At 34.6% G+C, this 72,089-nt stretch overlaps 1 protein-coding gene and 1 long non-coding RNA gene across 2 annotated transcripts; both read left to right on the top strand.

Annotated features, from left to right (window-relative positions):
• Positions 1–36,163: 36,163 nt before the first annotated feature.
• LOC110884528 lies at positions 36,164–37,507 on the top strand. The gene is made up of 3 exons (XR_004870276.1): positions 36,164–36,257; positions 36,614–36,680; positions 37,318–37,507. It is a non-coding gene; the product is annotated as an uncharacterized LOC110884528 (long non-coding RNA).
• Positions 37,508–40,799: 3,292 nt separating this feature from the next.
• LOC110884527 (protein trichome birefringence-like 34) lies at positions 40,800–50,248 on the top strand. The gene is made up of 5 exons (XM_022132243.2): positions 40,800–41,243; positions 41,417–41,597; positions 41,929–42,125; positions 42,298–42,456; positions 49,846–50,248. The coding sequence occupies exons 1-5, from the start codon at positions 40,882–40,884 to the stop codon at positions 50,192–50,194; spliced, it is 1,248 nt and encodes a 415-aa protein (XP_021987935.1). The 5' UTR covers positions 40,800–40,881; the 3' UTR covers positions 50,195–50,248.
• Positions 50,249–72,089: the final 21,841 nt, after the last annotated feature.

Raw genomic sequence — 72,089 nt, 5'->3', positions numbered from 1 at the left:
TTGAGTGTGGTTCGCTACCACCCCGTAATACTACTACTACTACTACTGCTACTACTCCTGCTAATGACAACAAGTGTAAATGGAACGATATGGACAAGGTGTCCAACGCAAGTCAATCACAGAAAAAACCTGACAACAGCAACAGTCGTAGTTTCAACTAGTCATCCTCTATTAATCAAGGTCAGAGCAGCAATCCGAACCAAGGCTCCTACGTGGGAAGGCAACCAAAGTGTAACAAGTGCAACTATCATCATCGTGGACCGTGTACACGAGCCTGCCATAGGTGCGATAAGGTGGGCCATATGGCAAAAGACTGCAGGGCTCCGTTTCTAAAGCAACAACAGTATCAGCAGCAACAACAGCAGCCGCAACAATAGCAAAGGCAGCAACCCCAACAGAACCAAGGTAATCAGAGGGGATGTTTCCAGTTGGGGATGAGGGTCACATTAAATGGGATTGTCCCCAGTTGAATCAGAATAACAACAACAACAACGGGAATAACAACCAGGAGAACAACTACAATGCGGGGAACAATAATAACAACAACAATGCTGGGAATAACAACGGGAATAATGGTGGTAATGGTGCGCATGGAAGGGTATTTACGATCGGAGCTGGCGATGCTAGGAACGATGGCAATGTCGTGACTGGTACGTTTTCTTTGAGCAACCTCTTTTCTTTTGTGTTATTTGACTCTGGTCCCGATTGGAGTTATGTGTCCTTGGAGTTTGGTCGACGGTTAAGGTTAACTCAAACGCCTCTTGAAACCAAACATGTAGTGGAATTGGCTGATGGCAAGTCAATTGAAACCTCACACATTCTTTTAGGATGCAAACTCGATCTTGTGGGTCAAGTGTTCGACATTGACCTTCTTCGTGTTACTCTTAGTAGTTTCGATGTAGTGGTTGGTATGGACTGGTTGTCCAAGCACCGCACTAACATACTTTGTAAGGAGAAAATCGTACGTATACCACTCCCTAGTGGAGAATCGCTATCTGTTCAAGGCCATCGAAGTGGCGCAATGGTTAGCATCATTTCAGCTATGAAAGCCCAGAAGTGTTTACGGAAGGGCTATCCTGCTATTCTAGCGCTTGTCACTGACACTCGGCCTGAGGAAAGGAGGATCAAAGATTTACCCATTATTTGTGAGTTTCCTGATGTTTTTCCTGAAGAACTTCCAGGTTTACCACCACACCGTCAGGTGGAATTTCAGATTGATCTTACGCCAGGGGCAGCCCCGATCGCTCATGCTCCTTATCGTCTCGCACCAGGGGAGTTGCAAGAACTGTCTAATCAACTCCAAGAACTGTTGGATAGAGGCTTTATCCGACCCTGTTCTTCGCCTTGGGGAGCCCCAGTCCTATTCGTAAAGATGAAAGACTGGTCCTTTCGTATGTGTATCGACTGTCGGGAACTCAACAAGGTGACCGTCAAGAACTGTTATCCCTTACCACGTACTGACGATCTATTTGACCAGTTGTAAGGGTCAAGTTTCTATTCGAAGATCGACTTAAGATCGTGCTATCATCAGATGAGAGTCCGAGAGGAGGATGTTCCAAAAACAACATTTCGAACACGGTACAGCCATTAGGAGTTTCTGGTCATGCCATTTGGACTAACTAACGCGCCCGCGGTTTTCATGGACCTCATAAACCGTGTGTGCATACCATACCTCAACGATTTCGTCATTGTGTTTATTGACGACATCCTGATCTATTCTAAGAGCAAGGAGGACAACGAGTGGCACTTACGTCTTATCTTGGAGCTCCTGAGGAAGGAGCAACTCTACGCGAAGTTTTCTAAGCGCGACTTCTGGATTCGAGAAGTACACTTCCTTGGTCACATAGTCAACGAATTGGGAATACACGTGGATCCCGCTAAGATCGATGCTATCAGAAATTGGGCGGCACCGAAGAATCCTTCGGAGGTGCGACAATTTCTTGGTCTCGCTGGATACTACTGCAGATTTATTAAAGATTTTTCGAGGATTGCACAACCACTTACCGCATTGACACAGAAAGGGGTTGTATACTCCTGGGGAACGAAACAGGAAGACGCTTTCCAACTTTTGAAACAAAAACTCTGCAGTGCACCAATCTTGTCCTTGCCTGAGGGTACTGAAGATTTCGTGGTGTACTGTGATGCTTCTATTCAGGGTCTCGGTTGCGTATTGATGCAACGCGAGAAGGTGATAGCTTACGCTTCTCAACAGTTGAAGGTCCACGAGAAAAATTACATGACTCACGACCTGGAGTTGGGGGCCGTGGTTTTTGCACTAAAAATATGAAGGCATTACTTGTACAGTACTAAAAGCATTATTTATACCGACCACAAGAGCCTTCAGCGCATCTTTGATCAGAAGGAATTGAACATGCGACAGCGTCGCTGGGTGGAGCTCCTAAACGATTATGATTGTGCAATCAAGTATCATCCAGGCAAAACTAACGTTGTAGCTGATGCCCTTAGTCGAAAGGAAACGAAACCCAAACGCATCTGCGCTTTGTAGCTCACCATTCACTCAAACCTTCCTGACCAGATCCGTTCTACCCAACCCGAAGCATTGAAGGACGAGAACCTTAAAGCTGAGGCTATGCGGGGCCTGGAAAGGCAACTTGTAGAAAAATCTGACGGTATTCGCTATTTCATGGAGCGAATATGGGTTCCTTTGTACGGAAACCTTAGAGAACTTGTGATGGACGAAGCACACAAATCTCATTACTCTATTCACCCAGGTTTTGATAAGATGTATCATGACCTAAAAGTCTTATACTGGTGGTCGAAGACGAAAGCCAACAGCACGATGTATGTGAGCAAATGCTTGACTTGTGTGAAGGTCAAGATAGAGTACCAAAAGCCGTCTGGATTGCTTCAACAACCGGAAATACCCATGAATGGGAACAGATTGCCATGGATTTTGTCACTGGCCTACCAAGAGCTCAAAACGAGAACGATACCTTTTGGATGATCGTTGATCGTCTCATGAAATCTGTGAACTTCCTTGCGATCAAGGAAACTGACAAGTTCTCACAGCTTGCTGGAGTATATTTGAAAGAGGTAGTTTCTAGGCATGGGGTGGCAACCTCTATTATCTCTTATCGTAATCCGTGTTTCAAATCCGATTTGTGGCAGGCGATGCATAAATCATTTGGCTCACGTCTTGACATGAGCACTGCTTATCACCCTCAGACGGATGGCCAAAGTGAGCGGACCATCCAAACACTCGAAGACATGCTGCGAGCATGTGTGATCGACTTTGGTAAAGGTTGGGAACGACACTTGCCTCTGGTAGAGTTTTCTTACAATAACAGTTACAATTCCAGTATCCAGGAAGGTCCGTTCGAGGCATTATACGGACAGAAATGCCGATCTCCTCTTTGTTGGGCTGAGGTGGGTGACAACCAGATCACAGGCCCGAAACTTGTACTTAAAACCTCTGAGAAGATTGTTCAGATCAAAAACCGTATGGCGGCAGCGCGTGATCGCCAGAAAAGCTATGCTGATAAATGTAGGAAACCTTTGGAGTTCGTTGTGGGCGACCGAGTCATCTTGAAAGTCTCACCCTGGAAGGGTGTGGTGCGCTTTGGTAAGCGTGGCAAGCTTAATCCACCTTACGTAGGGCCATTCAAAATTCTGGAAAGAATCAGTAAAGTGGCTTACAAACTCGAGTTACCTGATGAATTGGGTAACGTTCACGATGTCTTTCATGTCTCGAACCTAAAGAAGTGTATGTCCGATAAAACACTTGTAGTACCGTTATAGGAACTGAAAATTGATGACAAGTTACAGTTTATTGAGGAACCTATCGAAATCATGGACCGGGAAGTCAAGGTTCGTAAACACAGTCGAATTCTAATTGTGAGAGTTCGTTGGAACTCAAGACTTGGACCGGAGTTCACATGGGAATGCGAGGATCAGATGAAGCTCAGGTATCCTCAGCTGTTCAAACTGCTGAATCTAATTCTGATGTCACTGGTGAATTTCAGGACGAAATTCCCTTTCAAGTTGGGGATGGTGTGGCACCCGAGGGAAACCCATAGTCATCCTGATTTACTCACCACTTCATTCCTCTGTCTGACTGCATATTAAATTTCAGGACGAAATTTCTTTCAAGTTGGGGATGATGCGACAACTCGTATTTTTTCAAATCCTTTTTAATTATACTTGATTTATTTCATGAGACAGTGAGTGTGTTTAATGTATTGAATGAACATATGAATTGTCATATTTTGAAAGGTTGTTCGGTTCTTTAATCTTGGTCACACAAACCACACACCCTTTCACTTCGGTGCCTTTAAACCTCGGCCCGTACATTCTGTCGAGCCCAAGTTACTTCCGAAACCAAATAGTGCCCAACCCACTATCCCTCTTGTGCACGAATATGCATGTATGTGTGCGTACTTCGAACAGTTACAAACCTTAAACTCCATTTGAAGCACTCAAGCGACAGTAGCCTTGGAACCTGACAAAGCCCCTCTTTTCGATGCATTCTCTCTCCCTGTTCTTGTATATCTTCCACGATCTTTTGGGTTAGTATTCATACTTATTCTGATTGTGTTAATCGTTCTACGCTACGACTTGATGTGGATTTGGATAATGTTCATAATAATTATGTGATAACATGAATGATGAAGATGTTTAGGGAGTCATGATAGTATTGTTGAACCTGTTGTGATAATCGATTGATAAAATAGGGTTCTTGTTAACCGACGAAGTAAGCTTCGAAAACTCCGTAGGATGTAGACGGATGATATGATACTGTTTTAAGACTATGATAGTACAAATGTTAAAAAGGGGTGTGTGTTAACAAGTATGATGAATGTTTTTGTGCGACTGAATTACTCAACCAAATGATTGTGATTATTATCGGAGTTAATATTGATAATATGTGATTATTCGATGAACTGTTATTTTGTTTTGAAAACTCTCGTGTTGACTGATCCTAATCGAATACTGTTTTGTTGATGATTGTTGTTTGTGACAACTGTAGAAAACAATTGATATGATGGTGTAACTGATTGGCCATGATTTAAGGAGAGTGTAGCTGAAAACCACTCCCCTGCATGAATCGCACACTTATGCAGCGTACTACTTAAACTTACACAACGTACAAACAGGTTGTGCGGGATCGCACACTAGACCCTGAGTCGCACACCAGCTCAATGTCGCACACATGCAACAGGTTGCACACTGTTGGGCCGAGGGTTGATATTGGGTCGTACCCAACTATAAGTCGCACGCATCCATTCGATCGCACACTCTCGATGTTGGGCCATGCATGGGTCGCACACTCGGGTCATGATCGTATACTCCAATCGAGTCGCACAGTTCCCTGGGCTTTGACTTTAGTTGGGCTGGTACCAGCGGGCTACACACTGTTGAGAAAACCATAATGGGCTGTTAAGTAGTGTAGGCAAAGTGTGTTTGTGTATGTGCTGTACGTGACCCAAGCAGTTAGTGTAGAACTATTATGTGATGAACTTTATGACATGCAATGTTAGGCTATGTTATGAATAGTATATGTGCTAAATGCCTCATTGTGAGATCTTGTGCATACTCTGCAAGATGTTAATTACGTGATGTAAGAGCCTATGAACTAATTGATAATGGTAACGTATTAGGACTTAGTTGACCGACTTGAACACGTAACTTGACTTACCGAGAAAATCTAAGGGGAGTTCACTTCTCTTGAGCATGCGTCCTGGTGGGTGGGATAATCAAACAGGTATTCCTGAGAGGAATACGTCTTTTCTGGGTTAAAACTGGGATGTTGGATAATACACTCACTTTCTATCACTTAAGTCCCATCTACTACCGAATTAGTTGCCGGGGAGGCAACAGGGTTATTAGTTGATAGTGCTATTAGGTTTGGCACCCTCACACCGTACCGGGGAGGACGGGCGTGAACTAATGACCTTAACCACTCGACCAATGTTTGATAGAGCATTTGGGAAGGGCAAACAAACTGACACCATCTTGCGGTATCGAGTTATTATCAACATGCTTTAAACTAATATTTGGTAACTAAACGTTTTTGACAAACTTTGAACTCGCCAGCGTTATGCTGATACACTTGTCTGCATGCTTGCAGGACGTTAGATGCTTGGATATGGAACTTGCTATCTGGGATTGCTGGAGTGGTCATGGGTCGAGCCTCTTGGAAACACGTGACAAGCTTATTGGTTTTCATACATTTGGTTTTGAAACATTTGAACGATGATTTACTTTATGCTTCCGCTGAATATATTGGTTTTAAGTTATGTTTTAAAAATACAATATTGTAATAAATGGAAACTTTTATTTAATATCTTGTTATAGTTCAATGTGATTGGTGGCTGGATCCTTGTACCTCACACGTCCCGCGGGGTTTCCGCATGTGGTATTTTGGGGGTGTGACATTAACCCCAGACCCTACATAACTACAACAATCCAATTACTAATATTCTATACGAAAGAAGAAACATAATGATGAATATGGCTAAAATCATTAATCACAAAATGTTAATATACTCTATAACAAAGCAAGTTTTTACAGCACCACTATAAAACTCAAGAAACGGATCAAATAAAAATTTACCATAACCCACAGGGCCTCCATATGAACTTATCATCGAAAGCTCTCCTTTCTCAAGTACTGGTTAACTATTTACTGAACACTGCAAAATCTGAGCAAAGTCAAAGATGTTGACTTTGACTAAATAGACAAAAGTTTGATGGCATAACTAACCAACCACCTTCCCTATTGAGGCCACCAGTCAAAGTTTGACTGAAAAGATATTCTTTCAAAAATTTCGATCATGCGAGTTATTTTAGATTTTTGTCTTTCTTGGACACGTAGATATTACTGTTTGAAATCGCTTTATACAACATAAAACGAATAATAATCTGGCACAATAAATCTTTAACTCATAAAAATAAGTAAAACTAAATTGTGACAAGAAAGATTAAGATGTTTAAAATTTAAAGTGTTAAAATAGTAACAATTACATATGAAAATGAAAACGAAACAAACATTTAAAATCTAATAGCAAGAATTAAGAAATTTTAACTTTAACTCCATCAAGTACTAAACTTCTCGGTGTATATCCCTGAGCTTTGTCATGAACTCCAAGTCTCTCTCTCTCTCATGAAATGAGTATGAGAAGATGATATACAATGATGGAATGATATAAATTACAGTACAAAAGCCAGAGAAATTGTATGCACATTTATGCAGAAATTAGATGTTCACTGCAAGTTGCGTAGCTTCAGAGGCTCAGAGGGTGTAAATGAAGGAGATAACCATGGTTGCGTTGGAGGTTGCAGATGAACATCCACCATCTCTCAAATACGCCATGCCACGATTACATCCTCAACTCGGTTTACACTTTACACCAACAAAATCATCATCGCCTAACTTAGTAACCCAAACGCCAAACAATGGTTGCATAACATCGATGTCAATAAACCCACAACGACATTCAACTAAGAAAAAAACAGTAAGTTCATCACCACACAAAATAAATCAAATTGTACGCACATTTATAAGAAATTGGATGTTCACCTACAAGTTGCATAGATTCAGAGGCTCAGTAGGTGTAAATACATAATATAACCATGGCTGCGTTGGAGATTGCAGGTGAACATCCACCGTCTCTCAAGCACGCCATGCCACGATTACATCATCAACTCGATTTACACTTTACACCCACAAAATCATCATCGCCTAACTTAGTAACCCAAACGCCAAATAATGGTTGCATAACATCGATGTCAATAAACCCACAATGATATTCCAAAAAAAAAATAGTATGTTCATCACCATACTTTATAAGAAATTGTATGCACATTTATACGAAATTTGATGTTCACATGCCTCTTGCACAGATTAAGAAGCTCAGAGGGTGTAAATGCAAGATATAACCATGGCTGCGTTGGAGGTTGCAGGTGAACATCCACTGTCTCTCAAACTAAGAACAAAAAAATAGTAAGTTCATCACCATACTTTATAAGAAATTGTATGCACGTTTATAAGAAGTTGGATGTTCACCTGAAACTTGCATAAATTCATACACTCAGAGGGTGTAAATGCAAATTATATGGTTGCGTTGGAGGTTGCAGGTGAACATCCACCGTCTCTCAAACACGCCACGCCACAATTACATCTTCAACTCGGTTCTTAAATTAAATAAATGAAGTGATATTATGATATAAGAATGACATAAGAAATGTTGGGTTGGCGTATCTAAGGGATCGACACAGCCGCTTTTCTTAGGTCAGCAGAAACTCTCGTTTAATAGACAGGGGAGATGTCAATTATCGCTATCCGGTTTTAAGATCATTAATGTCGAACAACTTTCGTTTCATCAATGAGAGATAAAGATTATCCTCAAAAGAACACTGGATTGAAATTTGAAAACCTGTTTATCCATTTTAGGATTAAAAAATGCAAAACAAAATAGTTTGTTTATACAACATAATCATGAAGAACAAAGAACCATAAATCTCCACATTAAATAATCACATAAATCCACAAACCCATAATTCAGATCACATGCAATATACTCAAAATAACCATAAAAGTCAATAACAAAATTATTTAATCAAGAGTTATATTGAGTTTACCTTTTTAAGTGTCTTCCACATACATGATACACCGGTACCAACATCAGTCACAACTGTTTGGTTACAACGTTCTAATTATTGCAGAAGTAATTAATGCAGCTTCAATTTAAAGACACGTGTCACCCTTAAACTCAAGAAACCTAATCATGCGTTCCTAATAATACTAAAAATGCTAACTTTACCTTAATATAAAGAACTTTGCAAGAAAAATAGAACCAACAAATATCAATTATTCGTCTAAATTAATAATTATCCACTTTATGATCCTATACTTAGACAAATTTCAACCTTAGATCAAGAAAACCTGCTTAAGTGGGTGATGCTAACATTCTATCAAACAACTGGTGTGCATGACCGAAAAATGCTTAATTTTACAAAGAATATCAATCTCACAACAAATCAGACTATTCTTTTTCATAAAAAGGAAACTATTAATGCAGGGCAACAAAGGGCTACCTCACCAAGCTTCATGTCTTATCCCCTTTTCCCCACCTGATTCTTTTTAACAACCCAACATACGAAGGTTTCAACTTTCACTTAAGGATAAGAAACCACAATATCCGGACATCCAAAGATCGAAAGATAACAAACTAAATTAAGAGAAAAATGTCAGAATATGGGTGATAAGCGCCAAATGCAACATATAAATTATATCAAATATGGTATAAAAGCAACCCTTTTTTGGTACTAATGTTGGAAAAAGTGTGTTTCTTTGTGTACTTTTGATTTTTAGGATTAAAAGAGCTTAAATGTACAAAAGGAACAAATTAACGGCAAATACCAACATGAATACAAAAGAAGAGAATTTAATACAATTTACCAAACCTCCGAGCTTCACCCCAAGACCATAAACAACAAATCAGAAGGCAAACACGAGCCGTGCCTGCCGGGCAAGGGGTCGTGCCCCACTCAAGAGTCCAAGAAGAAGAGGAAGACAAACAGAACCAGAAAAGAGATACAAGGCCGTGTCCCATGGACATGGGCCGTGGTTAACTCCCAAATAAGCAAATCTTGGTTAACATGGACATGGGTCGTGTGAGCATCTGGACTGACAAGCTCATTTAATGAAGACAGATAAAAAGAAGGGCACTGAGTCGTGCCTACATGGGGCCGTGTAAATTGTTTGTTTCCAAATATAAATAGGGGTGCTTGGTTAACTTGCAACTCATCCCTTGGCAAACCACTTCTCTCACACCTTCCACTGCTCCATTCCACTACCATAATACCGCCATCATCCACCACATTCATCCATCATCCATCTCTAGAGTATGTGCAGTAGTCTCGGGATCGAAGATTAATCTTAAGAGTTTTTGTCAAACAAAGGCCTTGCTTGGCTAATCTCTTACATCACTTGGTGAAGACAAGTCATTTATGTATTACTTTTGATTTTGGATCTTTGGTTAACTTTTTAATTGGGTATGTACTAATGACTTTAATAACTATTTTTTTTATATTAAAAGTGAACTTATTCTATCATCTCTTCATGTTTTGTTGATTCACTCATTCGTGTCTTCACAATCTACATAAAACGCGTTAACTACCTGGAAGGGTGTTAGAAAGGTGGTATGGGAAATGTTCTTGCTTCGTTCAGTGTATAGATCCTGCAAGGACTTGATTCAAGTTTATTAGGACTTCCTTTGAGGCAGATAGCATCAAATCGGGGGAAGTTAGAACGGCTTGAATCCCTTATAAATAAATTACTTTTAAAACTTTAAACTGGCCTTGTGGGACTGTATCCCTATTGACTCAGACCAATATGGTCGAGCGTAGCGTTGCCTCCAAAAGTGGGACATGCCACATTTTGCATTAATAACTTACTTAATTATCTTTCAATATTCCTGTCTGGCGGGACTGTATCCCTGCTGACTCAGACCAATATGGCGGAGGGTAGCATTGCCTCAAAAAGAGGGACATGCCACTATAACTAAGATAATCTCTTAAAAAATCCAAAGTGCGGAAATCATCAAAGGATACATAAAAGATGAGTCGGAGCCAAGTGACTCTATCTTGGCTATTTGTTTCTTTATTTATTTAGCTTCTTTATTTTATTTTACTTATTAAAAAGAATCCTTCCTAAAAATTTGATTAAATTAGACGTCAACGATATTCCGATATTAAAAGCACTTGTGTCCTTGGATGGCCTCGGTATCTTACCATCACTATACTACGCCAACACTAGGTGCACTTGCCCTAGCGTGTTGTAGAGAGTGATAGTGTTATATCGTGTTTTATAAATTTAAAACTTGAATAACGGGTGAAAAGTACTTAAAAATATAATAAAAATCATGCACACTCGCAACCACGTCAACGGGAATCAACCTCCACGTGACCACCACCGTAGACCGCATCATCTATAATCGAAATCGATCTTTTGATAGATACACATAACAGATCATCGTAGATCAGAACACCGCCGGATGAGAGAGGATCTGGCTCCAGTTCGTTTACCGGTGAGGAAAGGGAACGATGGAGAAGAAGCGGTGGATTCTATGAGGGAGAGAGTTGAAATGTTTTAGTGATAATAATTGAGCCCCATTCCAACCCCTTAAACATTTTCAAATTCAAACTATAGGTTAGGGTATTTTAATTTAGGTATTATAATTTCTTAATTTAAATAAATAAATTGATATTTATGATGTAAGAATAACATAAGAAACGCTAAGTTGGCATATCCAAGTAATCGACACCTAAGCTTTTCTTAAGTCAGCCAAAACTCTCCTTTAATAGAGAGGGGAGATTATTAGATACAACCAGAATTCGAACAAATTAGAACTTTCGAATTCAATTTGGTTTTCAAAGATTCAAATTCAACTTGGAAATTTATTCGATTTTGAAGTTTTCTAATTTGAGTGACCTAAATCTGACTGAATGAACGCCCCTATCCAAAAACCAATATATATCTAAGCTAATACTAATAAAAGAATCCATTTAATGCAACATGACATTCTCTCCATCAATTTGTAATAATATTATCATCAAAATGCCATGTGGCAATCTACCTCAACCTTAATAATAATAATAATAATAATAATAATAATAATAATAATAATAATAATAATAGTAATAATAATAATAATAATAATAATAATAATAATAATAATAATAATAATAACTAAACTAATATAAGATCTATTATCCACCTTAATAAATAATTTTAAATTAACATCCACTCATTCAAAAAAAAAATTCAGAAAAAAATTGATATACCATGATTCTTAGGTTAATAAATTATACTATACGATATACACATAAAAGTATAAGAATTACTTTATCTTTTGAATATACCGATTTTATAGAATAAAGATCAAGACTATCTTCGCCTCTATGACATATGATAAAGGGTTATTATATTTTTAATAGATTTGTGTTTAATATGAATATCCTTTAAAAATCAAAAGCCTTTTAATCGTTAGTTTATTTTTATATACAACAAAACTATTATTATTATTATTATTATTATTATTATTATTATTATTCAAATTTAATTATTTATGCATTATTATAATAACTTTACTTGATAATATAACACCTCATCAAGATTAAACACATATATTTTTAAAACCAAATGATTTGAACTATTAACTATTAATAAAAATGGTAAAGTTACAAACAAAAGATCAAATCTAATTTAACTTTAATGTAGGATTATTCTCACGTGTGACTCTCTCCTTCAACTTTACAATTTAGACTTATATTTTATTTTAAAATATGTTAATAACCAGATTAGGATGCACTATTTAACTAATATTATTAGATGAATACAATGTATTTTATTAAATATTATTGTAAAATAAAAATACAATAATTAGATCTTTTTTACTAAATCATCCTTATTTTATTACTAACAGAATAACGCAATAATTAGATTATACTATTATTACACTTTTTTAACTATGTGACCAGGATTATACAGAAGTATGATTTATATTTTTTATATTATTCAGTCTAGGTTTTTTATATTAAATCCGTGTGATACACGGGTTGATATGCTAGAATAATATATATATATATATATATATATATATTGATGTGTGTAAAATGCAACATATAAATCACATCAATTAAGGCATAAAACTAACCCTTTTTAAGTACTAATGTTGGAAAAAGAGTGTTTTTGTCTTCCTTTTGTATTTTCAGGATGAAATGAGCTCAAAATCACAAAAGAAGCAAAAAGACAACTAATTCTAGCACAAATACAAGAAAAGGAACAAAAGTAGACTGCCCGGACCCTCAATGGCACCTCCCAAGGCAAAGAAGAGAAAACAGAGTCTGAACACGCCCCGTGTCCAGCGAACACGGGGGCGTGCCCAGGAAGCAGCAGAAAAGACAAACCAGTAGAAGCTTCCATTGCCCACCACGGGGCCGTGTCCAGCGGGCACGGGGGCGTGGTGAAAGTACAGCAGGCGCATTAATTGTAATTGCGAATTACAATTAATGAAGAGAGAGAATGCCAGACGGGCACGGAGGCGTGTCCAGCGGACACGGGGCCGTGCCCAGCCTTCTGTTCAGCCTATAAATAGAGGAGCTTGGTTTCATTCTCTTTCATCCCTTGGCACACCACCTCTCTCACACCTCATCCACCACCCACCACCACCATAACACCATCATCCACCACCATCATCCATTGTCCATCGTAGAGTGTGTGAGTCGTCTCGGGATCCAAGATTGATCGTAAGAGTTCTTGACAATCAAGGCCATGTTTGCCTAAGTCTCTTACATCACTTGGTGAAGACAAGTGTTTAGTATAATACTTTTTATTTTTAATCTTTTGCACTTTTTATTTGGTTTTGTATTAATGACTTTAATAACTAGTTACTTATGTTGAAGGTGATCTTTCCTTATCGTTTGTCCGTGGTGTCTTGGCGTTATTTTACTGTCTATATAAAATAAAAGATTTTCACCATTCATATCTCCACGGTCTATATGGAGGTATGTTGGCTACCTGGTCGGGGGTTAAGGGAACGGTTTGGTAAGGGTCTTGCCCTTGTTCAGCGTTTAGAGGTCCTGCTTGGGACCTGGGTCAAATTTAGTAGGATCTCCTTCAATGCCCATAGGTATTGGATGGCGGGGATCCAAACTCTTTGACCCCCTCATAAGTTAACTACTATTAATACTATAACCCGGCTATTTAGGACTGTATCCCTGCTGACTCAGACTACTTAGCCGAGGGTAACGTCACCGCCAAAAGTGGGGCCTACCACAATTTGCATTAATAACTTAATTCATTATCTTTCAATAATCCGACCCTTTAGGATTGTATCCTTGCTGACTCAAACTACTGGGTTGAGGGTAACGTCGCCTTCAAAAGAGGGGCCTACTACAATAACTAAGATAATCTCTTAAATAAGTGCAAAAGTGCGAAAATAATCAAAGGTTATACTAATACACGTGTCGGATCCAAGTGATTCATCTTGTCTATCTTTTTTTATTTTATTTTATTTTTCAGCATTTAGTTAGTTTTTATTTTTCTTAGTTTAAAATATCTTTCTCACTTTTTGATTTGATTAGACGTTGAGGATAAACCGGTACTAAAAGCTCTTGTGTCCTTGGACGACCTCGGTATCTTACCAACACTATACTACGTCCACGATGGGTGCACTTGCCCATATGTGTGTTTAGTGTTAGTAAATATCGTGTTTTATAAATTTAAAACTTGGCTAAAAGTGTAAAAAGGGGCTTAAATATATATCTAAAACATATACACACCGACACGCATCAAGTTTTTGGCGCCGTTGCCGGGGACACAAGGATTTTAAGAAAGTTAGGAATCAACGGCCTAATCATATTTTTATTTTTCTTTAGTTTTTTTTAGGATTTTTTTTAGATTTTCAGCTTCTGCAGAGCTCAATACGGGGCCGTGCCTACTGAACACGCCCCGTGCTCAATCATTGGAACTGGCAATCCTGTTTTAAGTCAGACAGTAGGCTGAACACGGGGCCGTGTCCACTCAACACGCCCCCGTGCCCAAGATTCAGTTGCTGAAAACAGAACCGTTAGATCCCGGCGGTTGGTAACTTCTGACACAAACATGAGTGATAGTAATTCTTTTTACTTTCGGCACTCTTATGGTTTGTGGTGTCGATTATGTGGAGGCGAACATGAGGAATTAAAATGTTATTTTCTCACTTATAGGCCCCACTATATAGACCCACCGATTCCTTGTAACCTTAAGAGGGGCGAAAGTAAAAAATAAGCACTATCTCTCCCTCGAATGCGCCCAACCAGATATACTAGGAGAAATGCTCCTTGACGAGTTATTTCAACTAGAAGAACTAATTCTAAATTGGTCAAAAGAACTTAGGAAGGATTTTATAGATCCTTCCCAAGATGATGACCATGAGGAAATGTTGGAACCGCATTCCGACAACCTCGTTGCTCCCGAAAATACCTTCATACCTAGAAAAGACGTGGACGATAGTCGTCCCTGTGTCGATTGTGCCGTGAAGGACTCCCCATCGACTTCGTTCGGTGCATACATAGACCTGAGCGATTCGGCATACACCTTCTTTAACGAGAGCCCGGAAAAGGGTTGGACTTGTCCACCTAGAATGAAAATAGGAATTACCCTCACCGATAACCTCTTGCGTTCTCGCCTTAGTATAGGACAATTAAGGTATCTTAGGCACTTTGGGGTTGTTCCAACAAGTCAAGAGCCACCCGATATAAATTAACTCCTTAGTAGAGACAAAACTTCATAAAACAGCTTTCCGACACGGGGCCGTGCCCGGCCAACACGCCCCCGTGTCCACCAAAAGATTCCCTTCTGATCAGAACGTCAGACTACGGACAAACTGTGTCAGAATTTCATCTGCACACGGGGCCGTGTCCAGCGGACACGGGGCCGTGTCCAGAAGGCTGTCGTTTTCTATAAATGCAGCCAAAAATCCTGCACATTTGGACCAACTTGGGACAGAGATTTGAAGGAATCTTCTCTCAAACAATCCTAGGTAAGTCTAAAAGAAGTTTCCAACAACCCATCTTGTCCTTTCCTCTTCTAGACATTTCCTTCTTTTTTCATCTTTCTTCAAGAACTACCATGAAAAGTTTGAATTTTTTCAACCTTTGTGGTAGGAAACAATGAGTTTTGATCATGGAATCTTGGTAAAAACATGTTGTGTAACATTGTTTAAAGTTATTTATTGCCGAAAAGTCTACATAAATTCAGGAAATAACTTAAAAACCCAAGATTCCTTGCTCCAAAATTCTGCAGAAAGATGAACACGGGGCCGTGCTCAGTGAGCACGGGGCCGTGTCCAGAAACTGTTTCGTCATATAAACTGCTTTTGGTTTATTTTTCGTAGAATGGCGAGTGAAAACAGCGAAACATCATCCGTTCATTCCTCAAACAGCCGAAGGGGAAGGAGGCCCTCCGTTGAAGCTACACTTGTGCACTATGTGATAGCACTGAGGGAAGCTCTTGACGAAATGACGTCACTAGAGGAGGTCCTCATTGACCGTATTAACGATCTTACAATGGGACTTGAAAGCAGCTTCCAAGAGATTAACCTTTTGCACCAAAGGTTAAACATTTTGGTAGCACCTCCTATGGAACCAGTCCTTCCACAACAAGACTGGAACTTGGCACTCGGGGTTAACAACCCTACCGGGTGGGGAGACTTTCCCGCAGAACCTCCCATGGAAAACCCACAAGAAGTTCCAGCGGAAGTTGCAACTCCTCAAACTAATGCAAATGAGCTCTCTTTTCTCCTTCCAAGGGAGGTGGAGGAGTGGCTCGCCGACATATGAGGAGAACCACACCCGGAAGAAGGAGTTTTAAAAAGCCTTATCTAACCAAGATTAGTAGCTTCTTGGAAATTTTGCTAAATTAAAATAAAACATAGGGCTAGAACTCCATAGTTTAATATTTATGTACTTTCATCTTTAACTTTATGTAATGTCTCTCTATGTTCGCAATGTTATGATGGTTTTTAAGATTGATGGTTGTTGTGAGAATAAAACACACTCATGGTGATAATGGATGAAAAAGGGAACGAGAAAAATGGAACCATGCACGAAGAACAGAGCAACCCGACAAAAATCTCCATCACAGAAGGCTCAACACGGGCCGTGCCCAACCAACACGGCCCCGTGCTGAGCCACCTGCAGAAAATCACCCAGTTCAGGTAACTGGACACGGGCCGTGTTCAGCGGACACACCCCCGTGTCCAGGCTTCTGTTTCAATTCTCTAATTTTTGTTACTGGCACTTGACCACGGGGCCGTGCCCGGTCACCACGGGGCCGTGTCCAGGATGCCAGTAACATAAATCTTTGCTTTTTAACCCACTTTTACACATTCTAATCAACCAAAAACATTATTTTTGGACACATTGAGGACAATGTGTAATTTAAGTGTGGGGGGATGCTAAAACCTTGAATTTTGCAAATCCTAAACACAAGCCTTACACAAAACTCTATTGGAACCGCTAAACACCCCAAATTTTTTCAAAAAAAAAAATTCATTTTTTTATTTACTTGTCTTAGTTTAAGTTGGGAATAACAAGTTCTAAAAAAAAAAGTTATATTTTTACAAGTTTACAACCGATAGCGTCGTGATAACAAAGAACCAACATAAGAAAATTATGAAACGGCATAACAAGTCTAGTTAAAAATTCGATTATATATACTTGATCACATAAAAAACCCATTCCCACAGAAGTGAGTTTTGAGCCTTTATTGAGCATAAAAATATACATATTTAGATTAAATGCTCATTTTTCGTTTCTTGTGTGAATAGCCGCTTGATTCTTACAAATCTAGAACTTGCCACGACGATACATTCCCGGTCCTTACCAACTTAAACCCAAGTAAGTAAATGATGGAGGCATTAGGACAACTTTTTTTTTTCTTTCAAAACCATTATTTTTCAATTTTTTTTTATCACCTACCCAAAATCCCCCTAGATAGCCCCTTTGAGCCTAAACCTTTCATTTCATTACCCCAAAAACCCTTTTTACCCACCAAAAACCTTTTTATTTTTCACCCTTTATTTTAGTAACAAGCTCGGTTTTTCGTAAACTCGCCTTTCCTTAAAAAAAAAAAAAAAAAAAAAAAAAACAATGATGAAGTCAAAAACAAACAAAAGCTATATAAAAGCTTGTTTGGAGAAATACTTCAAAATAAAAAGTCGCTAAAGACAAGGTACTTTACGAAAACCGACGCTTTTTACGATTTTCGCCCTTTTACTAACCACTAACCCAACCACCCACCTTTAACCCAAGCCTAACCCTTCACCCCAAAAGTCCTCTTGATATTTACAAAGGTAAAAAGTTAAAAAGGAGGAGTATTGATTGCTTGGCAAGCCTATGGAAGGCGTAAGTTCCATGCCGCTCTCGAGTGATTCACTAAAAATATACACCTTCGGCCGAGTGTTGAGTGATCCCCCGTGAGGTATGTGAACTTGTATATAAATGGAATTTTAATAAGGCATGTTATGCTCAAATAAGTAATTTATCTTATGAAACGCTCAAAATAAATCATAACGAATAGGATTGTAAATAAATAAAAATAAAACTTATAAAGACCTTGGATTCCCGACACTCTAGGACAAGCTAAAAACTTCTCTTCTACCTATTCCATTTGGGAGTGTAAGCCACATTTAAAGAGTTTTGCTTGAGGACAAGCAAAAGTTCAAGTGTGGGGGTAGTTGATGTGTGTAAAATGCAACATATAAATCACATCAATTAAGGCATAAAACTAACCATTTTTAAGTACTAATGTTGGAAAAAGAGTGTTTTTGTCTTCCTTTTGTATTTTCAGGATGAAATGAGCTCAAAATCACAAAAGAAGCAAAAAGACAACTAATTCTAGCACAAATACAAGAAAAGGAACAAAAGTAGACTGCCCGGACCCTCAATGGCACCTCCCAAGGCAAAGAAGAGAAAACAGAGTCTGAACACGCCCCGTGTCCAGCGAACACGGGGGCGTGCCCAGGAAGCAGCAGAAAAGACAAACCAGTAGAAGCTTTCATTGCCCACCACGGGGCCGTGTCCAGCGGGCACGGGGGCGTGGTGAAAGTACAGCAGGCGCATTAATTGTAATTGCGAATTACAATTAATGAAGAGAGAGAATGTCAGACGGGCACGGGGGCGTGTCCAGCGGACACGGGGCCGTGCCCAGCCTTCTGTTCAGCCTATAAATAGAGGAGCTTGGTTTCATTCTCTTTCATCCCTTGGCACACCACCTCTCTCACACCTCATCCACCACCCACCACCACCATAACACCATCATCCACCACCATCATCCATTGTCCATCGTAGAGTGTGTGAGTCGTCTCGGGATCCAAGATTGATCGTAAGAGTTCTTGACAATCAAGGCCATGTTTGCCTAAGTCTCTTACATCACTTGGTGAAGACAAGTGTTTAGTATAATACTTTTTATTTTTAATCTTTTGCACTTTTTATTTGGTTTTGTATTAATGACTTTAATAACTAGTTACTTATGTTGAAGGTGATCTTTCCTTATCGTTTGTCCGTGGTGTCTTGGCGTTATTTTACTGTCTATATAAAATAAAAGATTTTCACCATTCATATCTCCACGGTCTATATGGAGGTATGTTGGCTACCTGGTCGGGGGTTAAGGGAACGGTTTGGTAAGGGTCTTGCCCTTGTTCAGTGTTTAGAGGTCCTGCTTGGGACCTGGGTCAAATTTAGTAGGATCTCCTTCAATGCCCATAGGTATTGGATGGCGGGGATCCAAACTCTTTGACCCCCTCATAAGTTAACTACTATTAATACTATAACCCGGCTATTTAGGACTATATCCCTGCTGACTCAGACTACTTAGCCGAGGGTAACGTCACCGCCAAAAGCGGGGCCTACCACAATTTGCATTAATAACTTAATTCATTATCTTTCAATAATCCGACCCTTTAGGATTGTATCCTTGCTGACTCAAACTACTGGGTTGAGGGTAACGTCGCCTTCAAAAGAGGGGCCTACTACAATAACTAAGATAATCTCTTAAATAAGTGCAAAAGTGCGAAAATAATCAAAGGTTATACTAATACACGTGTCGGATCCAAGTGATTCATCTTGTCTATCTTTTTTTTATTTTATTTTATTTTTCAGCATTTAGTTAGTTTTTATTTTTCTTAGTTTAAAATATTTTTCTCACTTTTTGATTTGATTAGACGTTGAGGATAAACCGGTACTAAAAGCTCTTGTGTCCTTGGACGACCTCGGTATCTTACCAACACTATACTACGTCCACGATGGGTGCACTTGCCCATATGTGTGTTTAGTGTTAGTAAATATTGTGTTTTATAAATTTAAAACTTGGCTAAAAGTATAAAAAGGGGCTTAAATATATATCTAAAACATATACACACCGACACGCATCATATATATATATATATATATATATATATATATATATATATATATATATATATATATATATATATATATATATATATATATATATATATATATATATATATATATAGGGGGCTGCTAGAATGAAAACCACCTCGAGTTGTAAGAACCGCGAGAACTACACCCCACGGGTGGGCGTTCATCATGATTTTTTTTTTACAACTAGATGTGTATATTATAAACACAGCCGTAAAAAAAAATTTTAAACGCCGCGGCCGAGGGGGTAGTTTTTTACACCACAAGTTTGGTGTTTTTAATTTTTTTTCTTTTTTCTTTTTTTTTTCACCAAACTTGTGGTGTAAAAAACTACCCCCTCGGCCGCGGCGTTTAAATTTTTTTTTTCCGCTGTGTTTATAATATACACATCTAGTTGTAAAAAAAATCATGGTGAACGCCCACCCGTGGGGTGTAGTTCTCGCGGTTCTTACAACTCGGGGTGGTTTTCATTCTAGCGGCTCCCTATATATATATATATATATATATATATATATATATATATATATATATATATATATATATATATATATATATACATATAGGACAAAGATCCGTTAGGAACCACCCTTTATTGCGAGAACCGCAAGAACCAATGTGAACACAATCAAAAAAGCCTAAAAATAGCTAAAAAACACACAAAATATTTTTTTAATATTTTTTATAAAAAGATCGCTACTTTTAGTAGCAAAAAAAAATTTTTTTTAGCTACTAAAAGTAAGTGATTTTAACATAAAAAATATTAACAAAAAAACTTTTAGATTTTTTTTTAGATTTTTTTATGTTTTTTTTTTTTTGGGGGGGGGGGGGGGTTTAGGTTTTTGGGGGGTGGGGAGGGGGTTTAGGTTTTTTTTTTTTTTTTGGGGGGGGGGGGGTTAGGTTGTTTTTAGGGTTTTTTTTTTTTTTTTTTTTTGGGGGGAGGGGGGTTAGTTTTTAGCATTTAGCTTGGGGGGGGGGTTAGGTTTTTTTTAGCTATTTTAGGTTGTCTTCACATTGGTTCTCGCAATAAAGTGGTTCTCGCATGAACCTTACCATATATATATATATATATATATATATATATATATATATATATATATATGATTTGGTTCAATTAAGAACCATAACGAGTTGTGAGAACAATTAGAACCCCTACTTCCATCGTGAGCTGGGTCACCATTTTTTTACACAAATGTAGATAAAGATGTTATAAACACATCTGTAAAAAACAAAAACAAAAATTGTCGAATCAGTAGTTACGGTTGATGTAAAATTTTTTTACAGTGATTTAAATATTTTACATCATCAAATAATTTTTTTACACCCGATGTAATTTTTGCATACAACATTTTTTTATTTTTTGTTTTTTCCTTGGAACCAGTGATTTTACAAAGATTTTTGAGAAATTATTTTTTTGGAAAACATTTTCAAAGGCTTAGTTCTCACAAACTCAAGGTGTTTCTCATTTAGGAAACCCCTAGTTATTGAGAAAATCGGAAAACTGTAACCTCTTAGCATTTTTTTTTTTTTTTTGACAAAAATCACATATTTCATATACATGATTTTAAGGGTTTTGAGCAAAAATATCAAAAAATCAATGACCATTTTTTTAAAAAAATAAAAAAGTTTTTGTGTAACATATTAACAGTCATGTGTAACTTATGTTACAGTAGCGTTGTGCAAAACATGTTATTTTTTAAAGATCCTTTCTGCACTTTTTTGTTTTTCTTGATACTCTTAAAAACATGTATATTATATGTGTAATTTTTTTTAAAAGCAAAAAATATTGGGAGTTTAGAATTTCCTAGATTTCTCAATAAATAACTATGGGTGTTTCTCCCAATGCCTATATATATATATATATACATAGAAACTGGATCAGGAGAGAACGGTGAAAAGTGTGAGAACGGTGAGAACGGATCCTGGCCCAACACGTGGCAGGGAGCGCTAATTGTTATGCCGGGGTACGATTGTCATTGTCCACTTCCCGCTAAACAATGGCGTTATGATTCCTTTGCCCAAAAATAATTAAATATAAATGGCGTTTTCATCTTTATGCTAGTTTATGTAGGATCGAGGATTCGTCCAATACGAATCAATCAGAGTCAGATCTAGTTTCTAGAAAGGCGGAATCAGACTAGAAACCATCAATCGGTGTTAGAACAGGAGTAGAAGAGTAGAAAGTCACTTTAAACATGTTCTTCATTTATTATAAACGTTTTGGTACAGAGAGAATCTGACAGCACTTCGTTACACAATTCTTTAGAAAGTTACAAATGAAGAACACTACTGACCTATATATAGGCCTTCCAGTTCGCACGAGATAACACTCCAGACCGCACGAACTGGACTTATCCACTTCGTGCGACCTGACCTTCCAGGTCGTGCGAACTGGACAAAACACATATAAACTTTACATTTTAACCTATTACATCATAAATGACACGATACAGACTGATGACGCAGGCGATAGACATTATGCATCAACAGTTTACATGGCGTTTTTTTAAAAAGTGTATTTTTTACGAATGGCGTTTTCATCTTTATGCTTGTTTTTCATGGCGTTTTTTTAAAAAGTATTTTTTTACGAATGGTGTTTATGTTTTAATGGCGTTTTATTGATTTCCTATAGATTTGGCGTTTTTGTGTTTTCTTCTTGTCATAATTTAGTTTTTTAACCCTTTTTAATGTTGTTTATGTTTTAAATGGTTACTATTTGTTAATTATTCTAATCGTGGCGTTTTCTTTGATTTGCACAAATACAGTAGTAGATCACACAACCAAAATGTAGATGTAATAATGTAAAGAGTAAAACACGATATTCAACATTAAAATACATGGCATTTACCTAATCTACATATTTTAACATTCTTTTTGCTATTCTCTCGTCTGTTTTGTCAAACAATTTACGTATTTTTTCTCCCCCTAAAGCCATGAATGTATTTAGACAACTTGTCAGTAGTTTTATGTTTTCATTTTCGCTATGAAACAGGATTTTTCCAATGTATTTTACCCTTAGTTCATTTAGATGTCTTTGTTGGAGTTGATTTGGGGCATCTTCTGTTGCCAAACCACTTCTACAACGAGCTATATCCCCCATGTATGTTTTCATATGCCTCATTGCGAAAATCCCACAGTCGATGATGTTAGACTTTGTCCTCCAATCTATCTTTTGTCTGACAACCTTCGCCTTGCTCATGATCTTATGCTTTGGGTGATTTTTAATACACAAGTAGTTTGCAAAAGCTCCATGCTGCAGTTTTCACATTTATTTTGCATATATTAGTTTGGCGTTTTGTCAACATAGTTCCTATATTCAAAGTTTTTAAGATACTTACAAATTTTTCCACCCATCCTTCATACTTTTTTTTGATGCTGACGTTATCCCCTACACCGTTGTTGTCCAATATATCAACTCTTTTGTGTTTCATGTTGAAACAGACAATATAGAAATGTCTTTCCCAAGTTATTGGCACGAAGACCAGTTCTTAATCCTTGATGGTTTTATGTTTCTTGTCTCCTTTGAAACGTGTGTTTTGCAGAACAGTTTCCATGTTTATGTTGAATTCATTGTTTCGTGCATTTTCTGTTGTCGTTTCGTAGTATGCCGGAGTATTCTCTAATATTGAGTACCACATAATTAAACAACAAAACAATGTCCTATTATAATTTTATCAAATATATATAGCAAAAGAATTACCAGCAGTAATTCTGTGCAGAATAACCTTAAGGGTGATTCATAAGCCTTGTATCTTTCTTCATGGTTCAGGATATGTGCCCAACATAGAATAATTGAGACATGTGCTTGAAATCCTGGTTTCATGCTCTCACAGATCACCCTCATGAGAAACTTTTCCCCCATCTTGAACAGCTCAGTTCTAAAAAAACATCATTTGGCGTTTTAGTTATACAAACTCATTCTTATATAATACATGACGTTTTGATTGTTTTTGCATGCATATTCTCAAGTAAACGCTATGAATGGAAAGTTTGGCGTTTTATTTTGAGCTGTTATCCCATCTTGAACAGCTCAGTTCTAATAAAACATCATTTGGCGTTTTAGTTATACAAACTCATTCTATTATAATACATGGCATTTTGATTGTTTTTGCATGCATATTCTCAAGTAAATGTTATGAATTGAAAGTTTGGCGTTTTATTTTGAGAGAAGTGTACATACTCATAATCGCCGATTCCAGTGAAGATGTATATGGAAAGGTTATTTTCAGGGTTTGTCCTTTTTTCATGTATTACCACTTACCTACTTAGATAAGGTGACAAACATGTCTTGCTTAATTTTTTATCTCTCTTCTCCTCTTCAGCCACATTCTTTTTTTTATATATATTTTTATCTTCTTCATCATCTTTATCAGCTTTTTCATCACTAGGCAGTTCTTCAGAGTTTAAAATTTTATTTTCTTGCATCAGCTTTGTGATGTCTGGAGTGTTGTCCTCATCACCTTTCTCCTGCACATCTGACATGTTTGGCGTTTTTGGTGGTGATGTGTTGATGGTGTTTTCATCCTGGGGTTTATTGGGTGTCTCATCCTCTTCAAAACTTTTCAAGAGGTTTTTCCCAGATGTAGTTGGTGGTTGTTCATATGGCGTTTTATTAAACACTGCCCCTTGTTGGTCAACACTTTTGTTCGCCATCTCCACTTCAGTTTTTTTCTTTTTCAGTGTTAAATGCCTGACTGTCTTGTGTTTCTGTCATGGCGATGTTTGGTGTCTTATCAAATACAGGCATTTTTGGGGTCTCTTCAGCAGGTTGCAGATGTTTTTTTATTGCTTTAATTACTTCATCCACCATCCTTGAATTATCAAGACCTTCTTTAATATCAATCATTTGTTTTAGATCTTGTCCTGGCAGCTCCTAAATCTCAGCAATATTTCTCTTAATTATTTTTTCCCCATTGTATCTTGAAATGTGATATTCAAGTGTCTTGAAATCACAACTCCACCACTCAATATCGTTTTCGTTTACATCTTCATCTGATGATATAGTATCCTCTTCATCATCATATATGGGGGCTGTTGTAGCAGTCGAGGGTTCGGCGTTTTGTTCTATTGCCACACCCCTTGTGTCCCCTTCTCCTTCCTTTTCTCCTTCCCCTTCTCTTTCTCCTTTTTCCTTCTCTTTCTCCATCCCCTTCACCATTCCCTTCCCACTCCCATTCCTCTTCTTCTTCTCCTTCCCCTTGTCCTTTTCCTTCTCCTTCTACTTCTTCTTTTCCTTTTCCTTCATTTTCAACTTCAATGGCGTTTTCATGAACTATTTCCACTTCCATGGCGTTTTTGTTAACTGTTTCGACTTCAGTGAATTTTTCAATTCCAGCCATCTCCTTCTCCCTTTCTTCTTCATTTTCACATCCTTCCTCTCCTTGTTCTTCATTTTCAAATTCTTTGGCGTTTTCATGAACTGTTTTTTCTTCAATGGCGTTTTCTTTTTCAACCATCTCCTTTTCCCCTTCTTCTTCATTTTCATCTCCTAGTACCACCTCATTTTCATCCTCAGTTTCTTGTGTATCTTTTTCTGTTACGTTTTCATCAACAAATTTTGAGATGTTCTCCAACAATGTCATTCATTATGAGTATTTAATGTGTACTAGGAGGCTGTTTGGGTATTCAGTCTTCGACTGTTTTAACAATGTGCTCATTTTATTGTAATAGTCTTCTAATTCTTTGTATGCTCCATCCAATTTATCAGCCATTTCCTGTTATATTAAATAAAAGGATTTTGTTTATCATGGTGTTTTTTTGGTTTTTTTTAAATTTATTATTTGAACAACATACCTCTTCAGGTTCTTTGTTTTGTTCTTCTTCATCAAGATAAATGTTGTCATACTGTGTTACTCCGCTGATAAGAGAATGGTTTCCTGATGCAGAAACTTCAAACATCGTTTCCCGGCTTTCTCTATCCTCATTCACCATCCTTTGAAGTGAAGCCTCTTCATCATCATTGAAGGGCATGGCGTTTTATACCTCATAGTTATAATGATCATCATGATCAAAACCATCATCATCATCATCAAACTCATCATCATGCTCATCGACCTTGTGAACATCATCTTCATCTTCATTCTCAACATCATCACCATCATCTTCATCATGAACAACAACCTACATTTTTCTTGTTTTTTGGGGCTTTCTTCCTTTACCTTTTTTGACTGTTTTCCTTTTTACTTCATTGCCCACAAGGTGTTTTGCCATTGCACTCTCAAATAAGTCAAGAGTTTCTGTTGTAACCCACTCAAATGGGTATCCTTCTTTTCGGTCCCATTTTTTCCTATTGCAAGCATCGTTCACCAAGGCAAGCTGTAACAAAATAGATTTTTCAAATGACAGATATTTTTTGGCATTATAATGACCCACAAATGAATAGTGAAATTTTATTCTTACCGCAAGTATGATCAGTGGCCCTGTGTAATGCTTTTTGGGAGCCCATGCGGTTTTGGCGTGTTGCAAGCATTGGATGATATAACTACACCAGTTCATTTGGTTTATTTGAACGTCTGGTGTAACATTATGCAAGAATTTTTTGTTGACGACTGCATTGTCAGTTGCATGCCGCATTATAGTGAAGAATGCTACAAGGAAATTTAGGCAGAAGTTTCTTCCAAAGCCATGCATCATAGGCAAAAGGTTATCAAAGTATATCCTCACACTTGGTCTGTTAACCCAGCCCAACCCTCGGAACTGTGCTTTCCACTCAGCCACCACGTGGTCTTTAGCTGTTGGTCTTTTTTTCATGTTCACGGGCACCCTTCCATTTGGTATACCCGTTAAAGAGTTTACCAATTCTTCATTTATATGTATAGTATGGTTGCCAACATTTAGGGTGTTTGTCTTTTCATTATAATTTTCAACCAACCAGTACGCAACAGTACGATGTCTATTTTCAACTTTAGTGTAGCACAAAACCTACTGTCTTTCTTTGGGTTTCGTTTAGATTCATAAACCAACCAGTCAAGTTTGTAGGTTTTACTCTTGACAAGATCCTAGCCCCACTGAACTCATAATATGGTTCTTCCTCAACTTCTACATTCTGACTTAATGCCTTTCTCTTATTAGCGTTTTGGGCCTTTCCAGTATGCACATCTCAATCTTAACCTCTCTTCGCCTATAAAAAGTGATTTCATGGCGTTTTATTTTATGGCGTTTTATAATTTAACATAACTATGATACATTTATGGCGTTTTATAAATCAATAGGAGATTATAGATGCTAAATAACTCAATAACAGTTAAATGGCGTTTATAACAGAATCCTACATTTTTTGGCGTTTAGTAACAAAGCTATGACAGGATTCATGTGTCGTGGCCTTTAGTAACAAACGATACATATTTTGGCGTTTTGGCAACAAAGTATGAAAGTTTTTTTTACATCACGAAAAGTAACATTTGTGTACCATGTCCTCTTGTTGTCTTCTATCATTGCTCATTCGTTTTTTGGCGTTTTGGAACAGATGACCCTTCCCCTTCCCCTTCCCCCTTGTAGAAACTGTAAATTTTTATTAAAATTAGAACGCCAAAAGCAGCATAAACTAGCACAATGTAAATCGAAGTTAACTCACTATGTTTTTTTCCTCTGGATCTGGTTTGATCTTTCGACGCCATAGTTTTTGTTGTTTCGCGTTTTCTAGAGTTTTCGCGATTTACGTTGGTTTTGCGGAGGTTTTTTGTGACAACTGTAAAAAATTCAGGTATCCGTACAATTAATTAACCATGATTAGTGCTTAATGACAGTGCTAAATTATAATTAACTGCTTTCTGGTTACTGCTTTATATATACATGTGCATCATATATTGCTATATGTTATGACATTATTGCATGAAAGCTTTATTGCCTCAAATGATGCATTAAGTACAGTTAGCACAGTTATCTGATAAATCAGGAAAATGCTGACAGAACTCAGCACATAGATAGACAGTACATTGAGACACAAAATGAGCCAGAAACCAAGTATTACACTGGTGTAGTGTGTAGGAAATTAAGGATCACAAAACCGCCTTTCTAGTGATAGTTTAAGTGCCGGAAAGTGCCTAAAACTCACCCAAAGTTCGGAATTCAGCAAAAGTCAGCGTTTTAGCAACCTAATTTTATGCAGAAACATGGTTAAATGGTCCTGAATGCTTTCCTAAGTGTCGGGAATCAAAAGTGTCACAAAAAGGTACATAAAGCACACTAAACTGCAAAGTTTAGCACTTTAACGAACCAATAACCAACCGAACAACCGGACACTACCCAAAACATCAAATCTTCACTAGAAACACTGTTTTAACATTTCTGAGCTAGTTATGGTCCCCGAACATCATAACACACCATACAAATATCTCATAACTAAACACTTAACTAATACTTGGATCTCATCTAGTAAGGAACCAATTTAGTTAAAACCTATCCTACTACCCCCCCCCCCATGTCTACGGCCCCAACAAGGGAACCACTTGGTTGATTTTGTTTCAATATTAAAATGGATATGCTTGTGCTTTACTACACATAATAACCAAGAGTTAAAAGGAGAAAATGGTTTATAAAAGAACATGCAAGACATAACTTCATTTTACACACACTTGAAACACACACAAGTTTCTCATTTCCCCCTTGGTGCTCTCGGCCGAACTCAACACCACACACATCCACCATCATTCAATATTTTACATACATTCTACATATATACAAAGGTGTTAGAGATCATACAAAGAAGCTAGGAGCTTTCGGAAGATCAAAGACCTCTCTCATTTGCTTTTATCCATCTCATAACTTCTCTTGATCATCCCTAGCCTTGTGCTAGTGGTAAGAATCTTGATCTTGCTAGTTTACTTCTATTTTAAGTGGTTAAAGGAAGAATCATACTCATAACTTTGAAAAACACTAAGAATCACAATATGTAAACTTGAACATAAGCATGTTTAATGAAGAAACTAAGTTGTTTATGTGTTGATTCACTTGATGATTGTTGTTTGTTCATGTGTATGATGTAGATCATCATATGATCTTGCTAGATCATGATTAAAAACATAATCTAGCAAGATGAGAAAGTAAAAATATTGTAGGATGATAGATCATCCACACAAAGATCATGAACTTGAAAGAATACATAGATTTCTTGAAAAATAATGATCAAAGTAAGTTGTAATACTTGTCGATCTAAAGATTTATGGATGATTTCTAAAGAAACCAAGTTAAAAACATAAGTTTTACTAAATCTTGGTTCTTACATAAAGAAACCTTATTTTTGGTGGTTAAACAAGTGTAGAAACACTTGTGAAACAAGAAGAAATCATAAAGAAACATTTTTAGAAATGATGATCATAAGTTGTAAAGTTCAATCTTCTTCAAGAATGAGGTTTTTAAAGAACTAATCACACTTTAAAGGATAACAATGCTTACTAATGACACTAGTAAATTACTATAATTTTTTACAAATATTCAAGTTCATGAAGTGGTAGATTATTACTTGTTTTTGGCAAATCGGTAAGTGAAGGTTGTTTATTGTTGATTGAGGATTGATTGTGTTGATTTTTCCAAAAGAAAATGATATACTTGAAAGCATGGAAACCTCCATTTTTAGGGGAAACTATGGCAAAATTTTCTAAAAATTTAAACACTTAGAAAAATATTTCTAAACAAGTATTTACAAGTGTATTTCAAACCATAAATTGTTACAAAAACTTTGCCATAATTTTTTGTTACAAAAATATAAATATTGGAGGTTGGTTTTTATAAATAAAAGTGACTAAATATGTATTTAGGAAATATATATTTAGAAGACACCATGTGTGTGATTATTTGTATATTTTGTGTATTAGTGATATTATTTTAGGACATGAAATAATATAACACATCAAAATACCAAGAATTACAATCCAAAATATTACCAAAGTTCCAAGAATTAAATACACAAATTATATCCAAAATATTGCTGAAACCAAACTATGGAATAAGACTTACAAAATATTCCAGAATTTAATTCACAAGTATATTTTGGTAGATAGTATTTTGGACACCAAGGAAATGAAAATATGATTCTTACAATTACTACAAGAATATATCATATTTTGACAAGAGAAAAATATATTATTTTGGCATGTATGAATATATATTTTTGTTGGAAATTTTAGAAGATATATTATTTTTAAGAAATATATATTTTCTTACACAAACATGAAATACAATACTTATGGAGTGAAAGATATATTTTCTCAAATGAATATGAAATATATCATTTTTGGAGAAAAATGAGTATATATATATTTTCCAAGATAGGCATGGAAATATATTATTTTTGAAACTTATGAGAAAATACAAATATATTGCCAAAAGAAAAATTATAAATAATTTTTCTAAATAATATTTATTACAATATATATTTTGGAAATATATATATTGGTGGACTTTTATTAAAGATAATATTCCGGAAAATTAATGTGAAATTAAGTATAAGAATTCTTAATGAATACAATAAAAATACGTATTCTCATACGTATAAATACACACCGGAATACGACCCCGATACATGGCAAAAATATACAAGAGTAAGAACGCAAATACAAATACACCCATCCTTGGGAAGGATATACAAGTATAAATACTTGGGAAGTATTAAGTTAAAATAATTGTTTTAACAATTATTCCAAAACTTAATAAATATAATTTAAGTTAAAATATTAATTATTTTAACAAATAATCATATAACTTGGAATAATATCGAAGACACAAAAGAAACATAACTCAAAGACAATAATACTAAGTCAAGCCACGACCCGCTCGTCTAATATATCACAGTACGTTGTAGGTAGTCGTGTTTACCCGAAGGAGCCTGAGTTACGGTGATTGAAGACGCAAGACTGCGAGTTCATGTCCCCCTTTTCTTTAAACTATTTTGTTTTATAACTTCGGGGGTGAAGTACATGTTATAAAAGGATTACAAACAACTACAATTGGTATGGTTAGCTTTGGAAAGTACAGTAGATCATGTGAATGGGTAGGCGCACTCCTAAGACCATTAATCCTCGTGTTAGGACCGAGGGGCATGAGTGCTAGATCTATTTGGGTGTAGCAAGCCCACACCCATGTGGACCCGGTTTTGGCCCATGAGGTGACTATGTCTTACAGTCGGAGGCCCGGTACAAAATCTGCTAGGTTTGAGCCTTCCTACGCCGTTGCATGCATGTTAATGGCCTTGCTAACCATTAATCGATCTGTTTCCTTGTTTTGCTTTCATACCGGGATTTACAAAACATATATACATACAATGTTATCAAAGGTTATTCATACACACAAACAAACACCTGAACTCGCTCAACTTTTGTTGATGTTTTCAAAATACATGTATTTCAGGGAATTAAAAGTGGATCTGGCGGGCGTTGGATGTTTCAAGTTGCGTTAAGAATAAAGGATGTCATCCGCTGTCTTAGGGTTTGGTTAGAGTGTCTTATTCCTGGACGAGACACATCTACCAAAGCCTGATTTTATTTAGAGTCTTTTGATGAGTCCTTACGGAACTCTAAACAATTCGTATGGTTTGTTAAACTTAAATTTGAAGTCTATGTTTAAACAATGATGTTTGTGATGTTTTTAAACTTATCTAATGGATGACCGTCTATGATTTTTATCATATAGTTGTTATGATTGAATGCAATGATATTAAGAAAGTCACACCATAATCACGCTTCCGAAAAATTCAGGGTGTGACATTTTTCTAGGAAGTATATATGTTTCGGTCAGGCTTTGATGTGTTTTGTATATGGACATTTACCTTTTTTCCCTTATGGAAGCGCGCCACACTAATAAAAGTGACGTTATTTACGAAAATGCCACCGCGTCATGTAGTTCATAGATTGTTTTGATCTGACGGTTCCTAATCGTTCTCACCGTTCTCACACTTTTAGTCGTTCTCTCTAAATCCTCACCCTATATACATATACACACACAAGCGGTGAGCAAGAGCTGAATAACTTTTTTTATGTTTTAAATTTTATTTTTTTATTATTAAATTAACGTTGAACATATTTTATTTTTCTCTTATAACTTTTAACATGTGATGTCTTAAAAAAATTTGAGTATGTTGTTGTGACATGCCTTTTTATATGTACGTCTCAATATAATATTGTTTTCTAAACCAAGTTGTGAGTAGTAATGCATAAGTAATCGAATCACAAACGAATACGTTATTAAAGCTTATTCTTTTTAGTCAAACCACAAAGGTACATGTTATTACTCGTATTTAGTTTTTTTCTTGTTATAAATTGACATCTTTTACCCTTTTCATAATTCTAATAATATAGTATAATAATTTATAAGATTTTGAGTTACTACTGTAACTTGCTTGTTTTTATCTATGTTTTGATAAAGTTTTTTTTTTTAAAAACGAACAATTTAAATATAAATTATTTTTTTACTCTCTATCATGACAAACCGAACCGTTATCGTCTGAACAACTTTAGTACAAGTACCATTATTTGTTTTATGGTATCTGGTATAATTTAATAGAATAAAGAGTTATATTTGCAATAAGGTATCTTTTTTAGATCGTAAGTTATTGTGAATGCCGATATTGTCAAGAGCCGAACTAATACTGACCCAAAAATATCTGTACCAAGTCAAGTCCAAATACACAACATCATCGGTATCGGTGCTACCAGAATCGTTACCGAAATCCATTTTTATGGTTTTTATCATTGTAAAATATGTGTCGATATCGTATTGATCATCTTACAACTTTATTTTTGTTTTTATCCTTCGTTTGTTATATATGAAGTATCAATATCGTAATCAAACAAACAATACCAGCTGAATTTCCACCACCGCACACCTAAGATTTCACTAGTTGTAAAATAGCAAACGAAAACTTTTGACTGAATACTTTTCTAATTGTTAATATAGAGTGGATTTTTTAAGTAGATTAACTTTTTCTTTCTATTTTACAACATATGTGACATAAACTTTCAAGTTTAGGGCCAGTTGTCATTTAAAAGGTTTCATTAAATTTGCAATGGGTTATTAGATTTTATCACACTCAACTATCGACCTTTGGCTATAGCCACCCCAATTAACACTTTGACGTCCGGCACCTCCAACTTGACATTCAGTTTGTGCTGGCACCACTCTGTCAACAGATTACTAACTCTGTTAGTTTTTATCCTACATGTCACCACCTTGCTTACCTAGACATCATTATGTGGCGATTACGTGATACATTTTCCATACAACTGTGATATATATAAGACAACCTTAAATTCTGATTATTCAACCATAAATTTTGTATCTACGACCCACCTGAACTCTTCGGTAAGCCCCCAGTAAGATTATTATAAGACAACCTTAAATTCTGCAAATTAGTGAACTTATCAAATATATCTAGACCCAATAATATTAGCATTACTAGCTACAAATGTTTGTAAATTATTGTTTTGCCCTAAGGTATTCGAAACAACCCATGGGGATAGAACTGGGTTATCTGAAATTCTTACGGTTTGAAGATTGGTGAGGCCGGTGAAGAAATCGGGTGGGATTGAAGTGAAATTGTTGGATTTGAGAATAACTTGTTCGAGTAGGGTGAGATTGGCGAGGATGGGGAGGGGGCTGATGATGTGGTTGCGGGGTAGGGATAGGGTTTTGAATTGGGTGAGTTGGTTGAGGTCTGAAGGTAGGGTTCCGGTGAGGGATTTGTCAGGGAGGTTTATGGAGGGGACGCGGTTGGAGTTGCCGCACTGGATGTCATCCCAGTTGCAGAAGGAGGTGGTGGTTGTCCAGGTGGGTGGGGTGGAGGAGGGGGTGGTGGAGAGTTTTGACGTGACAGCGGTGGCGTCGCCGGTGGTTTGGGTGGTGAGGAAGAGTCGGAGGGTAGTGGTGATTAAGAGGTGGAGGTGACGGTGACGACCGTCGTGGAGTAACATTGGCTAGACAATCAAGGGTTTTTATATGGAAAATGTGCCACGTAATCACCAGGTAATGATGTCCAGGTAGGCATGGTGGTGACACGTAGGATCAAAAACTAACAGAGTTAGTAATCTCTTAACAGAGTGGTGCCTGTTAAAATCATTTGGGCTTATATATTATATTTCTTGTTATTATTTCATTCATCTGGTTGGGCTTATTTGGGCTTATGATAGTTGTTATGGGCTTATGATGGTTGTTACAAGTTGTTATTGTGGCCTGGTAATAACAAAATATCTCGAGGGTGTTTTATGTAAATACAGGGACTATTCTTGTTCATTGGCTGGAAGTTATGGGCTGATCTGGAAGTTACAAAGTTTCATCATATAAAAAGAAGTGTTACTTCATTATTGAAGTTAGTTGCTGAGTTCATCTTCTTGTTTTCTCTGGATTCTACGATTAGGGTTTCCTTTGTACTTTCAGAGATTGTTGTGATAGTTTCTCATCTGTATCTGAGAAAACTATCTTGTTATGTTGATGATCATCTGTGGATGATCATCACTGTTTGTTTTGTATTTCTGTATTGTACTTAGATCTTACTATTGTAAGATCTGATCTCATATTTGTGAGATCTTTGGGTATTTTGGGGGTAAATCTTTTGGGTTGGATAAATAAGATTTTGTCACCTGTTTTGTCACTATTTCTTCTGTTTTGGTTGTGTTTTGTGTTTGTATTACAAATTTCTACATGGTATCAGAGCTTTGAGCTCTTGATCCGTTCTTGTTTCCGCTGTTATATCTGATTCTTGTGTTGGTTGTTTGTAGGTCTGCTATTAGTTGCAGATCTGGTTCTGGTTGTTGAGATCTTCTGGATCTTGAAGCTTGGTTGAAGAGGATAAAACCCTAGCTAGGGTTTCTATCGTTGTTTTTTGAAGAACTGCGTTGGTCTCTAAATCCTTGAAGATTTAGGGCAAACTGACCAGTTTGTTATTGTTCGTACACTGGATCTGATATCAGATCTATTAGATCTGATATTATTTGGAGTGCTTGCACCCACTGTGAGATCTTTCTGACTCCTCTCCTTTTATTTTTGGTTGGTTGATTTAGTTGAAGTCGGGGTAGTGAGGACCGGCACTTGATTGTTATTGTTTGTGTATTTGATCTTGTTTGTTATTGTTTGTTGAATATAGTTTTTTTTGTTCTTCTTTGGTAGTATTGTTAGTAGTTAGTGTTAAGGATCCTGAGTTAAGACATGTCCAGGCACCTGTGAGTGATGAACCTGGAGTCTTGACACTGACTCAGCTTCGCCTTTTAGGGTTTGTTGTTGTTGTGTTTTGTTCTGGTTGTTTTTTCACTGATTGCTTTAGTTTTGTTCTGTGTGTTTGTTGTCTTGTCTAAATGAGTGATAAGGGTGATAGTTCTGGGTCTTCTCAGACCCTGATTAGTAAGTTGGATATAGGTGATCCTTTGTTCTTACATCCTAGTGATTCAAGTTCTTTGACTATTGTTGGAATAAAATTAAAGGGAACTGAAAACTATAGGGTTTGGTCTAGTGCTATGAAACTAGCTTTAGAAGCCAAAAATAAATTTGGCTTCATTGATGGTAAGTGTAAAAAGAATACAGAGGATGAAGTTTTAAGCAGTCAGTGGGACAGATGTAATTCAGTTGTTTTAAGCTGGTTACTAAATTCTGTTTCAGAGGAGTTATATTTAGGACAAGTGTTTTCTAAATTAGCCTCTGATGTTTGGTAGACTTAAAAGAAACTTATGACAAGGTTGATGGCTCAATAGTATATGATTTGTATAAAAAAATTAATTGCATTACTCAAAATGGTAGTTCAGTTTCTGAATATTATCACAAACTAAATACAATGTGGAAGCAGTTTGATGCTGTGCTTCAACTGCCTTCATGTTCATGTCAAGCAGCTAAAGATTACAATGATTTTTCTACCTTAATCAAGCTTATGCAGTTTCTAATGGGCTTAGATGATGTATATCATCCTGTTAGAACAAATTTGTTAACAAGAGAGCCATTACCTTCAGTCAAAGTTGCTTTTTCAATTGTTTCTAGAGAGGAATCTCATAGAAACTCTAGTGTAGGTACTAAAACTCAGAATGTTTCTTTTGTTTCTAAAACTGGTCAGAACTTTGAACAAAAAAGGAAAGAATTTAGAGGTCCAAATCCTAACTTTAAGTGTACTCATTGTAATAAATTGGGTCATACTGTTGATAGGTGTTATGAGTTAGTTGGTTTTCCTTCAGGTTCCAAGAAGAAACCTGGAAGTCAAAGTGGTAAAAATGTGTCTAATAGTAGAACAAATATGTCATCTGTTCTTTCTGGTTCTCCTTTTTCTCCTGAACAGGTAGCTAAGCTTTTGAGTCTTGTTAATGAAAAAACCAGTTCTGATGCACAGCCTTCTAACATGGGAGGTGAGTCTGGTTGTAGTTTTAATTCATTAGGAGAGTTTTTTTGTTGTTCTAGTCTTATTAATTTTGGTTTTGATTGCAACTGGATCTGTGATTCAGGTGCCAATCAACACATGGTTAAAACTGACTTAAATATGTTTGATAGTGTTGATGTGTCTGAGTTTGATTTGTTTGTGTCTCATCCTAATGGTACTAAGGCAAAAGTCTCTAAAATTGGTAATATAAAACTGGCTGAAAATGTTATATTAACTGATGTGTTTTATGTTCCCACCTATAGTGTTAATCTTTTATCTGTCTATAAGTTGTCTAGAGATAATAAGATTACTGTTGTTTTTAACCAGAACACTTGTACTCTTCAGGATTCGAAATCAGGGAGAGTCCTGGTGACTGGTAAACAGGATAATGGATTGTATTTTATAAACAAAGGTGGTAATTCTGTTAACTTTTGTTTTAATAGTTTGAACAACAGTAGTCTGTGGCATAGCAGGCTTGGTCATCCTGCTGACCAGGTCTTGTCAGTTTTAAAAAATGATATAGGTATTATTGATGTTAAAAAGCAAACATGTGAAATTTGTCATAGGGCTAAACAAGTTAGAAGTCCTTTTCCTTTAAGTGAACATAAATCAAAGAATGTAGGAGATGTTGTTCATCTTGATGTTTGGGGTCCATATAAAGTTGCTAGTAAAGAGGGGTTCAAATATTTTTTAACTATAGTTGATGATTTTTCAAGAACTGTTTGGTGTTATTTGTTAAGAAATAAAATTGAAGTTTTTGAAAATATTGAGAGTTTTTATGAACTTCTTCTTACTCAGTTTAAAAAAAAAGTTAAGGTGTTTAGAAGTGATAATGGAACTGAGTTTGTTAATCATAAAATGGATGTTTTTTGTAAAACCAAAGGTATTTTACATCAAACTACCTGCTCTTACACCCCACAGCAAAATGGGGTGGCTGAGAGAAAACATCGTCATCTTTTAAATTTGGCAAGGTCACTGTTGTTTCAAAGTAGAGTTCCTTTAAATTTTTGGTCTGATTGTTTGTTGACTGCTGTGTATATAATTAACAGGTTACCTTCCTCTGTGCTTTTGGGAAAAAGTCCATATGAGATAGTGTTTGGTTTTAGACCCTCTCTTGCTCACTTTAGAGTTTTTGGCTGTTTATGTTTTAGCACAGTTTTAAATGATTCAGATAAGTTGGCTTTTAATGCAGAAAAATGTGTTTTAATTGGATATTCAAATGTTAAAAAAGGTTACAAATTGTGGAGTTTAGATAATAAAAAAGAATTTTTTTCTAGAGATGTGAAGTTTTATGAAACAGTTTTTCCTTTTAAGTCTGAACAGTTAAATAATATTGATAGTAGTTTTCCAACTGAGATGAATCATTTAAATTTCTTTGATAGTGCTGAAATATTAACGGTTAGTCCTACTGTTCCCAATGATGAAGAGGGGAGTCATGAACCTTATGAGGTTTCTGGTGGTGATCAGCAACCAGTCCCCTCTACATCTGCCGTTCCAGAAAATGTTGATGTTGGTCATCAACATTCTGATTCTGAAACAGGAAGTAGTAGTAGAGAAGGATATGGTAGGGCAGAGGGCACTAGTGTCTCAAATGAAGAGGTTAACCCATCTGAGGGAACAAGTCCTTCTTTTAGAAGGTCAAGTAGGAAATCTGTGTTACCAAAAAGATTTGAAAATTATGTGTTAAATAGTAAAGCTAAGTATAGTTTGGACAAAGTTGTTAGCTATTCGTGTTTATCTGTTGAAAATAGATGTTTTACCTCAACTCTTAATAAAACAATTGAGCCTTCAACTTATGAGGAAGCTGCTAGTGATCCCAGATGGGTAGAAGCCATGAACAAAGAGATGGATGCTTTGTTCAGGAATAATACCTGGATTCTGGCTGATCTTCCTCAAGGTCGAAAGCCTATTGGGTGTAAATGGGTATATAGGGTTAAATATTGGTCAAATGGGGAGGTTGAAAGGTTTAAAGCCAGGCTTGTTGCCAAAGGCTTTAACCAAAGAGAAGGTCTTGATTTTGGTGAGACTTTCTCACCTGTTGTTAAGATGGTAACAGTTAGGACTGTTATTACTCTTGCTGTGTTTTATGGTTGGTCTTTATACCAACTTGATGTAGATAATGCTTTTTTACATGGAACCATTAGTGAGGATGTTTATATGAAACTTCCTCAAGGTTATTACTCAAAAGGTGAAACCAAAGTATGTAAACTTGTTAAGTCCTTGTATGGACTTAAACAAGCACCTAGAAAGTGGAATGAGAGGCTTACAAGTGTTTTAATTGAAAATGGCTATGTGCAAAGTAAGTGTGATCATTCGCTGTTTATGATGTCAAAATCTGAAATAACTGTGTTTTTACTAGTTTATGTTGATGATGTTGTGATAACTGGTAATTCTGAAGTTGAAATCAAGCGTATTAAACATATCTTGCATGAAACCTTTAGAATTAAAGACTTGGGAATTTTGAAATATTTTCTTGGTATAGAAGTTTTGTATGAAAACAAAACTGTGTGTCTAAATCAAAGAAAGTATTGTCTTGAACTATTAAGTGAATTTGGTTATCTTGGTTGTAAACCTGTTAGTGTTCCAATTGAACAAAGTTCATTAGTTACATCTAAACTTGAAAAAAATCAGCAAGATCTTAAAAACATAACTGGTTTTCAAAAATTGATAGGAAAATTAATATATCTGTCTTTAACAAGACCAGATATTAGTTATACAGTTCAGTTTCTAAGCCAATTTATGCACAAGCCAAAAGAGGTGCATTTAAACTTGGCTTTGAGGTTGTTAAGATACTTAAAACGAAATCCTGGTAAAGGATTGACTTTTAAGAAGTCAAATAAGTTAAGTTTGTATGGGTTTGCTGATTCAGATTGGGCTAAGTGTCTATCCACTCGAAAATCTGTAACTGGGTTTTGTATTTTTTTGGGAGAGTGCCTTGTTTCTTGGAAAAGCAAGAAACAAAGTACTGTGTCACGATCTACAGCTGAAGCTGAGTATCGTGCTATGTGTTCTGCTACATGTGAGTTGTTGTGGTTGAGAAATTTGTTGTCTGAGTTAAATGTTAATTGTCAACTTCCTATGTTATTAAACTGTGACAGTCAAGCTGCTTTGTCTATAGCAGCTAACCCTGTTTTCCATGAAAGAACTAAGCACTTTGAGTTAGATCTGCATTTCTTGAGAGAAAAAGTTGCTTATGGTATAATTAGTCCAGTCAAAGTTGATTCAGAAAATCAACTTGCAGATATATTTACAAAAGGTCTGAATGTTGATCAACATGAGGTATTTTGTGAAAAACTGGGTCTTGTTGACCTGTTTAAACCAGTTGAATGAAGGGGGGATGTTAAAATCATTTGGGCTTATATATTATATTTCTTGTTATTATTTCATTCATCTGGTTGGGCTTATTTGGGCTTATGATAGTTGTTATGGGCTTATGATGGTTGTTACAAGTTGTTATTGTGGCCTGGTAATAACAAAATATCTCGAGGGTGTTTTATGTAAATACAGGGACTATTCTTGTTCATTGGCTGGAAGTTATGGGCTGATCTGGAAGTTACAAAGTTTCATCATATAAAAAGAAGTGTTACTTCATTATTGAAGTTAGTTGCTGAGTTCATCTTCTTGTTTTCTCTGGATTCTACGATTAGGGTTTCCTTTGTACTTTCAGAGATTGTTGTGATAGTTTCTCATCTGTATCTGAGAAAACTATCTTGTTATGTTGATGATCATCTGTGGATGATCATCACTGTTTGTTTTGTATTTCTGTATTGTACTTAGATCTTACTATTGTAAGATCTGATCTCATATTTGTGAGATCTTTGGGTATTTTGGGGGTAAATCTTTTGGGTTGGATAAATAAGATTTTGTCACCTGTTTTGTCACTATTTCTTCTGTTTTGGTTGTGTTTTGTGTTTGTATTACAAATTTCTACAGTGCCAGCATAAACTGAATGTCAAGTTGGAGGTGCCGGGTGTCAAAGTGTTAGTTGGGGATGGCAATGGCCAAAGGTCGATAGTTGGGGGTGATAAAATCCGATAACCCATTTGCAATACGAAACTAAATTAATCCTTCTCTTAGGCCTATTCAAAATGTTCACGTATGGTGACTTGCTCATAGTTCGCTGGAAAAAAAAAACTTGATTACAGCTCCGTTGTAAACGACTCGACGAGAACTTTTCAGGAGCCGAGCTCAAGCTCGCCTTTTAAACTCGAAAAAAATAAGTGAACTGAGCCAAGTTGGCTCGTTTAAGTTCGAGCTTGAACCCGAGCACAACATGGCTCGACTCGGCTCGTTTACACCCCTACTTATATACGTACAATTTATAATATATGATCCTCTATTAATATATTTGTATGCCTTCAAAGCTTGTTAGCTTGATCATTTAAGCAAAACTACATGGATTAATTAATCCAATATTAAATGTATAGGTGATCAATTATTTTGAAAGAGAGTATTCAAATCCAATCCAACCCTGACTTGGCCACTACTCCTAACCCATAAATATACATAATTTCCCACCAGCTTTCATAACTTAAATAATGGAGAAAACCCAACATATAAGCTAGAAATTGCATTCAAAAAAGAACATTTTCTAAACACACGGTTTTATTCTAATGGTGGCCAGAAACCAACATTTGGTTCCCATAACATGGGGATCATCAGTGAAATTTAGCATCGTGCAGTTTTTTGTTTCACTTCTTTTCGCTGTGTTTTTCGTCGCAGCAGTTTACATGTCCCGAGTGTTTGTCACCGTTAACATGATTCGGGAGAAAGTAGATGTTACCTTTTCTGGTGATTCACAATCAGAGTGCGATTTGTTTTCCGGGAAATGGGTGTTTGATAACAAGTCATACCCTCTTTACAAAGAAAACGATTGCAAATTCATGTCGGATCAATTGTCCTGCAACAAGTTTGGAAGAGAGGATTTAAGCTATCAACACTGGAGGTGGCAACCTCACCATTGTGACCTCCCAAGGTGTCTCTATCTCTCACACACACGCCTCCAATATGTTTTTTTTTTTTTTAACTTATATAAGTACTTATAATAATATGTAAATTATAACAATATATAAGATATAAAATGATGCTGACTTCGTAATTTAAAATAACATTCTGCTAAATTATTCGTTGGTTATGTTTTCATATTAGGTTTAATGCAACAAGATTGCTGCATAAGTTAAGGAACAAGAGGATGGTGTTTGTAGGAGATTCTTTAAATAGAGGTCAATGGGTTTCAATGGTTTGTCTTTTAGATTCAGCCATTCACAACCCAAAAATGAAATTCTTGAGCTATGTTAATGGTTCCAATTTAATCGCCTTCAAAGCTCGTGTAAGTAAAAAATAAAACCTTACTCCCCATAAGAATAATATATACTATTAGTGTAATATTTGAGTTGTTTCGTAACATATGTATATAGATATAATAATAATGGTGAGAACACACCCTAAAATCTACTTCTAAATATCACCAAGTGTCCCATTTTATGAGACTCAAACCTGCATCACTTTGGCGGTGATAAACACCTAGTGCCATTAGGCCAAGAGCCCATTGGCAGACTACGTTTTTATATGGGCACTTTCCAATTCCTATCTTTCTATTTCATTCCATTACATCGATTAAACTTAATAAATTAATTATATGAATATTTGTCGAAATGAAGGAGTACAATGCATCAATCGAGTTCTATTGGGCACCTTTATTGGTCGAGTCGAACTCAGACGACCCAGTGAACCATAGGTTACCTGAAAGGATCGTTAAGTCACATTCCATAGAAAAGCATGGTAGGGTTTGGACGGATGCCGATATACTAGTCTTCAATTCCTATCTTTGGTGGAGACAACCCCATATCAAAGTCTTGTAAGTCCATGATTTATTAGTTAATTGTTTATATTTTTATCAAATGTTCGTACATTCATAATAGTCTTTGTGGTTGGAGAAACATCAACAAGTTGTTCATTAGTTACAATTAACTTATATTTGGCGTAAAGAAAGGTTATAAACATAAGATGTTGAATTAAATGATGATTAGGTGGGGTTCGTTTGAAGATCAAAATGGGATATATAAAGAAGTGGAGATGCTTCGCAGCTACGAGCTGGCCCTCAAAACATGGTCGGATTGGTTAGAGATTCATGTTAACCGAACCAAGACTTCCTTGTTCTTTGTCAGCATGTCACCTACTCATGAAAGGTACCTACTTAATTCACCTTTATGTGTTTTTGCATGTTTTTTTTATTTATAAATAATTACATCTAGAATCATTGATCTTATATATTCTTTTACAATGTTTATGTGGCTTTAAATAACTACTCATGAAAGGTACCAACTTAATTCACCTTTGTGTAAACCTTGTTATATGATTGCTCCAGCCCAAATTCGACATAACTTGTGGGCCTAACAACATTAACCATCAGATACATATGCCATTTATTTATTAATTATTATTATATGACTAAATGCAATAGTACCATACACACATTAAATCTTTGATAAATTACAAATTTTCTTCTTAACTTTATATGATTAAATTATAACCTATTATTTCGATTTGAGGTTTCCTGAAAAAAGTGGTAACACTTGTCGAATTTGGTTATAACAGTTATTGCCGCAATAGTACCATACATATCAAATCTATGTATATTATTTGTTTTGTTATTAGGTCATAACAATTATTGTGGCATATAGATTGTTTATATATGAGTTATTGACATTATATTATAAAGGCCCGTTTTTTATATTTGCTCGGGGAGTAAATTTTTCGAGGATGGTCCTGCCACCGACGAATGCCTGCGGACAAAGGCTCTACTCAGTTCGCCACGGTCTAAAACCTCGTTGGAGGTGCTTTAAGATCCGAACATTCAAATTCACGTACTTTTTTGATAGCAATTAATTTAAATTAATATAACGAAAAAGTTAAAAATCGTCACTTTATATATATATATATATATATATATATAGGGGACCGCTAGAATGAGAACCACCCCGAGTTGTAAGAACCACGAGAACCGCGACCCGCGGGTGGCCGTTGACCACGAAATTTTTTTTACACCTAGATCCGTATATTTTAAGACCGGGTGTAAATTTTGGGTTCAAACGGCGCGCCCGAGGGGGTAGTTTTTTACGCCCAAAGTTTGGGTTTTTTTAATTTTTTTAATTTTTCTTTTTTTTTTAACCAAACTTTGGGCGTAAAAAACTACCCCCTCGGGTGCGCCGTTTGAACCCAAAATTTACACCCGGTCTTAAAATATACGGATCTAGGTGTAAAAAAAATTTCGTGGTCAACGGCCACCCGCGGGTCGCGGTTCTCGTGGTTCTTACAACTCGTGGTGGTTCTCATTCTAGCGGTCCCCTATATATATATATATATATATATATATATATATATATATATAGGGTAGGGATCCTAAGAGAAGTCCACCCTATTTGAGAAACTTGAGAAGCATTCTGGACCACACATTTTCCTAAGCTTTTCGTAATATACACATATGTATAGTTTAAAATTGACTATATACATATATGTATATTGTCAAATCTTGAATTATACACATATGTATATAGTCAATTTTAAACTATACATATGTGTATATTACGAAAAGCTTAGGGAAAATGTGTGGTCCAGAATGCTTCTCAAGTTTCTCAATTAGCCTAGTGCTTCTCACACGATCCTAACCCTATATATATATATATATATATATATATATATATATATATATAGGGGAAGGTTCTATGCAGAACACAAAATATTTCGAGAACACGCAGAACACAATGAATCACCTATTTTTTCAACCCTAAAAACCTAAAAAGTAAATGAAAATGTTCCAAATGTAAGATTTATTGTTTCTTACACTAGAATTTAAAACAAAATATGGAAAATTTTTCACTTTTCATATAACCTACACATATGTAGGTTACATGTAGGTTAAATTACCAATATGTATGTAAGCTACGTGTAGGTAAAATAAATATGGTTTTTTTTTATGTATATATAATACACATATGAATGTAATAAACATAAAATCTAAAAAAATATGTAACTTAGATCCCAAAATTTAGTGTTTTAGAGTTGTTCTTTTTGTTCTCGCAATAGTTAGTGTTCTGTAATGATCCTCATCCTATATATATATATATATATATATAGTGGAAGGTTCAAATGAGAAGATTTTTTTTGTAAGAAGAAAAAAAAAGAAAATAAGAATGCTTTATTTTACTTAATTTAATATTTGCATTTAATTTTAATATAAGGGTATATTGGTAAACTTACATAAATCATTAATTTGTATTCTTATCCTTTAATAACTAACTAAATTAAATTTGTAACTCCCTTTCAAAATATTTATTTTTTTTCAAATTTAAAAAACAACTTAATTTAAAGTGTAGAATAAATTACTAGTTGTGTAGGATAAATTACGAGTCGTGTAGGATATATTTTGAGGTGTGTAGGATAAGTTTCGATTGTGTAGGATAAAATTCTATAATGTGTAGAGTATATGTAGGAAAATTTTGATATGTGTAGGTTTTGTAGATTATATGTAGGATAATTAATGATTAGTTGACTAATTAATTAAAGAGAGAAAAATTAATGATATGAGTTATAAATGAAATAGTATTTTACTAATATGCCCTTTCTTCTTTTTTTTCTCACGTTAAATTTCTTCTCAAATGAAACTTCCCCTATATATATATATATATATATATATATATATATATATATATATATATATATATAGGATGATTCAAATGAAAACCTCTTTTAACGCGAAAACTCGAAAACTAACTAAAAAAGCCTAAAAAACACACCAATTTTTTTTTACAATTTTTTATTAAAAATCGCTAGTTTTTGTATATAAAAAAAAATTTTCAAAAAAAAAAATTGTAGTGCACATATGTAATAATACACATGTGTACTATTACACATGTGCATAATTTTTTTATATACATAAAATAGCGCAAGTTGGTAAAACAAATTAGTATGTTTTTTAGGCTTTTTAGTTAGTTTTCGAGTTTTCGCGTTAACTAGTGGTTTTCATTTGAATCTTCAGGTTCATTTGTGAACAACTTTTTAAGAGTGAACTGAGTCAACTAATCTTAACCCTTTATCATTTTTTAGATTAAAAGGATAAGATTGACATTAACCAAATATTTTTAATTAAAATCCCTTAATTTTCTCATCTCTTAAGTCTTCCCCTCTCTGTCATTTTTAATTATATCTCCATTATTTTAATTACTAGAGATTGAATGGCTAATGTTTTTTTAAATAAACTCATATGTTCTTTTTAAAATTAAATTAAACCTAATTAAATTATGTTTTTCAACATATGTGTATACAGGTCGGTATATACAAGACTTATACACTTGTATATTATTACATCTTGTTCCCACAGGTCAGTATAAACCAGATTTATACACCTGTGTATTATTCAAGTACATATATGTATATAGGTCGGTATATACCAGACGTATATACATGTGTATTATTCAAATACATAGTGTATACATGTCGGTATATACCAGACTTATACACTTGTGTATTATTACACATTTCCGCTATGTATCTTTTCATCAAACATTGATCTGATACATATATGTATAGAGAATGTAATTAAATATTTTTAATCGTGTTCTAGATGGAACAATATTTGATAATGTTTGTATTCTTTTTATTTATCAAATATTAAGTTAGGTAATTTGTGAGATAAAAAAGTATAGAGAATGTAATTAAATATTTTTTTAATTGGAAAGAGAAATCAGGAGAGAGAGAAAAAAATCAATTAATTCAATAAAGAAAGAAAAATACAAGTATACCCTTGTGTCTACTAAAATACATGTAAGTTACAAAAGATAATTACAATCTTGCCACTAAATAAAAAATCTAGATCTACAAAATCAATGGTCAGGATAAGTTCATTTTGTTCACAAATACATAATTGTTTACTCATGAACCCTATATATATAGGGTAGGTTCTAGAGTGAACATTAGGTTGATAGTAAACTGTGTGAACTAATCTGAGCCATTAGTTGTTTAGATCTTGGAAATTTTTGTAATTATTTATATGTAAAAAATAAATGAAAAGGGTATAATGGAAAATTATTAACTACTTCTGTCTCCAATTAAATAATTAATTACATTCTCTCTCATGTTTTTCTCTCACCAATTAACTAATTTTTTAATTTCTAAAAAATATAACCGTTATATAATATATTGTTCCATCTAGAACATGATTAAAAACATTGTAGAGGTGAATGTACATATATGTATTATACGTAATCACCATGTAAAAACATATGTACATATATGTACATTTATAAATATTGTTCCATCTGATCATCTTCTTTAAGTGTACATGTCTGATTTGTAATGTGCAAATATGTACATTCATAATATACTTCTAAAAAATAAGTTAATGATATGGTTGTTAAACATGGTACACATGTGCATAGCACGTATCTGAGATGATTGTTCGACATTGTACATATGTGTACATAATAGTCTCAACACGTATATACATATATGTACATTAACAAGTTATATTCTTAACATGTATGTACACATACGTACATTATCACACCTATTTTCAGAACAAGTGTACATTATCACACAAGATTCATGATGAGTACATGAAGAATAATCATGGATATGCAATTACAAAAAAAATAATATTTAATCAAAAAATAAAAAATATGTAATCAAACGTTTTGTAAATAATCCATTCTTGCATGAATATGCAATTAAAAAAAGAATAAATAACACAAACATATGAATTCATTTATTAAAAAATAATACTTCTTAGTCTTGTGTGAATATAATTATCCCTTATCAAGGGCCTGCTGAACGACATGAACGTACAAAGAAATGGAAAATAAAATCATTTTGAATTAAGAGAGATAGAGAAGATAATTTGCAATTTAAGAAAACTACTAAAATTAAAAGTGTAACTGAAAGTCAATGATTAAAATAAAGATTTAGACCATATGTAATGGGGCTTTATAAGGGCATGAAAGATTTTGATAATGCCCTTACACCATTACTCATGGGCATTATAGGGGCATGAAGAGTGAGGGGCATTTCTATAATAATGCCCAAATAGAAGAAAAATAATGGAAAGTAATAAATGAAATGGGCATTAACCATTACACCTTTTTTAAAAGGGCATTATGATGATGATGTGGTGAAAAATGCCTCTTAGTGGGCATTAACCATTACCTATGGTCTTAAAACTAATTTATTCTATAATTACAATCCTACCCTTAACAACTAAAAAGGAAATCAATGATATTAATTAGTTCACACAGTTCACTATGAAGATGTTGTTCACAAATGAACCTAATCATATATATATATATATATATATATATATATATATATATATATATATATATATATATGAAAGGGTAATAAAAGAACCTTTATGAGTTCAAAAACTTAAGAAACTCAATCTCCACCATCCATCTAGAAATCCTCTGGTTAAGATTACATGTTATAAAAAGTAACTTTTCAGAAACATGTTACATACTTACAAAAGTACGTGTAATAGCTTTTGTTTTATCACTTTTCTGTCTAACACACTGACATGTAATAGATTTCTTACATACACTGCATATTGAAAACTCGTAAAATTTAAGTTTGAAAATGTTACACTTCATAAAACCTGCAAAATTTGATGTTGCAAACCAAAAAAAAAAAAAAAATTAACATGTGATGTTACATCTGTGTAAATGGCGAAAAAATCTAACCTATTAACTTTCACTCTCCAGAAAAAAGCTGTTACATGTCAGAATTCTTTCTGAAAAAGGTTGTAACATGTGGGAAAATTGTGTCCATGGATTGGGTTTTTTGAACTCGCATGGGTTTTTCCTATATAAGTGTCTTATATATATATATATATATATATATATATATATATATATATATATATATATATATATATATATATTACAGGGACGAGGATCATTTTAGAACACTAATTATTGTCAGAACAAAAAAGAACAACTCTAAATTACTAAATTTTGGTATTTAAGATTTATATTTTTTTAAATTATGTGTTTCTTACATTCATTTGTGTATCATATATACATAAAAAACCATATACTTTTCTTACACATAGCCTACCTAAATGTAGGTAATTTAATCTAAACATAACCTACATATGTGTAGGTTATATAAAAACATAAAAAATTTTATATTTTGTTTTGAATTCTAGTAAAAGAAACAATTAATCTTACACTTGTAACATTTTAATTCACTTTTCAGGTTTTTTTATTGAAAAATTGATGATTCATTTTATTCTGTGTATTACAAAATTTTAAGCTCAAGCATGCTCTAATCAAAATATTAGGTATATTTGGTCCCAATTGTACTTGATGCTAACAGAAAAACAGGGCTATATTTAGGTTTTATAGTTCATATTTAAGATGCAAATTTGTACAGTTGGCTGGTTCATAATGTTAAATTTATATACAACAATAGAATTCAAATAAAAAAAAATAATATTTTAAAAAATAAACACAACCTTATAAAAAATACAATGGATATATTTCATAAATCATATGTAATATATAATAGATAATATTCAAAATAATGTTATAGAATAATAACCGAAAAACAAATGATTATCGGTGTTAAAGTTCAATGTCTATAAAGGGTCTTCATTTGTATCTTGTTCGTAAATATTAAATCTATAAAGGGTCTTCATTTTGTATCTTGTTCGTAAATATTAATTTATTTCTCATTAGTATTTTTTGTTTTATATGTAAAAAATTCTTGAATATTATTTGTGCTCTTGAGCATTATTTTTCCGGTAAATATAACTTTTTAATGGCAAAAATCACACCACATTTGATATTTGCAAGATTTGAATCTATAACCATTTGGTTGAGGAATACACTACTTTACCATCAAGCTATTCCCTTACCGACAAAAATATAACAATAAGAAGAATGTATGTATAACTCTATAGATTATTAAAAACATGTAAAAACAAAATAAATTATTCATTTTCTGAGATCATAAGAAGTTTAAAACATTAGAAACTGTCACATTGTAATGTTTATTGTTTCTGGCTCATCTTTTCTAGAAAAAAACATTTATATGAACAAAGTAGTTAGTTTGATTGTCCATTTATGTGTATAAACTATACATGTATAAATATGTATTATAATTATCAATGCACGTGTAGGTAAATTATAAAAAAAAATATGAACACATCTATTTGATTTTTTATTATGTACATAACATACATATATGTATGTATATGTAAAACGTGTAACATTTAAAAACTATGAGATGTTGAATACAAAACTAAATGCTTTATTTTACCAACGTGTTTTACAAATATCTAATGTTATGAATGTAATATTCAATAGAAATAACATACCTTCTTAAAAATCTTCCTATAAATCCTCGTTTCACATACAACCCTTATATATGCTCAAACTCTTGTAGAAGATAGAACGACATGTGTTATTGGAAGACAAATTCTTTCTAGATGCCCTCATAATGTGTTCACAATGCAAACCTCTAAATTGATATGATATTACCATTACCATTTTGAACTAATTACTTTGTTGTAATCTCGATTGTAGGGCGAACGAGTGGGGTGCATCCAGTGACCAAAATTGTTACAGCGAGACCGATATGATTACCAAAGAGGGATATAGAGGCAGCGGAACAGATCCAAGAATGATGAGGATAGTAGAAAATTCCATTGATGAACTCAAAACAAGAGGTTTAAAAGTTCAAATCATTAACATAACTCAACTTTCAGAATACAGGAAAGAAGGGCATCCATCAATTTATAGGAAGCAATGGGATGCACTCAGTGAAGAACAATTATCAAACCCGAGTAGTTATTCAGATTGTATACATTGGTGTCTTCCCGGTGTGCCTGATGTATGGAACGAGCTTCTATATGCTTATATTTTTCAACAATGAAAAATATTAAATATTGTTGTCAAAGAGTTATATCGATCATAATTTAGATGTGAATTAACCAATATTTACCAAAGTTTTTTTTCCTTTAGTTCATAAACAATAACACTACAAGGAACCAAACCCTTTTTTGATGCACTTGTCCATCAAACCAAAAAGTCAACTTTTGTGGAAGTAAAAGATTACAAAATATGTTTAAATTTTGATGTTTTATGAGTTTTAGAAACAACTAGTATAAGCATTTGTCGCGTTGCGGTGGGGTGCACATTGTCTCTTGCTAAATCATTTTCAAAGCCACCACCGTTTTATGCTAACATCTTTAGATTTAAGGTAAATTGTTGGAAATGTTCCAAGAATCTATATCTACATCTTTACTTACTATTAAAGGAGACTATGAGCTGACGTTAGAAAAGCTGAGGTGTCAATCTTTGAGACATGCCAACTCAGCATTTCTTATGTCAGTATTACATCGTAATATCACTCCATTTCTTATTTTATATTAGTTCATTTATTTAGGAAATAAATAAACTAGGGTTCTGATTTGGGCGGCCATTTTTGAATCCAAATTTTGAATTCCCACCACTCATCCCAATTCCCCATACACCCCCATTGTTGACCCGATGATTAAATATACAATTGATTTGAAGCACTTATATCAAGTTTGTACAATACCCTTATAAAACTTTGCTATCATATATAATCTGTTTTCCATCTAATAAATCGCCCATGAAATCATATACTTTTATTATAGGTTGCTACCGTATCCGTACATTGCGTGCAAATGAAACATAATTTTTCTTAATAAGTCCGAAGTTGGTTAGTATTTTAAACCCATTATTATTACAACAAATGAAACATATCATGTTGCTAAGGATCATTTTCAATTGCGATCATGTCATTTCTATTAGGGATGAGCACGGTATCGTATCGGTACCAAAAGTACTGTAGACTCAAAAGGATTACGTTTACACATAAATTTTTCTTGCACTATCTTTACTTAGTCATAGTGCAGTTTAAGGTTTTGTTCACTTCGGGTTTAGTTTTGTTTACAGAATATTGTAGTTTGCTTTCACCAGATCCTATTTGAGGTTTTCAATTACCATCAACGACAGTCAGGTAACCAAATCAACCATTTCTACCAACATTCCCTTACATATGTACTTGGGCTAATATTACGCTTTCCAGCTTCACAGTGCCACAAGGCTCCAAACCAACTGTTGAGACAAAAGAAAGAGAAATTCAGTTCATACTAAGACTTTCGCAGAGGAATCAAACGACGATTTCAATACTACAACGTGACATAACCTAAATCGTTGTATGCACAATTCCCATGTATTACTTTTAAATTAAAAAACATAAATAAGTACAAAAATAACTTACTATAAAAAACCCTACAGAACAAGATGTTTGCCTGCAAATCTTCAATAACATCTATCTAGAGATTGACTATGATTGTGGGCTCTTTGTTCTGCGTCATATGGAACGCTTCATCAAAGAAGCTCCTGCAGGTTCAGAAAGAACGATCTATCAGTGGTAAATTTCCATACATGGTTGGTACTTTATTTATAGAGCCGATATATTTTATTTAAAATGTACTTACCATCTTCGAGTTATGAGTTATGCTGATAATTCTTTTGATCCTGTAATATAGTCGCCAAAAAAGTGTTTTGCATGAAAACTAAACCTGAACGGTTTTATCCATCTCGACCGGAACCCTTTTGCCTCGTTACGTGATCCCACTATTTTACATTTCTAGATAGGACCAAATTGATCTCTAGGTAGGACCAAATTGATGTTGAATTAGAAATTTTACTTTTCTAAAAGATCATGGTCGTTAGGTATTTGCTCTTAAAAACCGAGAAAAAATGACTTTGTGTAATACTGAACTTACCATAATATGTGTAATTTGTTTACTTATATGCATGCTACTTGCACATGATGGGATAAATGTTGAGCAGCTGGCACCTAATCTAAATTCATTTGAGTTGAAGGTATTAGTTAGTTAACTTGAGTTATGTTAGGAAGGTATTAGTTAGTTAACTTAAGTTATGTTAGGTTAATTTAATATGCTTGAGTATATTTAACTTGGGTGTTGATTTATGTGCAATTTGTTTAACTTGGGTGTTGATTTCTGTAAGAAAAGGAAAAATGCTCAAGTTTTGCTTAGCCATTTTGTTTTAGAATTTAATTTTTGTAGTAATTGGGAATTTATATAAAATAATTACATGAACATATAGTGGTATCAAATCTTGATGCATTTATGATTTTTTAAGATGACAATGCTAATTTGCTAAAAATGTGTACGATAGAAATGAAAAAAACATCCTTATTTCATGTTGGTGCACATGTAACAAGATGTATGGATGCTTTTTATGACTCTTGACCTTGGATGGTTTTTTTAGGTTATGTGCAAGCCACATGCACTAGATGGGGTAAGTGTTGCGTAACTGGCATCTGTTCTAAGATCATTTTTATTATTGATTAGCTAACTTAAGGCATCTTAGGCTAATTTAATTTTCTTAATTATGTATTTTGTATATCTAAACTCATGTAATCAAATTCTCCATCCTTAGTATTTGACATTGTTATCAGGATATATAAGTATTTATTTTAAGTTATTAATGAAAATTAAAAGATTGATATTAGTTTTTCATATTCTCAAAATATATGTGACTTTATGATTGGTTCACCCGCATAATAATTAGTCGTTTAAAGGTTGTCCTAGATGAACCAACTGAAACATTTCTGCTATAAGTAATATACTAACTTGCACCCACTGTATAAAATATGGTGTTTAAGTACTTCGAATGACTGTTCACAAAAATAAATAAATAACATCGATTTTTATCCATGTTGATTGGTGTAGATTTTTTCTTTTGATGACGTTAAGTGTAAGAAGGTTTGTCTTTACTTGCACAAGCAAAATAATATTTGATTTTATCTTATAGAGTTTATGTCGGAGCAGGCTATGGAACTATTGGACCATCTTGAAAACGTGTTGGCTAACGAGCCCGTTGAAGTGAAACGAGGTCAATGCATTGTAGAAGTTAAACTTGTGACAACCCTCACCAAATCAGGTATCCGTACAACTTAATTAATGATTAATTACTGCTTAATTACTATGCTTGCCCACAATTATTGATAAACTGCTACCTGAATACTAATACATGTACTTATTTGCATCATACTTTGTTTGTTGTCACTCCATTATTTACATATAGAACTCTAGTGACAACCTTGATGCACAAAAGCACAGTAGCACTATGAACGGATAACCCAGTAAACATGCTGTTATAGCCAGCATCAGGCAGGCACTGCCTCTAAGGCCTGTATGAGCCCAAGATAGTTTACTACACTAGTAGAGAGTGTAGGGACATGAGGGTTGTAGAACTGCGTCACTAGATATAAATTATAGTGACCGGATGTGCCTAAAATGTACTTTAAGTACAAAATTCAGCACTTTAATTAAAAATTCAGCATCTAGCTAACTAATAAAGTGCCAAAACATGAGAAAAACATTACTAGACACTTTCCAAAGTGTCGGGAATAAGTTGTGTCATTAAAAATAATATTAACGACACTTTAAAGCTTTGTTAAGCACTTTAACGAATCACTATCCAACCGAACAACCGGACTTTTCCCGGAACATAAAAATATTACCATCAACACTGTTTTTCTTTTTCTGAGCCAGTTAGGGTCCCCGAATACCCTAACACCCGTCACAATGCATAACATACTAGTAAATGGTTACGTCTCCTAAACATCTAACTAATACTTAACACTTAGTTGGAATTGAACTAAGACCCCCCCCCCCTTTTAACCGAATTTTCGGTCCCCAAGGGGACACCCTTGTCCTATATTTGATTAAAATAATCCTAGTGTCTAATATCTTGATGACATTGTAACCCTTGGTTAATGAACATGAAGTTTGTCTATAAGTATATGAACTTAACCATCATATTCATCACAACACATTACACAAAAGCTCTCTCTCTCCCTCCTTGCTCACCTTCGGCCGAACCCACACAACCACACCCAACCATTTTCGAGTCTTGATCAAGCTATTTCAAGTGCACACAAGGGTTAAGGATCTCATACAAGGAAGCTCGGTGCATTCGGATTGTGAAGGACCTCACTTCATTGCTTTTATCCATGCGTTTTTCGACTAGTTTCTTCCCTAGCCTCGAGCTAGTAGTAAGTGACTTTAAACGCCCTCTTGATCTATTCTAAAGTGGTTAAAACGAACTTTGTCGGTTAAAGTTTATGAACTTACAAGATGACATACTAAAAGTTTACAAGAATGTTAAATGTGTTGGATAAAAGCTATGATGTTGTGTAAAACTTGTAAGACTTGTTTTGTGGTGATTATTTAGTGCCGATCTATGTTGTGGTAGCTCGGATCATCATTTAACCCGGATTAGTCATGTTCATAAATCATGGCTAGAATATGTTAAGGTGTGAAAAGGGTTAAATGATGAAACTCTACTACACATTAAACATGAACTTGTGTAAAAACAATTTTACTTATGAAATAGTGTTCTAAACTAGTAGATCTACGGATCTACAAGTGGTATTTTCAAAGGACCAAGCGTCAAAGAAATCATGTTTTCTAAACCCGGTTTACATGAACAAGAGTGATTTTTGTAAACACACAAGTGTGTAAACACTTGTGTAACACAAAGTTTCGACAAAAGAACTATTTTCGTAAATGTTGACAAGAAGTTGTAAAGACGAAACTTCTTTAAAAACAATATTTTCAAGAAACCGGATTGATGTATACAAAGACCCACTAAAATAATGGAAAGATTACTACATATTTTGGATAAACCGCAAGTTCATGTATTTTTGCGATTTATAACTATTTTGACTGGTTTGATGGTTTGGATATTGTTATTGTTGAAAGAGAAAATTGTTGATTTGGATTTTAAAAGAAAATGATACGCTTGAAAGGGTGGTCACCTCCAGTTACAGGGGAAACTCTGGCGAAATTTTTCCAAAACCTAACACTTGGAAATATTTTCACTACAAGTATTATAAATATATTTCTAACTTGTTTTCAAAAATATAAATTTCGCCACAATTTTTATTACAAAATTACTAAGTGTCGGAGGTGGGATTTTCACAAAATAAAAACGTGATAAATATATATTTAGTATATATTTTCATAAAACACTTGTGAGATTTTTATGATTATTTTGTGAACTATACAAATATTATTTTTAGGGTAAAAATAATATTACCAAATGTTAACGATTCCAAAATAATACGAACGCCTTCACAATAAATAATTAAGTTACACCGGTAATTATTATTACCACCCGAACTGTACAACGTAGCTTACGTATTTTCAGAAAATACATATAAATATGTATTTTGACAAGGATATTATTTTGGAGAATTGTGTGAAATAAAATATAATATTTTTGGGAAAAATATTTATATTTTGGAGAAAGGATTAAAATATATTTTAAGTGAGACTTAATAATATATTTCGAATTTTTATGAACGCACATGTATTAAAACCCCCATCCTTGGGAAGGAAAATATCTACCAAATATTTACAAAGTGTAATTACGAAATAGTTGTCTAACTATTTCCCAAAGACATCAAAACTTAAACCTTAAGGCACGACCGTCCGTCTAATAGATTTAGTACGTGTAGGTCGTCGCACGGCGGTTTGATCAGGAGATTTTCTTGGTAGAGACGCACCACTGTGAGTTCATGTCCCTCCTTTTCTCTTAACTGTTTTCAGTTTTCTAAACTGCGGGGGTGAAATACATGTTACTTTGATTTCAAGTACTTTATACATGGTATGGTTAGCGTAAGGAGGGTTACTACTTAGATCATGTGAGTGGGTAGGCGGAAACTTGAGGCCATTAATCCTCATTGTAGGACCGGGGGACAGTAGCGGTAGATCTATCTGGGTGTAGCGAGCCCAGCCCCAGGCCCAGCATAACGGACCTCGGGGTGACTTTGTGCCCAACGCATAAATCCGCTAGGTTTGAGTCTTCCTACTTGCACTTCACACATATCAATGGCCTTGCAAACCATTGGTGATCTCTTTTTCCTTATTTGCTACATACCAAGATTTTATACTTACAAAGGTTTTATTACTCACTTACACATGAACTCGCTCAACATTATTGTTGATTTTTCCAACTTACATGTATTTCAGGGAACTAAAGATCTGGTGCGGTATGTTACGTTTTCCCGCTGCATTTGAGTTACGAGGTCATCCAAGTTTAAGGGATGTGACTTTTTCCTGGACGAGTCACAGTTCTTAAACTGTGTTTATTTCATGTTGATGTTTATGTCTTTCAAAACAATGTTTTATGTTGTAATTCTCGTTGCATGAGTCAACGTCGTAAGACAATGTTACGTTACTTATGTTTTAAAACTTAAATCGATGGATGATCTTGCATGGTTTTATCTTCATATAGCTTTGTTATGATTAAGCTATGGTATTAAGAAGTCACACCAAATTAACCACGCTTCCGCAAAGCCAGGGTGTGACAAAACTACAGGTGCCCCTTTAGCTACTGATATGTTGAGACCCAGAGCTGATAAAAGTGATGAAGATATGTTTGTTGCCATTGAGGATGAAATAAATGAAGGTCAGATAATTGACAACAATTCAGTGTTAACATGTATGGTAGGAGAGAAACCGAGTACAGCTGTGTATTTTTTAGACTGGATAATGCAACTATATATTTTTTAGACAGGGTGAAAGATGTTTTAACGATGCTTGAGAAACTCGGATGTCCACTCGCGCAACGCGCGACGCTTAAAAACACTAGGTAGTCAAACGGGCAATTGGTAGTCGACCTTGGCGGCCCAATCCTCGCGATTCTTGAACTCTCTTAGGTATTTGTACTTATTCACTTGCGATGTTCTAGATAGGTGATCATTTTATTCAATCTATTTTCGTATCAATTTGATACGAATTCACAACTTAGGAACATGAAAACATGATTAAATTTGTGAGTATTGAGGTTTGTAATTGTTGATTTGTATCAATATTAAATTCAAAATTTATGATATATGACAGACTCACCTTTATGTTGGAATATAATTGCAAGAAAGCGCATTAATTGTTTTCAAATAAGGTGATTTTATGTATAATTTGTTGAGACTTGAGTGCCACATTGATATGTATGTGACCGCTATTGATTTAAAATTTCAGGTACATAACCCATTGGATTCTACTAATCACTACAAAGCTGACTTTTAGTTACTGCTTAGAGGTTTTGCTCGCAGTACTTGTAGGATCGTTAAACGACCTAATGAGTCGATCAGAAGAGTGCTCAGACTGAATCAGAGGCGGAATTCATTGATTCAGTCTTTGTTTAGCTTGATTTCACTATTTAACGTCTCTTTTATTGATCTGCTAACAATATACAAGCGCTGGAGACAATCCGGCAGGGCTTCGTCGTACCATACAAGATCACAACCTAACTTCTATATGGTTTCGCTCATGAGACCCTTTATATAGGGTTGAAGTTTCGCTCCAAGGACCAAATGTCCATATGAGCGAAACTACCCTGTGTACAGATAAGCGAAACTACAAGTTACCCTATGAGCGAAACCTATCTCTATGACATATAAGCGAAACCATGACTAAAACATGGTTTCTCGATTTCCGTGCATGATACAATCAGCCCTAACCTAAGACTCGAACGAAGATGTAGTCGACAGACAACTGCACCAACAGACTCCCCCTTGAATGTTGACGGAATCTTCAGTGAGAGTCTTCAAACATGACAACTCTTCAATCTTGATCGGTCTTCTTCAGGAACTCTTCCTGGAATCATGTACCCGGATCTTTCTCTGGTTCTAACTCTCGTCAGACTCCCCCTATCATCGAGCTGGGATCGCCGTCTGGAATTTGTTATCACCATTGAAATCAAATCCAGGCTTTTTAAGTTTAAGCTCTTCTCAGGTTCTGAAACATCTCCTGGCTTTCCGTAGCAACAGGATCAGAAACCTACACAACTCAAAACACTTTATTACAACCAAACAAAATTGTGATTCAACTTAATGAATCAACTAAACCTTTGAGAATCATCACATGTAAAACTTATCCAACTTTGAAACTTTCCAAAATCTGATTAAACATTTCAAACCAAATTAACCAAACCATTTGTTCATCATGTTTATCCTTTGAAATTTTGAATATCAGCTCTCCAACATCAGTTGTCGAAAATATTTTTGGATTTTTCAAAATATGAAACATAAAAGCAATAACAAAAATTAAATGCAGAAATGAAATATGTACAAACATTATTTTTGTGAGTTCATGCAAGAGGATCATATCAGTTTATGAAACATATCACCAACACCGTTAAGCTTGATTACATTTTATGTTCTAAATAATTCACCTAGATTGTCAGTATGTTTGTCCACTTAAATTTTCACATAAAGTTCAACTATTTCGAGATACGCAATTAGTGTCTTAATAACTTAAACTTATCCGTGTGTCCCACTACTTGAATATACTCCCGTATCCAGATCCCAATATTCAGTCTTACAGGTGAGTATACCACAGATGATATCTGTAAAGGGGTTATGTGCGAGGGCCGTGAGAGCTCAAGTCGATACTTCCGTATACGCAGAGAGATGACGGCTTCGACTTTTAGGTGTGTCCCCTTTAGAGGATCTTTTTTATTACAACAGCAGCGACTATCAATTTTATTGTTTCATCAGCTTGCTGAGGGCTAGCTTATATTTCAAAGCTTTTTGCAGAAAGCATTATCCTGGGACTAGGTCAGTATTTCCATACAGCAGAAGTCCCGGGATAATACCCCAGATATCACTGAGCATAAAGACCTAGTATCTCAGAATAAGGGACCTTTCAAACAAGATTTCAGGGGTTACCTATATATCCAAGTCGTTGTTAACCCACAGAACAAGCAAGTTTGATATTTTTATGTTTATATCTCGTCACAATTTACTAATTGTGTAAAAACCTACTGACACATCCACAGTGAGATTATTTATCACATTTGACATTACATTTCTTTAGCATGCTGTGATAGTCCACTGATGTACTATCATTTCCGCTTTTATGCAACAAAAACTCATTTTTATTTTTTATTTTTTAACATTTTCTAATTTTTTTAAAAATTTTTCTCCCCCTAAAATCAAAATATGTTTCAATTTTAATTTTCTGGGAAAATTTGAAACAAACTGTACAAACTTGACAACTTGATGAGAATCACTTCAATTCTCCATTCACCTGGCGTAAACAATCAGAACTCCCCCTTACAACAAACTATTTTCCCATTATGATTTCAAAACACTTAAGTTTGTTTTAATTAAAATGGTTTTTCCGGAAAAATTAGTTTGTTTACCAAACATTTGTAGGTTCGGGGTCACTTCATCACATTGTTTTCTTCATCCACATGACAGATTCTACAATTTCAGTTTTAGATCTCAAACATCACTTTGTAGAAAATCAAGTACAATTTAATGTCCCTGATTTACCACATGTAAGGCGAAAAATCACCAAAGTGAAATTTCTCAAGAAATGTGCCGATTCATGTTCCACGCTTACCAATCTGGGAACTCCGGCAAGTCAGGTTTTTTTTTATTTGAATAGATTCACCCAAGCCTGACGGTCCTTGGGTGATTTCGAATTCTTGTTCAACAATGGTGGAAAGTTTGCATCATCCATTGTTAAACCTGAATTCTCCATTTTTACCTCAACCAATTGCTCCTCTGGCTTTGACGAATCAGAATCATCGCCTGCACATGGCTTGTCTGACTTTGACCTGTCAGATTCATCGCCTGAAGGTGGCTTGTCTGACTTTGACACATCAGATTCATCGCCGACCATTTTCTTCTTCTTCTTTTCTTCTTTCGTCTTCATATTTGTACCCGATGAATTCGTCTTGCTTGACTTTGCAATCGAGGAAGTCGATTCATCAGAACTCTTATTCTTACCAACGGATGAACCTGAGGACAAGATCTTCTCGAGATACTCTCTCGCCTTCTTCCTCTTCTTCCTCAGTCTGTCTTTCTGCCCCTGTGAAAGTTTAACTTTCTTTTCTTGAATTGTCTGTTCTTGAACTTTTTGTTTTAGAACCTTCTGTTCATGGGGCTTGACATTCACTGGAATCTTTTCCAATTTCTAATAATTAACCCTCAATCTTTCATTTGATCTCCTTGGGCAATCTCTGGCAATGTGACCTCTAATTTGACAGTTAAAGCATCTCCTCGTCTCATAACTCCAACCTTGGCAGTTAACATCAATGTGTCCTTGATAACCACATCGGTAACACATTCTGTTATCGTACCATGTACCATCTTCACACCAAATGCTCAGATCATAGCATTGTTTGGCTTGATGATATTCCTTTTTCCTTTTGATTGCTGGATTTGACTTTTGAGCACTGTGGTCCGACCTGCACCACTTATTGCCAACAATTTTAGAGTTTTCATTTTTCAATTTTTGTAATTTTTGTTTTTGATTGAATGATCAATCTGATGAACTGTTATTCTCTTTTTGAACAATTTTCTTTTTTTTTTTAATTTTTTTGTTTCTGTTTCGCTTTCTTCTTCAAAGGTTTTTGCTTAGAGCATTCACCTTTTTCAGTTGATTGTAGAACAGTTTTTTGAAATTTTTCTTTTAATTTCAAAAACAATTTTTGTTTTTCAATTTTTTCATTTTCGTCATCAGATTTCACATCACAATCTTCAACTTTGACATTGTCAAAGTTTGTGACACTGTCACTTATTGGAACTGAATTGATCGGTTTTGGACAGGGAAAATTCAAACTGTCTGATGCAATCACAAAACCTATCAGTTTCTTTTCAAGTTCATCAATCTTGTTTCTTGAATTCTCAGCTTCATTTTCAAGCTGAGATATTCTTTCAAGATGAGACTTGATTGATTTTTCATTCTCATTTTTCATGTTTTCAAGAACAAACTTTTCATTTTCCAAAACTTTTATCTGTTCTTGAAATTTTGTCTCATTAGCTTTCAGATTCTTGTTCTCAAGCTTTATCCAGAAATCTTCATTTTCTGATTTCGACTCCTTTTCTTCTAACTCTTTGATTTTCTTTCGAGCACATTCACCTTCTTTTTCAAGTTTAATAATTTTCTGAAGATGGGAATTGATTATTTTTTGCTTTTCAATGTTGTTTTGACTAAAAACATTTCTCCCATCTTCAAGAATTTTTATTTGATTTTGAAAATCTTTTTCAATTCTTGATTTATCAAATTCAAAATTTTTAATCTTCTCTTCAAAAACTTTTGCATTTTCTTTCAACTTCTGGTTTTCCAATGTCAAACTGTTAAAATTACTTAACAGTTTGTCATTTTCAATTTTCAGTTTCTCACAAATTTCCTGGAACATAAGAATCTGTTTAATATCAGCTTGCTTTTCATCGTTCAACTTTTTGACTTTCGATGTCAAACTTTCCGCATCTTTCACGAGTTTGTTATTTTCCGTCTTTAAGATGTCACACATAGAACACACTGATACAGAATTTGAAACTTCATTCTTCACGGATTCTTGATTCTTTGGATCTTGTTTTTTCTCTATCTTATATGTACCTGCACCAAAGATTGTAACAAGATCAAGAGGATTTCCATTATCATCAATATAACAACCCCTTTTCATATCATATATCAAATTGCTTTTTGCTGCCCAACAAATATTGATTCTTTTGTTTATTTCATATATCACGTCTAAATTCAAATCATCCAAATTCATTATTATTTTATCCAACACATCTCTCTTCTTTTTGTAAGTTTCATAATCGTGATTTTTAAGTTTGCTGATGAATTTATTCAGAGGTAATTTGGAAAAACTAGAATTTTCTTTCAGATTTTTCAAAAAATCATTCCATTTAGCTGGTAATCCATTAGCAAACTTTGATACCATTTCAGCTTCTGATATTACTATTTGATTTTCTTTCAAATAGTCAATCAAACGATCAAAACGCTTCTCCAAATCATCCAATTTTTCATCTTTCTTACACAGAAAATATTCAAAACGTTTACTCCAAACCTCTTTGGGCAATTTCTGATAAGAACTACTGAAATATCCTCGATACCAGTCATTTAACCTTTTAAGATCATTGTTTTCTTGTTCATCAAAGACCATTGCCATTTTTCTAACAATCCCGACACGTTTTCTCTCAAAATGTCACAAAAGCGAAATTCCAAGATGTAAGTGACAGAAAAGCAAAACCCTAATGTCACTATAAGCGAAACCAAGTCAAGTTCAAATGAGCGAAACCAGTTTAAGTCCAAATGAGCGAAACCAGTTAATGTCCGAATAAGCGAAACCTTTATGGCACTATGAGCGAAACCTTGATGTTCACAAAAGCGAAACCTCCAATAGTGTGCCTCAAGAGCGAAACCTGATAGGCCTTATGAGCGAAACCTCAAATTATGCACCTATGAGCGAAACTATCAGACAATTTGGAGCGAAACCTTTCAATTTTTGTGTCACAAGAGCGAAACTAGGTGGTCTTTGGAGCGAAACCCCTAAGTGTCCATAAAAGCGAAACCTATTCGGAAAGTAATTTGATCCATTTTTAGTCTGTATTTTGGTCCGAAACTTTCCAGGGTTTGTTAATGTCCAATAACACACAGTCTGTGAAATTTTGAGCAAATTTCGACCGGTAAAACTATCTGAAATGATGAAAGAAGGTGTAGAAATCAGAATTTTTGAGCGAAAACGAGCTAAACGGTAAGAACTCTTCCTCCTGAGCTCTGATACCACTTGTAGGATCGTTAAACGACCTAATGAGTCGATCAGAAGAGTGCTCAGACTGAATCAGAGGCGGAATTCATTGATTCAGTCTTTGTTTAGCTTGATTTCACTATTTAACGTCTCTTTTATTGATCTGCTAACAATATACAAGCGCTGGAGACAATCCGGCAGGGCTTCGCTGTACCATACAAGATCACAACCTAACTTCTATATGGTTTCGCTCATGAGACCCTTTATATAGGGTTGAAGTTTCGCTCCAAGGACCACATGTCCATATGAGCGAAACTACCCTGTGTACAGATAAGCGAAACTACAAGTTACCCTATCAGCTTCTGATATTACTATTTGATTTTCTTTCAAATAGTCAATCAAACGATCAAAACGCTTCTCCAAATCATCCAATTTTTCATCTTTCTTACACAGAAAATATTCAAAACGTTTACTCCAAACCTCTTTGGGCAATTTCTGATAAGAACTACTGAAATATCCTCGATACCAGTCATTTAACCTTTTAAGATCATTGTTTTCTTGTTCATCAAAGACCATTGCCATTTTTCTAACAATCCCGACACGTTTTCTCTCAAAATGTCACAAAAGCGAAATTCCAAGATGTAAGTGACAGAAAAGCAAAACCCTAATGTCACTATAAGCGAAACCAAGTCAAGTTCAAATGAGCGAAACCAGTTTAAGTCCAAATGAGCGAAACCAGTTAATGTCCGAATAAGCGAAACCTTTATGGCACTATGAGCGAAACCTTGATGTTCACAAAAGCGAAACCTCCAATAGTGTGCCTCAAGAGCGAAACCTGATAGGCCTTATGAGCGAAACCTCAAATTATGCACCTATGAGCGAAACTATCAGACAATTTGGAGCGAAACCTTTCAATTTTTGTGTCACAAGAGCGAAACTAGGTGGTCTTTGGAGCGAAACCCCTAAGTGTCCATAAAAGCGAAACCTATTCGGAAAGTAATTTGATCCATTTTTAGTCTGTATTTTGGTCCGAAACTTTCCAGGGTTTGTTAATGTCCAATAACACACAGTCTGTGAAATTTTGAGCAAATTTCGACCGGTAAAACTATCTGAAATGATGAAAGAAGGTGTAGAAATCAGAATTTTTGAGCGAAAACGAGCTAAACGGTAAGAACTCTTCCTCCTGAGCTCTGATACCACTTGTAGGATCGTTAAACGACCTAATGAGTCGATCAGAAGAGTGCTCAGACTGAATCAGAGGCGGAATTCATTGATTCAGTCTTTGTTTAGCTTGATTTCACTATTTAACGTCTCTTTTATTGATCTGCTAACAATATACAAGCGCTGGAGACAATCCGGCAGGGCTTCGCTGTACCATACAAGATCACAACCTAACTTCTATATGGTTTCGCTCATGAGACCCTTTATATAGGGTTGAAGTTTCGCTCCAAGGACCACATGTCCATATGAGCGAAACTACCCTGTGTACAGATAAGCGAAACTACAAGTTACCCTATCAGCTTCTGATATTACTATTTGATTTTCTTTCAAATAGTCAATCAAACGATCAAAACGCTTCTCCAAATCATCCAATTTTTCATCTTTCTTACACAGAAAATATTCAAAACGTTTACTCCAAACCTCTTTGGGCAATTTCTGATAAGAACTACTGAAATATCCTCGATACCAGTCATTTAACCTTTTAAGATCATTGTTTTCTTGTTCATCAAAGACCATTGCCATTTTTCTAACAATCCCGACACGTTTTCTCTCAAAATGTCACAAAAGCGAAATTCCAAGATGTAAGTGACAGAAAAGCAAAACCCTAATGTCACTATAAGCGAAACCAAGTCAAGTTCAAATGAGCGAAACCAGTTTAAGTCCAAATGAGCGAAACCAGTTAATGTCCGAATAAGCGAAACCTTTATGGCACTATGAGCGAAACCTTGATGTTCACAAAAGCGAAACCTCCAATAGTGTGCCTCAAGAGCGAAACCTGATAGGCCTTATGAGCGAAACCTCAAATTATGCACCTATGAGCGAAACTATCAGACAATTTGGAGCGAAACCTTTCAATTTTTGTGTCACAAGAGCGAAACTAGGTGGTCTTTGGAGCGAAACCCCTAAGTGTCCATAAAAGCGAAACCTATTCGGAAAGTAATTTGATCCATTTTTAGTCTGTATTTTGGTCCGAAACTTTCCAGGGTTTGTTAATGTCCAATAACACACAGTCTGTGAAATTTTGAGCAAATTTCGACCGGTAAAACTATCTGAAATGATGAAAGAAGGTGTAGAAATCAGAATTTTTGAGCGAAAACGAGCTAAACGGTAAGAACTCTTCCTCCTGAGCTCTGATACCACTTGTAGGATCGTTAAACGACCTAATGAGTCGATCAGAAGAGTGCTTAGACTGAATCAGAGGCGGAATTCATTGATTCAGTCTTTGTTTAGCTTGATTTCACTATTTAACGTCTCTTTTATTGATCTGCTAACAATATACAAGCGCTGGAGACAATCCGGCAGGGCTTCGCTGTACCATACAAGATCACAACCTAACTTCTATATGGTTTCGCTCATGAGACCCTTTATATAGGGTTGAAGTTTCGCTCCAAGGACCACATGTCCATATGAGCGAAACTACCCTGTGTACAGATAAGCGAAACTACAAGTTACCCTATGAGCGAAACCTATCTCTATGACATATAAGCGAAACGATGACTAAAACATGGTTACTCGATTTCCGTGCATGATACAATCAACCCTAACCTAAGACTCGAACGAAGATGTAGTCAACAGACAACTGCACCAATAGTACTTCAACAATCTCAGGGGATGTTGATGTGTAAACTGAAGATGAGTAGCACGACGATCGAGTGACTAACGGAAAAGGCGGCGTATCTGAAACCACTGTAATCACCGATTTTTCTGAAATCGATGAGTAAAACCAACAATTATTATAAAAGGTTGGTTGTAACTGAATTAACTACTTTTAAAGTTGTATAGTGATTCATTGTTTAATAAAATGGGGTATGTAAAATTTCTAAAAACTACACGGGTTTTACATCTGGTATTATATAAAGGAAACCATTAGTTGACACGTGTCACTATCTGGTTCACCTCAATTATGTTTTCCCGCCTATTTCATACTCTCTCTCATGCTCTTAAGTATATATTTTCGGATTATCCAGTTAATCTATATATCTAATAAAGCAAACCATTAGGGGACACATGTCACCCAATGGTTGATGCCAAATAAGAAGCCATGTCATCATCCATGTGGCACACCTCATAGTTGAGGATTGAATGTAGCTTCTTTGGTAAGTTTTTAATCTCTCTCTCTCTCTCATCAATCATTTGCACTACCGTTTCAACCAGGATTAGAGAAGGCTTCTATTGTACGCTTCATTATACTCTCTCTCAATCATCGTTTCTCTCCTCAAACAAAACCCTAATCTGCCTCCAGGATCTCAATCTGTCTCTTCCGGATCTCAGTCAACAATCGACGGTAATGTCCGAATCATTGATCTTTTTTTTTATGTTTGAGTTTGAATAGTTTGCCCTAATCGGTTTTGTTATGTATTGATTAATGTTATTTGAAGATCGATATCAGATTTCCAGAGCATATTCAAAGACCATCCAAATCAAAGGTATCAAAATCTTATTCTTGATGTTTTAGTTTAGATCTTCTTTGTAAAATTTTGATTCGAAACAATCAGTGTGTTTCATCAATTAGGTTAAACTTAAATGATATTATTTTATGATAGACGAATCTTCTCCACTTCTCTCATCCCAATCATTGTTGCAAATGCTCAAGAACGATTCTTGCATATCATCAAGAACTATCTACATAATCAAAGGTAAGCACTTCAATTTCTTATTTGTCATCTCTTTTTTTGTTCTTGTTAATTTAATTTTGTTTCCCAACCGTATTTTATTTTGATCAGTTAGGTTAAGGTTGAAGCATAGATGTTTATATTCAACTTTTAAAATATGTGTTTTTGTTTGGATTTGATTTGATTCCATATCTATGTTATGATGATTTGTAATTATTATTTTATTTTTAATATTTGAAAGTTGAAACGCTTCTTCACATAAGCATAAATTTTAGGTTTTTTTTCAAGATTTTTGATGTAAAAGATAATGATATGATGTTTCCTTAGAAAGTAGTTTTTCTTTTTTTTAAGAAATCAATTTTTTTGTTTGTTTGGATTGGTGTTGATAGTTAAAATTATGTTTTCATTATGTTTGCAGGTTATTATTAATAAAATATCATTTATCTTTTTCAGGCGTTTAGAGAACCCGACCTGGTCAGTTGCATCAAAATTCTCTGCTCCATTCCCTTTTCTTCATCCAAATCCTAATGCTGATTTGAGTATATATGCAGCGCTCTGTTCTGTTCCGCTTTGTTAGCAATTTACATCTTCCTATCTGAGGTTGGGTATGTAAGGCTCAGTTGTGGAGACGATCCACTCCACTGTAAGAATTTCCACTCTTTCTTAGTTAGTTGTTCATCAATTTGTCTCATGCTCCTCTTGTAGATTCCATTAAATATACCTCTAAGATGATTATTAGGATCAATTACTAATAATTAATTTCAATTTATATCCTCTAAAACGATTTTTGTATTATCAATTTATGTTTCATTAGGCTTGATTTAAGTTGAATTTGTCGAATCAATTTAGGGGTTTTAGAGAATACTATTGTTTCCGGTAGATGGGAGCAATTTAAGTTCATAAGCAGATTTAGATCGCTTATTTCAAAACTCATTGTTCTTGTGTTTTAGTGCCTTTTTGCCGTGATTCGTTTTGTTATTGTATGTTATATGTTTTGTTTTCTCATTCATTTGTTCATATATCATCAATCTGTTATGATCTGATTTCGTCTCTTTATCTATGTGTTTGTTATCGATAATTTTAGTTTTGATATTTTTAACACATTTTGTTTAAAAGTTTGCCTTGTGGATGTTCATGGTATGTTTGATATTAATGGATCTATTTTGAAAACCCTTTCAATCTACTGTTTTGCAGGGGGGGTCTCATGGTTCGTTTCATGGCACCCTTATAGTGATACCATCTTGGAATTCTATCTTCTGATTCAGTTTTCATTTGTACACTCTGACCAACCCTTTGGTTCAGTTTTCACATCTTATTATTACGTTTTTAGTAGTAATTTGTGAGTGTATCATTTTTGTAGGTTTTATTATTTTTCTTCGGCTATTGAGCAATTGGAGCAAGAGTATCATTCACAACCAGTTACACGTGAATGTGAACAACTAGGATTTAGTCTCCGACCGTGATGCACCTTTAATTACTAAACAAAATTGAAATTGATTATATAGGTATTATCATTGATCATTCATCCATATAAAAACCTAAACAAAATTGAAATTGAAATTGAAGTTGCTTAGTGATCATATAGGTATTATAAGGATCTTGATTGTATTTTTGATGGTTTGATTGCTATTTTGATGGTTTGGTATCCATATTGTTCTTGATTTGATATTGTGATAGCATCTTTAATTTTTGCTAAAATGGCACATTTTGAGTTCTTTTTTTTTCTTTTTTTTTCAAGCCAGGTATTGTAATATGTTCCAAATTAGGTCACTTTTAATTATGTAATTTGTTAGACAATTTGTATCAATTTTATGGATTATCTAATTAGCTAAATTTGTTTGTTAACAACCTAAAGTTGCAAGCTTTGAATCCTAATCTGTCAGTAAGCATACTTCTTGATTTTTTTCTTTCCAGTTTCTTAAACTTACCAACACGGTATACGATCGTCATCCTTTCCTCCATCACCGAATCTTTCACTCCGATTTGTTCATGAACTTTGAGGTACGGTTCTAACTCTTAGGTAATATTTATTGCTAATTTTGTTAATATTTATTTCAATTCTAACTGTTTCGTTAGGGTTTTCTTTGATCCCTTGCTCAATATGTTATGTTTTCGTTGGTTTCTACTAGAATGTATTTGATTTTTCAAAGTTGCTAACAATTTTGATTCAAATGTATCTTTTTCTGAATTTTATGTTTTCATGTATGGTATACATTTTCATTTGTTATTGTACTTTTAATATTTTTTTGTTGAAATAACGGTTTTGACTAAAATTATAATCATTTATTTCCAAATTTAATAGATCTTCGGCTTAATTTACTCCTATTTCTGTTAACATATGTTAAGACTTTACTAAATAATTTATTTCATTACGTATGTTTAGGATGATTTAATATTTTCCATATATATGGTATGTAATTTCAATTAGTGTACTTTTGATATTTTAGTTAATTATTTATATTTTTATCAAAATAACCTTTTGACTAAAATTATAATCATTTAATTCCAATTACAATCTTTTAATTCCAAATTCAATGAAAATCAAACTCTATTTTTGTCAACAAAAATTTGACATGTAACTTATTTCATTTCATATAATATTTAGGAAAGTTTTTATTTTGTAAAGTCAACAACAATTAACAATTTATGATATTTTAACTCACCTAATTTCCTTGAATCATACCACATATTATTATGGTGATTATTATTTATTTTTTGTAAAATTTATAATAATATAACACATAGATCGGAAGCTTACATTAGTTGTATAGACTTAATAGATAAAATAAAAATTATTATAACACAAAATATATGGAAAAAATACAAATAGAAAATAAGGATCATGAAGTTTCATAATGAAAGAGGTGTATACTTTAAGGTGCCAATTCAACGGTCAACATATTACACCTAACAAATATATAATTAAATAACCAAGTCCATATAGGTATTATAAGGATATGGGGAAGGTTATTTTGGTACAATTCTACGTTGGCCTTTTAATTTGTGAGCATAGACAATGTAGCATATTATATCTACTTTACCGTTTATGTTATTGAACAAGAATTTGTTTATAGAACTTTAATGCTTATATCATTATTGTCATAAACACATAATAACCACTTTGTACTACAGCGTATCGTATGCATCTAGATATTTAGTTTAGTTACATGCTGGTGTAATGGCTTAAATATTCAAATACGAATAGGTAATTACTGCTTGAGTAAATAAGAACGGGCCATGCTATATACACACATAAGAAATATGTATGCAATATGTATGGTGTGTAGAAGAATATATAGAAGAATTGAATAGTAACGCTATCCGTAACATAATCACCACATATTTGCAGATTACAAACCTTTGCCATTAATATTATTTTACTAAGTTAATTGAGTTTGAAATGTGGTGAAAAATTATTTTGCTCAGGTTTAAACGGGTTGGTTGGATTGGTCCAACCGACCAAGGAAATATATATTATAAAAATTAAACTCAAAATTAAAAATAAAGTTTAGAAAATCAAATAAAAACCATGAGTATCATGAAAATGTTATTAAGGAGCATCACGAAAATGTTATTAAGGAGTATTTTTTGTTGCAAGGCCTCAGGTGTAGGTGTTAATGAAGATTAATCACAATTTCATTATTTTTTTAAACTGACATGTAAAGCGAAGATTTGAGGTGTATTATATGGAAAGTAAACAAATGAGAGAATGAAAATAGTAGTATAAAAATGGAAATGGTTTTTACATGGGTCTTATTTATTAAAAAAAATAGTTTCAGTTTGAGTTTGTTTTTAACTTTGCTGATTGCATTTACAGATGGCAAACGTCTTATCGAAAGAAGATTTTTGACGCTTCTGTCAAAGTTTTGGTTTTGGTCATTCCCACATGTTTTGATCAAGATTTTTGTTTTGTGTTTGTGTGTTCAAGAAACAGCCACCAACATGTATTTTGATTATCTATCCTTCTCTCAGGTACCTTCAACTGCATTTTGATCTAGATATTTGTTGTGAGTTGTTCTTATTTTGTAAGTTTTTTTGTCATTTAAAATGCGATATCCTTTTCAGTGTGATTTGATATATCATACAGGTCAAATGGGTAATTTTGGGAGGTCAAAATGGGTTGGGTTGCTTGACTGCACCAGGGGCACCCCTATACTTGACCAATGGCCACGCACTTTATTTTATACCTTGACTAATTCACATGATTTGCTAAATTTTGAAGCCTTACAAAAAGATTAAAGAAGGTATATTCTATTTGGCATCTTTTTTATAGGTTTTTATGTTTGGATTATTCTGTTAAAATTGTTTGTACTAAACGGGCCAAGATTGACTGTTTGATGCTTAATGGATACAACTGGTCATCCTGGTCGGGTTGGTTATATATCACGCTGGATCTTTCGGGTTGATGCTTGATGAGGACAACTGGTCATTTGGTTCGGCTCGGGTATATGATTGGATCATTCAAGTTGATGCTTGATGTGTACAAGTGGTCATCTGGGTCGAGTCGGGTTGGTTATATTACGTTGCAACTTTCGGGTTTGATTTATTGTTCTTCTGAATTGATTACTTGCTTTTGAATATCAAATTTTTTCATTTTATTATTTCTTTTAACTTTCAGGATTAATTCAGTTGTGTAGTCATCTTAATCGACATCTAGGTTTCAGCTGCGATTTCTGGGAAATGATATTCAAGTCCTTGGAACATTTAATTTTTTTTATTCATTTACCTTTCATTTCATAGATTTCTTAGAATTATAAATTCAATTTATTTATATGACTAGATTCATTATGTGTGACATTTATTTTGTTCATGTTAGGTACAAAGAAGAAGCCAAATGATCTCAAATTGTCAAGATGTTCAAGCGACTAGCAAGTGTTTGGATGATATTCATGCTCTTAAGCACTTTCTATAACAATTATTACTTAATATGATTTGTGTATTGATTCTCTAAAATTACTTGATTTAAATTTGCGATGAATGATTAGTCCCTTTTACTACTTGATTTGAAAATATATTTAAGATAAAATTTCTATAGTTAGTTGTTATACATGAATAAATGACTTTATCTTTTTTAAATAATGTTCTTTATTTTCAACCATATAATACATTCACATTGTATTACATTTGGTTCATATTTTTATATTTTCTTTTTTACTCGACCAGTGTATATTGATCAACAGAATTTTTTATGCAACAGTACAAGACTACGTATTAGTAAACTTTACAGACGTGTTATAGAATATGAGATTATATATGGATTTTAATCGGTTTTAATGCGTTTGTACAAAATATTATATTTCAAAGTAAATAATATGGTTTTGGATGAAGCCGCGCATCGCGCGGGCATTAACCTAGTAAATATAATACCAG

Source organism: Helianthus annuus, chromosome 10, assembly GCF_002127325.2.
Source record: "Helianthus annuus cultivar XRQ/B chromosome 10, HanXRQr2.0-SUNRISE, whole genome shotgun sequence".
In the NCBI taxonomy this organism is placed as follows: Eukaryota; Viridiplantae; Streptophyta; class Magnoliopsida; order Asterales; family Asteraceae; genus Helianthus; species Helianthus annuus.
Note: the sequence above shows the minus strand (reverse complement) of the source record. Positions and strands in the feature narration are given on the sequence as shown.

Excerpts from the sequence above, each read along its gene's own strand:
- LOC110884527 (XM_022132243.2), top strand. The coding sequence starts at position 40,882 with ATGGTGGCCAGAAACCAACATTTGGTTCCCATAACATGGGGATCATCA. Across the intron at positions 41,244-41,416 it reads CACCATTGTGACCTCCCAAG|GTTTAATGCAACAAGATTGC; the intron begins GTGTCTCTATCT and ends TTTTCATATTAG. Across the intron at positions 42,126-42,297 it reads CAACCCCATATCAAAGTCTT|GTGGGGTTCGTTTGAAGATC; the intron begins GTAAGTCCATGA and ends AATGATGATTAG.